Below are 72,089 nucleotides of genomic sequence, written 5' to 3'. Positions count from 1 at the left end.
TTTAGTAATTCATTAAGTTAGAATAGAAGTTAGTTACAGTGCTAATAATGTAAACAATAATGGTGAAGATGCCTTCTTGAAATCGCCATGTTTGCATTGTCATTGTTATTAGCTGAAAGTACGGTGGCTGACAAGGGCAAACGCACCGCAAACGGCAAAACGCTGCAAACACAGGAATGATGCAAAGCCAAAAACACACAAACACATAAAACAAATGCAACAGAAAAACGCTGCAAGAGAAAAATGCTGCAATCACAGAAATGAAGCAGAAGCAAAAACTTACAAACACACAAAACAAATGCGAAAGAAAAATGCTGCAAATATCAAAGCATTTTTCTCTTGCAGCGTTTTTCTGTTGCATTTGTTTTATGTGTTTGTGTGTCTTTGGCTTTGCATCATTCCTGTGTTTGCAGCGTTTTGCCATTTGCGGCGCGTTTGCCCTTGTCGGCCACCGTATGAAAGCCCTGCTGTGCCCAAGCAAAGCCTCACAGAGCCACTAGCATGGTTTTGAACTGATCATCTTTACAATCTTTACAGGTAGTCATTTTAAGCCAAACCATAATTTTTACAAAGAGTTTTTGTGCCTAAACATAACCAAACTTCAGTGGAAGATCAGGAAAGGGTCATATGAGTCATTTTTGATTTGGTATGATTTTAACAGACAACAATAAATGATATTGTTCTGATAGATCATAAATCGCCCAAATTGGTGTTTTTTAAAGATAATGAGAAACAACATATTTAGTTTTTTAGTTCCAGAGGACATCGAAAACTGTAAGCTCTGAAACTGCATTTATACCCACACAACTCTACAATTAACAGGTATAACACTAATAATACTATTTATAACACTTCATATTGATATGTGCTTGTATGAATTTATCAAGTTAGGTGCTTCCTAAAGACAATTACTGCAGTGCTGATCATTTCTGCTCTAAACTAAAATGTAATAAATGAAAATGCATCATATAGACTGACTTTAGACTTTAGACTGCTTCTTTATTGATCCCAATTTGGGAAATTATTTTGTTGCAGTAGCAATTAAACATACAGACAAACACAGAATGTATATAACAATTTCTTAAAAGTAACCAAAAAGTAACAAAAGATATAAACTGGTATAACAGCAGCTGGTTACAAATAAAAATCTACTAAGTATAACTAAATTTATAGTTATATAATATGTATTATAATGTATAATATTATGATATAATATTATGATAAAAATACAATATATCTAAGTATATAAACAAGTATTTACAGCAAAAAATTTGTGCCGTTTCAGATAGTAACATATTATCGTATCATTGGTGGGCAACACTGATTTGGTTTAAGAAAAGGCCAGAATTGTTCTGATATATGTTCAGTATGTATAGTCTATTGGTCTTATCCTAGTCACCTCTCATTACCCACTATGCGAGAGGCAGATGAAGCCCTTTAATTATCCTGTACTGGCACACATCAATCATGTGTCCATGGGACCTTGCAAGCCACAGAAAGGCAGATGAGACGAAAATCTGTTTGACCTGTCCGGGACTAAATTAATTATCCAAATACTCCTTTCGCAGTGACTGTGCTGCCCAGATAACTTTAGAGCTATTTACAATGGACTGCCTCGCTAAGATAACAAAAGGGCCAGTTGCTGTATAAATCATTTCACATAGTAAATGATAGGCACAAAACTCCTGAGACTGCCAAACTCCCCAGACCTCCAAGGAGACATCAGCATATTTTACGTTTTCTCTCAGTGAAACTAATGATAAGGTAATGGGCAAAAATACACTGAAAAAACCCTGAAAATAAGACAAACCAGAGGTGGTTTAACTTAATTTATTTTGTCACTCATTTGCTCTCACCTTCATCTTGAGCCCATCTTCAGTCTCTTCAGTTGCTTCATTACTAATGCAGTCATCCATTTTGTTTTTATCTTGCCCAAAGCACCGAGGAGTGGTTGGAGGAAAAGTGTGGTTGCAGGAACGGGTGTCACTCGTTTCTAAAGCCCAATTATATCCTCTATCCACTCAATTCAATTCAATTTTATTTTATTTGTATAGCGCCAAATCACAACAGAAGTTGTCTCAGGACACTTTCCATATAGAGCTGGTATAGGCCGAGCTCTTTTATCTACAGAGATCCAACAATTCCACTCATCCCCTTGGCAAGAGGGTAAGTAGTGATATTTTAAATCCAGAGTTTTCACCATGGCAAACGACCATAGTAGGGAGATTTCAGAGTTCTGTAACAATCTTGATTGTAAAAAGTGCCCCACCAAATATCACCACCCTGCATGGGACAATGCGCCTCCCCCTGTTCTCCAGGAGTAAGCATATTTCTCTCCAGAAAACAAGAAGGGAAAGAGCTCCATACATGTTTTCACTGGTTGGAAAGAAGTGTCAAAGGCTGCTGTCTGTTATCTCTCTTGAAGTGCAAAGGTCGGTCATCTTCTTGCATATGCTAATGGGAATCCATTTCCTTGCTCCCCAAGTCTTTACTTCTTACTGTTATTTATCTCCACAATTTCAAGAGAAAAGCCTGCCTCAAGAGAGTTGTGATAGTTTCAGAAAGAATCACTCAGAGAAGAATGGTGTCTGCATGTTAAAGACAAAATGATGAAAGTCAAAGAACAAGCAAGAAGTAATCATATTTATACTGGACCTGTGCCAATCACATGGGAGGAAGGAAATTTGGCCTCAAAGGTCTTTGCAGTATGTGACTGCTTGACATGAAGCAGGAAAAATGGAGCTGTAAGATCAATATGGCATGTCAGTGGCCCACAGGCCTGACAGAGACACCCTGAGGCCCAGCTCCACAGATGAAGGGTGGCGGTGAGTGTGGCTGCAGAAAACTGCAACCCAGTTGGCTTCACAAGTGGCAACATCAGAGCCAATGTCAAACAGAGGTGGAGAGAGTTCAAATACGGAAACATGATTACTGTTTTGAACCACCGACCCCTTGAAAGCGCTCCAGCACTAATGTGTATTCATGACTGCCAAGCAAAAAGAGGCAAGGCCAGGGTGTGGGAGAATGCACACACACCTACATACACACACACACACACACACACACACACACACACACACACACACACACACACACACATTATAGAGTAGTTAATCCGTGCTTTCATGGGCTGACCCTTTCATAGTGCTGTGAGGCAGGAAAAAACACAAGGAGGGTGACCCTGCTCATAACCCTGACCTCTCCTCTGAGGCCAGAAGCAGAACAAGGAGAGGAGGAGGATCCACGAATAAAAAAATAACCTGAGGCATTCACTCTTCCTGTCTGCCCTCCAGTGTTCACACAAGATCCTCTGAGTCAAGGTTGCCACCTGGAGTAACTTTTGTTTTCTGATGGTCTTATAGTGTCACGGTGGTGTTACAATGTCAGTGTTTATGCTGTTACCTTTTTACGTTGCTTTACATACAAATGTAACACAGCTCAGTCACTTCTAATTCATTATGAACCAAATGCAAATGGTACCCAATGCACCACGAACAGGGACAGTCCCAGATGGTTCCATAGAGAAGCTCATGGAAGCAGCTCTGCTCCGTATCAGAGGTGGAGTGGTTAGCCAGTCATGCATTTGCCGAACCAACAAGTTAAACTTCATCCTTGAAGTCTTTGCTTTTGTGAAACTGCACAATCTTGTTAACAACACTTCTGATAAAGCATAAATCTTGAAAGGTAAACCTCCAGCCTTTGAAGCAGTTATAAGCACACCGCTGCTTGGTGGACCAGAATGAGACGAAGAGTGGCACTCAAAAACTGACTCAGGCTAGCCTCACAGAGATGACAGTTTTCTTTATTGGAAGTGTTTTTAAACATTCTGTTCGACTTTTATCATTTAAAATCCTGAGGACTATGTTTGGCTTGGCTAATATACATCTGTTGTATATTATGAAGCAACTTTGATGTAGCCAGGTTTTCTTTGCGTGGGCTGTCTTGACAAAACCTAGAACATCAAATAAGGAAAGAGAAGGGTGCTGTACATGTACGTTCGTAAGTTGATATATTTATTTTAGTGCTCAGTGCACATCCTCAAGAGCTCTTAAGATCAAGAACTTAAAACTTGATACAGAATGTTCCAACTCTTACAAGAAGAAGAAGAAACATACTTTTATTAATCACATCACACAGTTTACAGTGAGTTGCACACTACATGCCATGTTTCTCGTGAAATTATTTTTCTCCATTTCTCCCGGTGGGCTGCCAGCCAATGCCAATGATCAGTGCTTCTCCGTCACCATTGCATGTTTTTAGTGGGGGTTATTGAGGAGGAAACCCCGGGTGAAGATGTATATATATGTGTGTGTGTGTGTGTGTGTGTGTGTGTGTGTGTGTGTGTGTGTGTGTGTGTGTGTGTGTGTGGAGTAGAACATTCATACTCCACACAGAAAGGCCCACCTTTTCCTCAAGCAGGCACCAAGGGCATGGCGGAGGACAATATGTCAAAATGCGACAATGTGAAAACAGCATAGGACTTAGCACAGCACAATGTCATCACTATACACAATGCCACACATCTAGTGCCACTGTTGCTTTGACAACTGATTACAAAATGCTAAGTGAACCAATCCTCCAAAAATCTACCAGTGATATTCTTTTACAACTTCTACACACACAGGTGAACATCTTGGCTTCAATTCTACTTTTGCACTCAGACACTTACAGGTTTGGGGAAGCATAAAGCAAAGTCATTTGGGTCTCTTCTGCATGGGACTGACATTGACTCAACAGGATGAGCAGGTGAAAATGACAGGAGGGAGACTGTGTGTATTAAAATGTTGGTTTGGGCTTTTGTGTTCCAACACAAACCAATGTGTCGACGCTTTTTACTGTGAGCAGACAGAGTGGCAAGTGCTATTCAGACAAGCTGACGCATTCTGAATACTCAGTAGGACTGACTATTCTGTGTTGTGGTGAAGCCTGTTTCTGTTGTTACCTTGTGGGGCTGTGACTCAACCCCCGCTTCAAACCAACCCTATCTCTGAGGCCAGGTTGGCACAGCTCTGAGTGAATTAATGAATGAAAGCAGCTCCTATAACAAGGATGCCAGAGCACGTTAAGGCTGCAACCCAATCCTGGTAAGCAGCGGTGAGGTCTGCAGTCTGGTTCAATGAGTCACACTCAGAGAGGGGGAGCTGGAGAAAAGGATGGGGGGTGGGGGATAAAGCTGATACCTGCATCTGCTGCAAATACTACCTGTGCGCAAAGTACAGTCCCAACAACAAAGGGTTCAGTGGAGAAACAGAGAATGGATCTTTATGCTCAGAGCAAAGCTATAGGAAACTAGGTGGGTTAATTTAAATAATAGTAATTATAATGGTAAATAACTAATTTTTCGAGGGAGACCTGAGTATAGAAAACATGTATGATTTCCAAAAAAAACAAAATAGTGAGATGCAACAGCACATGCATTCAAGATGTTTGGTTTGTCATGAGACCGCCTCTCTTAGGTCAGTATGCCTTTGACCCAAACAACTACTTTCAAAAGAGTCTATTTCTATCTACTGCTTACTTGTGCAGAACAGAAATTCGAAGCTCTAGTTTTACTTAGAAAGTTTTGACAGTGCACCAGTGCTAGTCATCTTAGCCCGGATAGCCTCACTGCTCATGTAGCATTGCTGCTTCGGAATGACAAACACAATGGAGAGACCAGAGCTGGAGGATCCTCCCATGAGATTTAGATCCACTGTATGGCCATATATGATATTTCCCAGTTAGCTACAGAGTGGTGTTTAGTGATAAAATATGTGCTGAGAAGTCTGTGGACACACTTCAAACATCTAAAGTCATTTACGAAGGCATCCCCCAAATGTGTCAATCAGTGGAGCAAGATAAAAACAGACTAGAGTCAGCAGCCTTATACTGCGGTCCTAGAGAATACACAATTAAGGGTCAAATTGCTTGCGCTTCGCACAATGTGCCTTCTTGTGTACATTTCAATCAGTATGCAAATCTGCAAAAGCTGCAGTTGTTGAGGACTTATCAACAGATCAGAGTCTTATGGACATTACTGACATTTATATGTTTTTCTTATTGGCAATACGCCTGTACTTGTGTGAATAACAATTATGGCCAATGAGCCACTGTTGAATGTTTCCATTTTTCAAAATAAATGAGAAAAATGTTGTTTAAACTTTTTCTCTTTCTCAATGATGCAACATAGGGAGACCGCATGCACACACAAAAGCCCAAAGTCAAATTGTCTTAAATAATTCACAAGAAAATGAGATGGAGTGTGGAGATATGGATGTGGTCAGTAGTGTGGGGCATGTACGGATGAATGAAAGTATGGATATGAAAATTGCAAACCCAAACCAAACTAAAAAGGTGTGAAGGCCATGAGGAGAGATCAAGCTGCTCAGAGAACAGTCCTTTTGTGCCTTTGCCCCTCTCTTCTCTGCAGGCAGTGGCTCAAACCACTCACCCAGACTTTCTCAAGAAGAAGGCAGAGCAGCACAGGGAAACAGGTGGGCCGTCATACCCACTTTACCAAAAACATTCCAAATCATGTTCCTGGAACTGAGCTACATACCAAATTGTGATGTTCGTGTACTGTTGCATCCCTACAAGATGCCATAGAACAGTCATGTACATTAGAATCTAGAAAGGTATTTTTATACACAGATTAAGCAATGCAATGCCAGCAACCCTCATCACAAAGTGAATGTCTGTGAGTTGTGAGCAGTTCAGTGAATATTTCTGTCTCAGACTGTTTCATCTGAATATTTTTAGAGGGTGGAAGACCCAAAAAATATTTCATATTTCACAAAAAGCAAATAAATATATTTTTGTGTTGTCTTCAAGTACACATAAGTGGACTCAAGTAGTCCTTGAGTATACTTGAAGTGTAAACAGGATGGTACATCACCACAACTTTTCATAAACTTTAAGTATACTGCGTCTACCAGTGAAAATCAGGATTCCTGAGCATTCAAACACACTTGCAGTTCAATTGTATTATATCACCAGTGTGTTGGAAATATAGTGAAATATACTTCAAATGAAGTGAAATTAAAGTACACTTTAATCAAGCATGCTAATAGTGTATTACAAAGGGTTTGAAAGGATACTATAATATTAAAGAAGAAGAAGAAGAAGAAGAAGAAGAAGAAACGTACTTTATTGATCACATCACACAGTGGGTTAGTTGCACACTACACGCCATGCTTCTCGTGAAATTATATTTCCGCATTTGACCCATCCTTGGACTGTCAATCCTCTGCGGCAGACCAGGAGCGGTGGGCTGCCAGCTGCCAGCCGATGCTGGTGCCCGCCAGGGGACCCATCTTTTTTCGTCACCATTGGTCAGGTGGTGATCTTCTTGCATGTTTTTAGTGGGGGAGAACATGCAAACTCCACACAGAAAGGCCCCCTTTTTTCCTCGAGCAGCAGCACCAGAGGCATGGTGGAGGACACGCCACCAGCGCCACAGCGGGATTCAAACCGGGGACCTTCTAGCTGTGTCTTTCTTTCTTTCCAATTGAAGGATGTTCAACTTCCTGCATTAGCACTGAAGGGTGGCCCTGGACATCAACTGTGAGGACACACCTTACATGTCACTGATCCCTGTTTGAAGATTCTGTACCAATGAGATGCATGGGATCATTGCTGATGCTGTGACAGTGTAGAATATTGTGGCTATATTACATTTTATTCAATATTTGAACTAAAAGTATTACATTTGTGAACTAAACTGAAGTGAAATTCTCCTAATTTTGTCGAAATCCCTCTGGAACCCCACTTGATATATGTACCTGTTTTTTGGAGTACAGCTGCTGGACTGTGCTCTGTTTCCTCCCAGGCTGCTTTGTATCAATGTACGAGCCAGTCATCTTGAGTTAGCAGAACTGATTTCAAGAAGATTTGAGGATGTTTCGTGGATATTTGAGCTCCTCACATTCTGAGTTTAATAAGACAATTGCAACCAAAATACCTAACTCTGACTTCATTTGCAGCAGATATTTTGGGAGATTTGCAATGACAAGGGGCATCATGGGCAAATTTTCAGTCAGTCAATCTTAAAATTAGGGCTGGGCGATAAAACAATAACGATATGTCTCGCGATAGACACGTAGTCAAGATCAATAAAAAACGCGTTCGATAAAAAATTCGATAACTTTTTTCGTCGTCGGAAGAAACAGTTGCGAAGCAAAGTTGGTTGCATGAACAAAGGCACTCGCTTTCAGGTAACCGAGCAACATAGGGAGTAATTGCTGATCAGAGGGAGTGACACACTAACACGCCAATCACGTAACAGTATCATGTTCGGTTGCGGCATCTCGTTGTCTCGTGTTTGATGCTTCACGAGGAGTGAGATGAGAAATACAAAGTGAGTCCTGCAGCGAGCGAAGAAATTGTCGATAAAACAGGGAAAGTCAGCTCGCCAGTATGGAGTTTTTTGGATTTTATAAGTCGGACCGTAGTCAGACCAATGTGGTCTGTAACTTATTCTAGACTGTCATCCCCACCAGGACCGGTAACACCACAAACTTGTTTAACCACCTTACCCGCGCTCACTCTTTGGAGCGCAGCCGTATTCACCAACGTCCGCCAACCGCAGCACCACCGCACAAGCAGCAGACCACCATGCAGAGGTATCTGCATCAGTGCCTGATGACAAATCATCTAAAAGGCGCAAAGACATAACGGAGGCAGCGGCATATCATATAGCTAAAGACATGCTTCTGCTGAGCACTGAGGAGAAGCCAGGTTATAAAAATAGTTTTTTTTCTCTTTTTTTTTCTTTTTTTATGTTTACAGTGCTATGTTTACAAAACACTGCACATATTTAAAACATTTTATTGACCAGAAGGTGAATCAGCTTATGAACTTTCTGGCACTAAACCTACAGAAAAAAAGTTCTCAGGTTTCTCTCTGTTTACATTTTTACACTTTTATTTACATTATTTGAGTGTTTTCCATGGTTGTGTTGACATTTCCTTTCCTTTCTGCCTTGATAGCTGAGGGGATTGTAATCAGAGGAAGGTTAGATTTAAAATAAAAATGTTTAAATTGAATGTATTTTTCTCCTGGTCCTTATTTTAAATATGTCATAAAAAATATCAATAATTATCGATATTGACCAATATAAAACACTTATATCGTGATACAGTTTTCAGCCATATCGCCCAGCCCTACTTAAAATGTCTTTACTTACCATTTACTTGTGAGAGGTCTTAAATTATGTGTAGTTCCAGCAGTTGAAGACATTGCTGTGTGAGGGGGCCTCAAAGGACTACAGACCTGTGGCACTGACCTCCCACATTATGAAGACCCTGGAGAGACTCGTCCTGGTGCAGCTCCGGCCCATGGTCAAGCCACTGTTGGACCCCCTCTAGTTCGCCTATCAGCACCGACTTGGAGTTGAGGACGCCATCATCTACCTGCTCAACCATGTCTATGCCCACCTAGACAAGCCGGCGAGCACTGTGAGGATGCAGGTGGACGTCCCCCTAGTGTCCTGGATTGTGGACTACCTGACTGGCAGACCACAGTATGTGCGCCTGCAACACTGTGTGTCAGACAGAGTGGTCAGCAACACTGGGGTACAATTGGGGGTACATATTGACAATAATCTGGACTGGGCAAAGAACAGTGACGCTCTCTACAGGAAGGGCCAGAGTCGTCTCTATTTTCTGAGGCAACTGAGGTCTTTCAACATCTGCTGGACTATGCTCAGGATTTTCTATGAGTCTGTGGTGGCAAGTGCAATTCTCTATGCTGTTGCATGCTGGGGCAGCAGGCTGAGGATGGCAGACGCCAACAGACTCAACAAACTGATCTGCAAGGCCAGTGACATTGTGGGGATGGAGTGTGACTCTCTGACTGGCAAAGTTGCATCTAATGATACAGTGGTGGCTTCTGGTGTTTCATTACGTTTTTCACCAACAGCCACTCTGAGGGCCGAAGTGATGTGGATTCTGCACACAAAGTCAGCATAATTCATAAAAGTAAAACAATGATAACCACATACTTTTCAAGACAATGTTTCCTGACTGAGAACATGTAAACATGTGTGGACTCAATCAATTCATGACACCCCAGACTGCCTCAGAGCAGATATTGGTTGGTAGGTTGTTGCTGACTGATGTGCATACCATTGTTACTAGATAGGACTGATTCAGAGTCAGCGGGCTCTATTTTTAATTAGTATTTTCTAGTGGCGCAGGCAGGCGCACCGCGCTCTTGGCATTTTGGTAAACCGAGGTGTACACTCGGAGTCGTGCACAATACCTCACAGTCAGGTTTCCACAGTGTCTGGCATTTCACTGCGATCAATTATTAGCAACAGCTGCAATTCAATGCAACTATCTGAGTCAGCACATACAGTCAGACCTAAATTTATATATTTTGATCAGTATCTCATCTGACCACATCGAAAGTGCATCGGCACACGTAATGGTCACTCAACCTGACCGAATGTGCACAGGTGAAACAGGGATGCAAACTAATCGGTTCACATCGCTGTGCCAACCAGAAACAGCTGTGGCATCCTACAGAGCATATATACTGCATCTATCTCAGAGCGCTCGAGAGACAGAGAGAGACAGACACATGAAAAAAACATGTGATGATCGTTGTCCGCTATTACCCACGTCATTTCATTCCAGATACAAATGTTATCATTGTAATGCTTAACATGATCTACAAAGATGGAGTACATCATTGCTTTGAGGAGGAGGCCAAGGATTTAATATCCAAGGACCTCATATTTCAGAATATTATCAGAATCAGGATCAGAAATCCTTTATTTATCCCCGAGGGGAAATTGTTTTTGTTGCAGTGCTCCTTACAAGAATAGAATTAGAATAAAATTAGAAAAGAAAGAAAAGAGAGAGAACCATATATATATATATATATATATAAAGCAAATCCATCCATCCATTATCTATACTGCCTATCCCTTTCGGGGGGCTGGAGCCTATCCCAGCTACGATGGGCGAGAGGCAGGGTACACCCTGAACCGGTCGCCAGCCGATTGCAGGGCCACATGCAAGGACAAGCAAACATTCACACTCACACCTACGGACAATTTAGAGTCATCAATCAATTCAAATCAAATCAATTAACCTAATGAGCATGTTTTTGGTCTGTGGGAGGAAGCCAGAGTACCCAGAGAGAACCCACGCATGCACGGGAAGAACATGCAAACTTCACACAGAAAGGCCCCGTCTGACCTGGGGATCGAACCGGCAACCTTCTTGCTGTGAGGCACGCGCACTACCTGCTGCGCCACCATGCAGCCTATAAAGCAAATATAAAAACATTATATATTTGTATATATATTTGTATTGAGAATATATATATATATATATATATAAACAAAATATACCACAAAATATAGAACAGAATATAAAACAATATATATATACGTATACTGAGAAAAAATAAATATTATATACAAACGGGTGTGCAAAGTAAGAAAAACGGATGTCATGAGACATGAGTGACGTCAGTCTCCTCCTGGGAGAAGTTTGGGCATCGGACACTTTCCTGTGGGGTCTCAGTCATCCTCGAAACTTGCCATGCGCCTCGCCAGCAGCGTTCTTAAAGGTGAGGAGAGGAGCTGCTGTGATTGGTGAAAATTTCACTCGGCTGTGTCAAACCCACTCCACGCCTTCTCCCCTCCCTCTTTCCAAGTTGCGCCGGTGGGTGGGACTGAGATGAAAAGGGGGAGGAGATGCGCTGGCCGCGCAGTGGACGAAAATACCAAAGTCTGCACCGCCACGCCCCATCGGCGCAGCGGACCTGACTTTGCACCGCGCTGGTGGCGGAGTCGAAAATAGAGCCCAGTGTGTGATTCTCCCAGATACACAAGCTGACAGTTCTCTGAGGATGTAAACAGAGGACCCATGCCCTCTGTGTGTATGTGTGAGAGAGGGAGACACTTTACCCATTTGGTGGGAATTAGGCTAGGCTACACCATTCTTACTGAAAGGTTAAAATTAGATTTATTTTATAATGCCTATAAACAGGCCCGGAGTGGCTAATCGGGAAAAAAAAAAAAAAAAAAAAAAAAAGACTTGTGTACATATATTTATATTGTTAGATTTTTTACTTACTGTTACAGTTTCTACTATTGTTATATCTTTTACTTATTTTTATATTATTTACTACTGTTATATATTTTTTTACTTTTCTAATAGCTTCTTTTTTAATAGATGTGTCATGCACCAACCTCACCAAAGCAAATTCCTCATATTTCTGATTTCTGATTTCTTACTAAGCTCCCATGAATGCTCGCACTCCTGCATCTTTCATCCACAATCCAATCAAAGGTACCAAAAGGACAAGGTGAGTCCTAATAACCATTCATTTCTCCTCAGTGAGGACTGAGCTTTCTGTAGTGATAATTACTGGGGCAGTGAGTGTAATGGTTTGAGACTTGTGCCATGAAACTTGGCCGCTATCTGGGCTGCTTTTTTTTCTCATGGTGATCTCAGGGCTGTTTGTCAATAACTTTTCTGTTGCCAGCTGCTATTAAACCTAAAGGATGGGTTCACAGTTGTTCAAATCTGTCTTAAAACAAGAGTCAAGTGACTGTATGAATGCTACAACAGGTTTGCATGCTGGAATCATTCCTCCTGTTCACTGACCATTGAAAGATCACTCCCTAATGCACTTTCAGTGAACAACTCAACGCTTTTTCATATAAAATTGCCAGAACAAAGTGATGGAGAACAATATCGTGTTGGCATAAAAAATGTGATAATTTCAAGGATGCGGATGAGGTATAAATTCATTGAATAATACGATGTACTGACTCTCTGGATTTAAAACACAGTTATCTGTTACTGACTTAGAGCAACAGGCTGAGTTAAAGTGGTCTGAATGTGTGTAGATCATTACAGACTTAGAGAAATGTAAGTCTATGTAATGTCCCCAGAAATGATGGAAATATGACTGTGTGTGTGTGTGTGTGTGTGTGTGTGTGTGTGTGTGTGTGTGTGTGTGTGTGTGTGTGTGATATAAAATGAGGAGGGGAGGCAGAAAGAGAAAGTCAGAAGATAGGGAATGAGGAGGAAGAGGCAGGACAAGGTGTTGCAGAATGGAACAGGATGTTGTTGTACAGGAGAGCAGCAGCCGGAGTGTGTACCTGTGTGTGAAAGTGCAAGGTTGAACAGTTGTAATCATCTTGTGTGGATGCAGAGGTAATAACTCCACAAGGGGAAAGCTGGAGAAGTAAATCTATCTCTGTCATGAAGACATGGAGCAATCAGGAAAAACCTCTGCCAGCAGATACAGAAGCAGCAGTTTAGAGTTTAGTTGCAGGGAGGAGATCACATGTGTGGGATTTAAAGCTAGAGAGGAGCAGATGGGCATGTCAAGGACAGTCACATTATTTGACTAATTTGTGTTTGTTTAAAAATGTGGCAAGGATTCACAAAACGTCACACAGAGAAACACATCTCTAAGAGTCACATTATATACATAAATATCTGTTCTATTGCTCTATCATGTGCTGTATCCCAACAAGTAGCATGGGTCATAACATGGGTCCATCCCTCATGTCAAGCCCTCATGGGTTGACTGAGTTTTTTGTGGTTGAGCTGAAATTTGGTCAACGATCCCTTTTGATTTCCACTCTTTCAATTAGGCCAGTAGCATCAACACTTAATTTAAGGGTGAATTAAGCAACTTAAAAAATAGGCCAATTATAACAAGATATATGCAGGGCACTTTGCTTAAATATGCCTTGAATATTTAAAATATTAAGTTCCAGAGCTCCAGCAGCAGAGCCACTGGGCCACAATACATGACAGCATGTCCATGTGGGCATTACATGGGTTTGAAAGTTGTCCTTCGTCTCCATAAAGGCATCACATACATTTTCCCATGTCGGTTGCAAATGGTATCCAAGTGAGCTTCAGGTTAGGCCACGAGTAATCATTCTTATCAAAATGGGCCCTTACACAGCATTGGGGCCCCTTTTGATGTTTGTACCTGTAGCTTGGTTCACTTGGTGCAGACCAAGTTAAAAGATACAATCTGTTGATGTTTTAGCTCTTGCTTGGTTTACGTTCACTGTTGCACTGACAGCAAGTCATGCAGAAAGAACTCTGCACTCTGTTCTAGCGTGAATACACCATGGTTACAACCATCACAAAATCCTATGGCTGATCAGCTTTGTTTACACACCCCATAAGAACCGAACAAGAGTTCAGTTGGAAGTGGGCTGGGACCTAGCAATTCAAGCTGTCTGGTCATTTGGTCCTCAGTTCTTCCAGTCGATTGCTTTTACACCACCCTAAGCGAACCAGACCAAACTGGCAAACGCACCAGAGGTCGCTGAATCACACCTAACAGGTTAGGTGTGAACATTCCTGTACAGTGTATGCTCTGATTTGCCAAGGTGATAAGAGAATCAAGGATGGCAGCTTACAAAGGCCACACTTGTACTCATTTAATTTTTTAACAAATCCTCACCCCAAGTAAAATGACAACTAAAAGCAGTCAGTATTAACACAAGGTACAACATGGACATGTTGGCTGGGACGGACAGCTGTTTGCTGACTGATAACCTCTCCTTGATCAAGTCCCATACACGTTACTTCAGCTTGTGTGAATTGTAGTTACTATGGTGGGTGCATTTGTGTGGAGACAGTGGCCTTTAACATTTAATGCAATGTGTGCCCCATATGACTTGAATTTGGGCTAAATTGTAATAAAAATTGGGTGCAGTCTAGAACAGGAATATTAGGTGGAGCCAAAGACCTTGACCCTTAGCTTATGTGACCTCTATGATGGCCCTGCGGTACATGAAATATCAGAAAGTTCCTTCTATGATGGCCCAATGTGCAGGAAAACATGATGCAGGGCCCTCTGGGATGCCTTTCCAAAGGAGAAAATGTGGTGCAGTGCCACATAGGCTGCCCTACATGATAGAGAATGGAACTGTTTCACCATAAATGTAGCTCAGCGTCCTCGTGCTGGGACACCACAGCATGCACCTGGTACCATTTTTTTTTTTTTTTTTCCCACCCCTGCCCTTCAAACAGCCTGAGTGGGCCACTGCTAATGACCAATCAAATTCCCTGCATCATGTCCTTGCGGAAGATTTTCGACGGCACTGTGACCTCATTTGAAGACAGGAAGCTTGTTTGTTTGGATCAAGCATTGGAAGCATAGGATTCTGAGAGTAATACTATCCTACTAAATGAAATAGTGTTTGAACACAAGAGAACACATACACATACAGTAGTTAGATTCAGCAGCTATAGTACAGATCTATAAAGCTGAAGTTGTACTATGCTGTGACAGATCCACAGTGTTTCAGGCCTGCCAGCAGGAGACCAGCAGCACTTGAAAAGCTGTGACCATGGCAATACCTGACTAATGTTATGAAGGTCTTGTTGCTATGGCAAGCACCCTGTGTTTAAAGAAAAGTGCAGTGCATTATTGGTAAGGGGAGTGGTTGCCATGGTGACCAGGTACCGTGGTGAAGAATAAGGTTGGACAGATATAGTGTATGGGTTTACTGGGAGAGCAGCCTTTCATTAGTAATCAAATTTGATCCATTTGGTGTTAATTTTCAAGCATAAAAACTGGCTGATTAAAAGACAGTGATATTTAAAGCATTTCAAGTATACCAACAACGTTGTCAGGCTTAATCAAAGGATAATAAAACCCTTTCCTTATCATAGAAGTTCCTGTTGCTATGAATAAAACCCATTAACAGGTACTGCTATGATCCTGGAATGATAGACTGAAATACTGTGTTGCTGTTTTTCCTACAAAGCCTGCACGTTCATGATGTCCATATTTATTTATACATTTAACTCATATGATTTTGTTTTCTTGCAATACAAAAGAATTTCTTTTAAAAAGGGAAGAGAAATCACTTTTTTCCAGATCTTTCTAAAATGCTGCTCACTCTCTCTCTCATGTAACTGTGTACCTATCTAATTGGTTATGTGAAACCCAGTCCCCTAGTAGTTGTACATCCCAACATTGTAATGGATGATGCATGGATTTGCCTGCTGCCTCTACCATGGGCACTTGCTGACAAAATGCCATATAAAAATATTTTCAATAATTTTCTATATTGGAAAATTCCACTATGTAAAAGGACTAGGTCAGGCTCTAAAAATCAAGTTGTCTTATAAGGTTACATTGTCTCAGTAATTTGGGTTTTGATTGAAAGACATATTCTTGGTAGCCCAAAGGTTCAAGTTTACATTTTTCACCAACCTGCAACCTGATTTCTTTTTTTAACCTGACTTAAATTTTCAAATCTTTGTCAGTATCAGTATCTGAAGGTCAGCAACCTGAATAAAGCTTCAGATACTGAACGTTTCAATTTCTAAACCAAGAAAGATGACCTTTTGAAGTAAAATACTTCAGTGGTACTATAATATATTATTAAGGTTCAAACCCCAGGCAGACACCTACTGTTTGTTTGTGCTGTTTTATTATTATTATTGTTGTTGTTGCTGTTGTTGTTTATTTGTTGTCTTTGACAACAGCTCCAATTATCATGAGCTGAAATGAGCTATAAACATGAAACAGGCCAATAACTGGATATTATGTGCAAATGCTTTCCAAGAAATATGAGCCCAATCACCTGAAGATGGTGCTGTAATTATAGCCCACAAATGCAATTCTGGGACTCCCATGCAGCTCACATCCTAAGTCCAATTGACTTGTAATTGGACACACAAGTCCAGCTCAATGTTTAGCTCAATTCAATTTAGTTATATAGCACCAAACCAATCTAATGACAATTTTCATATAGAGGTCATCCAGAAATTCCCCCATGAGCAAGCACTTGGTTGTAGGGGAATCAATTTATTAAACCTCTAATTTAATGTTGTATTCATTAATAACATACTGGGGGCACCAACCTTCCTCAGCCAAGAAGGATTTTATTGATTATTTCTTGTAATGCTAATGAATGAACCAACAGTAGACCAGTCTGATAATCTGAAGCGTAATATGGTCAATCATATATATTTTAAATGATCAGTTTCCAGTGGCATTTCAACATTGTTCACAACATGCGTTAGACAATTCTTGACAAATGACAACATTCAACAATAAACATGATAACATTTTCTTATTCTCATCCTAATAAACATGATGACTAAGGGTATAACTAACTTAATATGACAAAGGATAAAGAAAGGCAGACTATATTTGCCGAAATGATCATCACTATTATGGTTACTACTAATAACTGTCTCACACCAAGCATATTCAACCTAGCCGCTACGGACCTCTAGATGGCAGTATGGTTCCATGGTAGAAACTCAGACAAACTTTGTAGGAGAACTAAAATCACAGTTTTGTCATTTTATAAGCTAGAAACATCAGAAAAGCATTGATATCATACAGATTCTGGGTTTAGTACTGTAAGAAAATCCACAGTTAAATCAAACATAGATTTCGTTATCCTGGTGTGATGGGAAAGAAGGCACACAGACATACAACACGGTTTGCTTCAGGAATGTCTAATTTACAACCCATCAGCATTATCTGATTTTGTAGGTTCCTCTGGGGCCTGGCACTTTTCATTCAGACGGTTTTACTGTCCTCATCTCTCATGGGGCTATCAATAAAGAATTAGCATCTCTGTGCGAAACATCCTGGGTGAAAGGTAACCTTTGAAGTAGAAGTGTCCTTGACTCTTGTTCCCCTGAAAGAATGTGGAAGAGGTGTTTCTAAGCCAGACATCCTGTCTGTCTCTGAAATCACACCTCCCTGTGCACATTCCAAATGGTCAATGATTCTTAAAAGTTGGGATGTTTTATGACTCCATTTCTCCTGAAGGAATGCAAAAAGGGGGGAAGAGGGTTAGTTACAGGTCATTTCTGCTACATGGTGACAGTGGCAATGAAAACCTTCCTTTTAACAAGCAGACACCTCAAGCAGAAACAGACTGTAGGTGTACGGCCATCTGCTTCAACCCATTGTGCTCTACATAAATTGGACCATAAAAATCGTCCATAATGGATTTTCTGCCATTATTCTGCCAATAATAATAATAATAATAATAAAATACGAATAGAACTTTTTGAAGTTGTAATGTAACTATATCAGTGTAAATATATCAACAGCAAATTGGGCATCCTGTATTGTGGGACTGTCACACAATAAACTTTGCAAGGGGCAGGGCAAAGCAGGAAAATGAGCACATCGCACTGACAATTTGTTCATTCAGAAATCTGGGTACAAATCATCCGGCTGTGCTTGTCCTTGACCTACTGAAGCATTTTGAACTCGGCCAATAGGGGGTGCTACAGAACCCAAAAATGTGGACCACCAAACCCAGCGGACAGAATTTCACCAGTTTTGGTGTTTGTGTGTTCTTGGGGCCAGTTTTAACTCAAATCTGCAGGGCCATGCTGACTGCAGCAAGTGGAAATGGCCTATCACATATTTGCTCATAACTGAAGATGCCTTTGATCAATCCTAATTGAACTCACTGGAGACATCCTGTACTATCTCTTGAACATATACAGTTCAAATCCAATGAAAGGGGAACAAATTGCAGAACTTGCAAAGTGTGACTGGTCTCACTTGTTTCACACAAAATTAAACTAACTGAAGTGACTTTGCTCACCTTTGTGCGTCAGGGTGAAGAGCAAGCAAGTTTGCAGCCAGTGGAATGTGCTGTTAGGACAGAGATGTAGCAGATACTGGACTCACTACATGCTGGTTAGGGGCCATTTAGAACCAGTAAACCTGCTGATCTAAACTGGTGACCCAACACAACACAACACTCACGCTGTGGCCACATATGTCTATCCGGGCTAATGCACAGCTCAGTGCACGCACGCATACATAAGCACAAACACATAAACACAAACACATAAACACACACACACACACACACACACACACACACACACACACACACACCAGAGGGCTTCACATCAGCTTGTACCTTCTTCTCACCCAGTGCCTCCTTTTTTCACCCCCACACAAAAATGAGACATGTTTTTGTCTGCAGCTTGCTTGCAAAATGACCAAATCAACTGGATTAGATAAAACTTCAAAGCACAACATAAATTTATGGTAAAACACCATTTGATATTGTATAAATGATTTTATTTTCAATACACTTTGACATCAGTTTATAAAAGCATTTCGGGCGAAGCATTCAAAACAATGCTGAAAGATAATAAGAAATATCAAATCAATATGTACTCTCCCTTTACAAATGGAAATATGGAAAACTTCAAGATATGATCCCCATCTCTTTTAGAATAATAACATATTTTCAGCATGCCCGGTAGGCAAAAATACAAAGAAAACAAAGCAATAAAAATGATTCCAGCTTTGAGTTTTGACACTGTGAGCCAAATATTTGTCATGTACATTTCCTGCTCCTTGTGAATATCTCCTAAACTGGGAAGTGCAAACAGAAAACTATCACTAAAGAAGATTGCTGTTCATTCATGAAGCACAAATACAGATCACAGCAAAACACTGACTTCAGAAATGATAAAACATTTCACATATTAAAAGATATGACATGTGCATTTCATGCCACAGGGACAGAGGGGCGTGTTCATGCAGCTCTGCAGACAAAGGACAACACCTCAGCCATACACTATGTCAAATACCTCCATAAATATTTTTACTCTGCAATTTCTCTTCTGCAAATACATATTCCATCATGGTTTGATAAGTCCAGTCTTAGAGAAATGGATAAATGGAGAATGATAGACAAGAAGTCCAAGTGAAATTGAAACTCATCAACACATTAATATAACTGCTTATATGGTGAAAAAGTGGGCATGATTTTTTCTTTTTGACAGACATTGTAATGTCTATGTGGGTATGCAAAGGAGTGTAGCCAGGAATTTGAGTGCCTGAATGTGTTTTATTCAGTTCACTGTTCACTTACATTTTCTGTAACTGTATTAATAAAAAAATTCTAGATACTGTTTCCACCCCTCTTTACAAATGCAAGACTAGAATTCTGGTGGACAAATACTCTTTTATATATCTTTTATATTTTTGTTCATCTATAAGTAGCCAAATCCAATTATATTCACTGGAACCTATAGTAATACTGTGGAATTCATTTTAATTAACCCCAGAGTAACTGCGGGGGTGTAGGACTGGGGGACAAAAGGGGACTAAGTATACAGAGCTCATGTGAAGAGGGCCCACAAAAATAATAGAATTAATAGCTGTGGATGTGGGGAGGGGCCCACAGAGACTGCCAATGTACAGGGTCCAGAGTTTTGTGCTGTGAACCCTGAATAACTGGTCCGGTCATTTTTTGTCAACACATCCAGACCCATGAAAGAGATAACCAATGCTGCAGGTGTTGAAATAACCTGATCAAAAAATAACTTGTAATGGGAATCAGTTAAATGTTAGGCTAACTAGCTTCAAGGCTGGGATAACTAGTTGTGAGTCCTTCCAAATGTTGATTTTTGTAAGAGGACATACAGCTTAAATTACTAACAGCTGATAGCTCCGTGTAAAAAAGACAACAAAAAACATACCACAGAAGTTGTCTGCCAGAGCAGGTCATAGGAAAAAAATTTCATCCAAATGAATGGTTATGGCTCCTGATGAGCAGGTGGCACAGTAGTACAGTAGTCTCTGCCAGCAATGTATGAATGTGTGTGTGAATGGGGGAATGTTGACTAGTGTTATAAAGAGATAGAAAAGCGCTATATTAGTGTAATGTATTTACCATTTAATCTGTATGGAATCACAAACATTCCATGTGTGTTTCCATTTTAGTGCAGAGCAGAGCTTTCGATACAGTATCTGATACCTTCAGTCTGCTGCAGATAAGAAAACAGCACTTAAAAGCATTGATTACTTATTTTTTCAGCAGAGTTCAGGGTTTTTTTTATTTACACTCTATGGCCAAATGTATGTGGATACGGCCATCCACATGGGTGGTGGAGGACTGAAAGCGTAGTGGAGGCTGCTGTAACAGCACATTGATGCTCATGGTTTGACATGATCAACTCTCACATATGGCTGGAATGAAGGCTTTCCACACTGTTGGCTATAAGTGCATTGTTTTTAATAGACTTTAAAAATGGATCATCTGATAAGTTTGGCTTATTTTGTTAAATAGGAGATTTTGGTTTCTTCATGGTGCAATAAGGTTTCAAAAAAATCCTGCGTCCTATTGGCACTGGTATCTTATATGTCTGATGGTACCCAGCCCTGACAGTCAGTGGTTTTGGTAGTTTTGAGTGGAGCTACTGGCCCAAAAGACAATAACTGTTAAAAGAAAGAGATGGACACAAGAAAAAAAAGAAAAAATCTTAAAACTTAAACAAGAAGAAGGCAAGAAGTATTTGTAGATTTATTCTATTATACCAGCGTGCTGATATATGGGCCTGATGTCGGCCCTTTAAAGTAAGCTACACTGTGAACCTGTTATATGGATATGATGCACTTTGATTAACTGCATGTTTGAAACGATCGAATCTACACTGGTTCCATCCAATCGAAACCTGACATTCAGTAAGCTTGCATAATTATGTTGTGATTTGTGTTTTAAGTAGAGAATTCATGATATAAATGCTTTGCTTTTTAAATGAACGTGCACATGAAAATAGTCAAATTCAAAGATATTGAATCATTATTTGCATAAATTACCAGCGTCAATCCAAAAAATAGAAGTTCTGGCACAGGTACGATTGGTGATCCAAAGGCTGTGCTCTCCGTTCAATCTGTTGTGCCTCTCCAGCAGCTCATTTACAAGAATCTGGGTTTCCCTTTTTATGTCCAGCAAAAGCAGTGCCTGACTACAAAAAGGGTTAGGGAGGGTCTGTGGGGGAGGTTAGCGTGTTGCATGAGTCTGCAGACCCTCACAGCAGCAGGAACTGATATGATGTTTATGCCATGGTGTACCCGTAGCTCCCACAATGCAGTGCTACCAGCAGCCGGTCTCTCAGGACCTCCTGGCTCGGGTATTCTGGGAGTTTCAGCATGTTGATACTGCAGAGAGGAATAAAATGGGGGGGAGTGGGGTGGACAGAGTCAACTCAGTGGAATCCTGTGGTCGTAACGATCTATCTAGCCAGTGGAGAAGTGCTCTCATACCCATCCAAAAGAAAGGCCGGCGGCAATATAAATTACCTGTTGCACATACCAGCATGCAGAGACCTCTCCCTGTGTTCAAATTAGTGTATGACATACCACTGCCCAGTGCTAACAACAAAGAAGGGACATACTGCCCTCTGGTGCTTAGTACTAGTTGTCAAATGTCCCTCAGTTAAGGCTAGAGTAGAGTGGTGGTTCTATTTATTCATTGCTTAAAGAGAGGGGTCATTAGAGTGCTCAGTTTCGCCTGTTGAAGAATAAAACTACAACTCTGGCAGTACTGTTGAGCATCTTTGCCAACACAGTAGAATGTACAGCGCTGAAGGGCTGAAAGGACATTTAAGGCGAGTCTGACACAATTCCAACTCTGAGCACTTTTGAGATGGAGTTCAAAGACAGAAGACAGTGCTCATTTAATATTCTTCATATTGTTATTTTACTGTTGTTCATAGTCAGAGTCAACTGTGTCCTTTGAATTTAGATTTAGTTTGAAATGTGATAGGAACAGGAAACATGTTGCTGTAGTTTGATCAAATACTGTCAACCAGAATCAAATAGTTTAACTCTGAGATTGAAAGGCTCATTTCTCCTTCAGAAATACACATTTTAAATGTAATCTTAAATTTTGCATTATAAAAATAAAATTGGGATTGCAACTCACAACACAAATATTTAAGACAAACTACTCAATAATGCTTTTACAGGTCCCAGTTTCTCATAATTTCTGATAAAAACTATAAAAACTGATTCATAATCTTAAATTCACAGAAAGGTTCCTGAAAATTTCAATATAATTTAGTGCAAAATGGAGAGGGTTGAATTAGTACACGCCCAAATAATTAATTCTAGTTAGCATCTTAGTCAGTGCACAGAAAGACATCTGAACATGCGAAAAAAATTTAAATTTGTTTGTAAGCAAACAATTCAACAAATATATAAAGAAAAGATGTCTACTTGGGTTTAAATTGATCTCTGTCAGTTAGTTATCAAGATTTGAACTGTTCTTTTAAAGAACTACTGCTTAGAAACTCAAACTACTTATTTGTCTTAGAAGCTAATACTATAGCTAGAAGCTAATACTATATTTTTAGAAAACTACAGAGGAAATTATTATTGTTATTACATGGCAAAGACACACAATGGAAAATTTGCTGTACCGGCAGCTGTTTAGATTAGTTTCAATTCATCTGAGAAAATGAGACCATGTCAGTCAAGGATAAAAGAATGAACACCTCAAAAAGGACTCAAAAAAAATTCCAGACTCACATACTGCAGGCTTGAATAAACTGGGTAAATACAAGTATAAATAGAGTCATTACCAGGTACTAGAGGTAGGCAGTAGGTTGGAGGTGTATGGCACTGCTGCAACAGTGAACTTCTGTAAACCGCTGCCACCCATTAGGTAGGCAAAGCCCCCATGAGGAACCCTGGAACTGATAGAGAAGGATACTTTACTGAAACAGACATTCACACATTTTCCTATATCAACAACCACAGCGGAAATTCAGTAAACAAACCTTCCGGTGACAAACTGAAGCAGAAGAACCCGTTCCTCCTGGGTCAGGTTCCTCACCACCTCCCAGAACCACTGCAAAAAGTTGCAGATAGGTTAAGCACGACTAACAGGAAGACACAGAGAGTCAGATAACCCAGAAGGGGAGGTGGTTCTGTTTGTTGGTCTCTGGTACTGAGTACTGTTGGAAAATGTTGAGCTATTTCTTCTCAACCAGTTTCTTCAACATCATCCATATCATCTTTCTAATGAAATTAGATATAATTAAAGTTATAAAAAACCTGTGCCTAAGGCTTAGACAACCTCAGTGGTAAAGATCAACATCACTATAAACCTAGATGACTGAAGTGAAACATAATTGTTTAGTCTTAAAGGATTCAGTGTGTCAGGCTGGAAGAAGAAGAACCCACCTGGATGACTGGCTCCTGGGAGTCGTAGCCACTGGTGTACTCAGTGTTCCGACACCAATCCTGCACATCGATCTCTGGCATCCCTGACAGCAGGAGCTCCTGTATGCACACACACACACATACAGCATGAAGAAAAACTACAGCGAAAAACACATGTTAAAAGAACACCACATAGTACATGCACACACACACCATGCTTGGTGAAGTAGTCCTTCCTCCGTTGCAATTTTTCTCACATTTCATATCCTCCTGGCATAGAGGTCATTTGATTTATTTTTTATTGTATTTAGGTACAATTCTTGCACTGTTGCTTGTGTTTAGACAAATTTAGCATGTGAGACCTTTGGCTTCATTTATCAAAGCCTGGTGTTATTCTGTATTTTTCACATTGTCAACAAATCCCATGAGCACACCCAAGCCAACAACGAGTTGGTCTGTCACTCAATATTTTATGACTTCTCTACCCTGTCTGTGGCATCCAGGCCAATTGGTTGCTATTGAAGTTGTAAATTTTTCATCAGATCTCATAAATACATAGTTTTATTGTTAGTCCAGTAGAACAGTGTGTGTAGGAACAATGAAACTTTATGCCACGGAGGAATAAGATATATGAAGCTTTGGATATACACAAATAACTTGTTAGTCGACAGATTCAGTGTAGGTTTGGCTCTACACATGGGAGTTGTTGAGAATCAGAATAATATAGGATATTGCCATCCTTTGGGTAGCACGGTGGCTCAAGTGGTAACACTGTCGCCTCACAGCTAGAAGATCCCCAGTTCGAATCCCGCTGTGGCCGCTGGTGGCTGCTGCTCGAGGAAAAAAAGGGGCCTTTCTGTGTGGAGTTTGCATGTTCCCTGTTTCCTCTGTAATAACCCCCACTAAAAACATGCAAGAAGAACACCACCTGACCAATGGTGACAAAAAAAGATGGGTGTGCGGGCACCGGCATCGGCTGGCAGCTGGCAGCCCACCGCTCCTGGTCTGCCGCAGAGGATCGACAGTCCGAGGATGGGTCAAATGCGGAAATATAATTTCACGAGAAGCATGGCGTGTAGTGTAACTCACTTGTGTGACGTGATAAATAAAGTATGTTTCTTCTTCTTCTTCTTACTATAAACTCTACTAACATTCACACTGGTGATAGCAGCAGCAGTGACAGTGAAACAGCTGTTGTGCTGTGAAAACACAAAACAGGCCGTTCAGTTGCCAGTTGCCCTGCAATGACAGCATGACTGAGGCATGTCCAACAAATCCAGGGTGGGATAATCAACATGCTACACTATTGATCCTCAAAAGAATGTGGAGTTCTGCTGACACACAGAAAAAAACCCTCTAATGGAGTTGGAGAAGAGGGAGGGGCTTCAAGGTGACCCAAGACCTCCCACCTCCCTTCACCAAACATGGCTAATCAATCCCTGCATCAGAACTGAGCAGGCAGCAGGCAAAGGGAACAAGGAGAATACCAACTGCAAGAGACAAAGGGGGGGGGGGGGCAGAAGGAGGAAAAGTAGGGAAGGACAGGGAGGTCTGAGGAGGACGACTAACCAATTCATATTCGTCGAAAAGCTGGATGAGCGAGGCAGGGATGAAGGTGTGGAATCCGTGCAGGAAGGCGTTTATCTGAGGCTGGATGGCTCGCGTCATCCTCAGCTCTGTCACCAGCTGGACGTACTCAGCCTGAGAGAGGACACACACACATAGATCAAAGTCCTCCAGAAATACTGACGGACAAGGGAAAGAGACAGAGCTCATACATAGTTATTCTTCCTGCTCCTGCTGGATGGCTCTCTGCTTTACAAGACAGTGCCATCTGCAGGAACACCGCGGTACTGCACCGTCTAATGAGGACTCTTCCAGGCAATAAGCTGGAGGAGAGAGATCAATCGCTCATAGGAGACCAACTATGTATGAATATATTGGAGGGGAGCTTAGGCTGGTCATTAACGCCACCTTCAGCCACACTGCTGCAGCATGACACCACAAAAATACTCAACTCAATGTCCAATGTTCTCATCAGACTTTTAACAGAAAAAATTCAAGTACTTTCTGGGATTAAATTTGAAAACAAAAATTGAGGAAAAGAGGACAGGGGTTATTGGTAGATTCAAGTTAGGGTTGAATGAAACATATGGCTTAAATAAATGTCACATTATTCTAATAATGACACTATTGTTTGGGAATGATAGTTTGCCCATATGGACAATGATTGACCGCAACCAACTCCATACATAAACACCCACGAGTGCTCTGAGATGTTTAGACTGATTCAATTTGTCATGAACAACATACATGTAAGGCTCCTGTCCTGATATTCACAGAACCAAAAGAGAAAAGGGAAACAAGGAAAACCAAAAAAACGAGCACCCTGTCTTTAAAAACTCAAAGACATTGTGACTATTTCAAATAATATTGTGAACTAGTGGTACTCAAAGTGGGGGGGTGGGCCCACATAGAGCTACTGCAGGGGGGTGGAGGCTTCTGAAGGGGGGACATGCCAGAAGAAGTTTGAGAACCACTGTCGTAAGCCGTTTTCAATCTTGGTCGCCACACATTCAGATGCAAAATAAGCAGATCTGAATGACTGTTGACAAGGCCTTGTACTTTAACTGAACTGCTTTCAAACACATGCAAATATCTGCTGCCTGGCTATTTATGCATTTACATACAGGATGTGCTGCAACATACTTCAATAGATAGGGGCTGGTTACCTTACCGGGACAAGAGCTGTAAAAGGCATTATTAGTGAAAATTAGTGAAATGTATCAGTTCGTAAAGAAGAATTTCATTTTTTTTATTATTTCCTATCAATAAACATCTGACGACCACTTCTAGGGGACCTGAGCTCCGGGATAAACAAAACTATTCTACTGGGTTTGTCTTTATTTGACCTATAATTAGTATAAATTCAGAGTGTTTTCCAGAAAACCTAATTAACTTCAAACTTATCAGAGGCATATGTATGTAAAATAAAGTGTTACCACCCAGCACCGACGTCATGCCTCTGACTGTGCTTCTGGTGACTCACTTTGTTGTCCTGGGTGACCAGGATGCTGGTACCTCCAGGTTTGAGTGGTACTTCCTCCATCGCCCCAAACACGTCCGTCTCAACAGAGAAGGTGAGCTCCAGACCCAGATCACTGATGTCGTTGTCCAGAATCCACTGCAGGTTCTTAGCATACTCTGGATCAATGGATGACACATCCTGATAGTTGACAGGGATGCCTGGAAAACACACAACATACACTAAATCTAGTAAAAAGTCAAGAGCACTGGATCAGGACACTACACCTTACCAAAAGTGAAGGAAGTCAGACACATAATGCTTAAAATGTCAGCCAAATTTCACATTTCATCCTCAGTAGGGCTTGACATTTCCATTTCCCTCAGATTCTTCTTCATTTCAGGATCTTCTGAAATCTTCAAATCTTCCAATTTGAATAATACAATTTTTCTCTGAGCAATTAAATATCTAGAATAATCAAGGCCAAAATATTACAAATAAAATATCTCACAAAAAGGCAGTATTTCCATAATGCTAAAATAATCTGTGTGTAGTAACATACTTACAGAGGAAGAACATTCTTCATAAAAACATTTCTATCATTTCCAAATTATCTGTTTATTAACACAGATCAAATATCTGTACATGAACGGACAGAAGAAAGGTTCAGTGTTCCAAGGATATAAGAACCGCACTTTCAGCATTCATGATAAACAAAAAAATGTCTTCTCTTATTTCCATTTTGGATGAATGTGATCAGACTCCCAGAAGCTTTAGGTCATGTGAGCTGGAAATATGATGTCACCATGGAGTCAGTAAAAGTGATGCTGCTACATGCTGCTACAGTCAACCTGTACAGTAATCTGAGCGTTATCTATACATAAGCCTGCATTCTTTTACCCAGTATGTGTTTGTAGAAGGAGCGGGTGAAGTAGATGTTGACCAGCTGCCGGTGGTACAGAGCTAGGCCCAGGATATGACCTGCGAACCGGAAGTAGTTCAGGTGGTCTGGGTTCACTGATGAGTTGCTGTTGGGCTGAAAAGTGGTACCTGTACATCACACACACATAAACACACATCTTCACTCTCCGTGATGAAATTTGCTTGTCATTCAAATGTGATAGCAACACGTCATGTACCATCAGCTGACTGAGTGAACAGAGCGTAGTCTGGGTTGATGATCTCATTGGACAGGATGTCAAACCACTCCCGAACCACACCCTGACCCTGAAACACAGAGAAGACCCAAACCATAACAGGTCACTGCTTTGGAGGAAATGAATCCATCAGCTGAGAGCAGAAACAGGCCAACAGAAAGCACTGAGAACTCAGGCAGTGTCATAGAATTTAGAAACTCACCATCCCCTCCTCACCATGGAAGCGAACAGCGATACCCTGTTTGAGTTTTTCGTTGGTGGACTTGGATACCATCTCACAGCTACTCCTGAATATGGAGTCTGTAAGTATGAAGAAAAATATAATTAGTGCACCTATAACAAAACTTCAAGGACAAAAAGATGGAGAGAATAGGAGGTAAATATGGTGGTGGGTTAGAGCCACAAGTTTTCTGTTCTCTCTTTCATACACAGAACTAACAACATTTACACGCTGGCAATTTATAGTCACCTTGCTTATTGCCATACATCCACACCCTGAAGAACTTCAGATTTGATCACTTTATCACACAATTTTCAAGCAGCCAAGCAGCGTCTTTACTTTTGCAGTTGGATCCTACCACTCACAACTAACATCCACACTGGATGTTGCTGGGAATCATTTGTGGGACTAAGAACTAGGTCGGTGGTTCGATCCCCTGCCCCCTCAGTCGGCATGTCGAAGTGTCTTCGGGCAAGAAACTGAACTCCAAATTGCTCCCGATGGCTGTGTCATTGGTGTGTGTGAATGGGTGAGCATAGAATCAATCATCATGGTCATCATGTGGATGTCAATCAGTGTTGATTGTAAATGTAGTCAACTGATGCAATAAATTCTTTGTGCTCTATTCACAGAGCAAACTGAGTTCTCTGGCTGCACAATCTGTTCAACTGGTTCCAGCGCTGTCACTTCACATGCACCATGACATAGTTGGGGGAAAGGAAGAGCTACAGCCTATTTCATCTTAGATTTCTGGTGTCCACCTCTGGGTAACTGGGGGTGTGCTGATCCTCAAAAACAAAACTCCCTTGTTCTCCATGCTTGCATTCCAAACTAGCTACTCCAACAATAAAAATGGCAACCAAAATGTGAGTGCAGTGGATGTTGTGGGCGAGGATTCATTTTCCAGTTTTGGCTGATTCGGATATTCAGCTGTATGTATTCTAGTATAGCTCAAGAAATGCAGCACAGGGAGGCAGACAATTGTGAGAGAAATGTCCCCAGAACAACTGGAAACCTGGAAGGTGTGCATGCATATTATGCAGGCTGTAGTGGAATAAACTCGAGGACCTTTAACTTATTAAATAGTAAATATTGCCAATGATTTGTTTGAATAATTTCCAGACTGCAGCAAGACATTAATGCATAGCACAAAATGGAGCATGGAGCCAGCATGCAAGTGCGCTCCTGGGAGATGACAGTGTACTATGAGATGTCTGACAGTATTATAGGCCCTCAAACTCCTGGTTTTATTATCTGCAAAGTCAATCGATAAGGTTCAGCTTTGGCCTCATCCTAAAATGAGACTAAATGTTCACAGTGTACCAACAGCTGGCACATTCTCTGTGCATTAGCCAATAAGCCTGGCAACATTACACTGGAGTGTTAATTACACCAGTGAGTGGACTTTGGCATGATCTTCTCTTTATACATGAACAGTGGAAGTGTATGGTGGTGAACGCAGTCAGTACCTCGGTGGATGAGCAGGATGTCGTTCTCGTTGACTGGACGATGAACCATGTCTGAGTCTGGCTGGCCAGCCAGCAGATGCTCATAGAACCACTCACAGCGATCCTTGAAGGGCTGAGGAGGAAAACAAGACTTCAAGACATCCCACACTGCACAGCACTTTCCTAAACTAATTACCACTTCGCTGTGCTTTTAACTCACAGACTGTGGATTTTTCAGTCTCAACTGACAGCTCTGAGAGCTTTCTGTGCTAAAATACTTGTCTGTAATACAGAGATGAGGCTGGGCTCTATTTGCATAATGTATGCCTTTGTTCTGTAAGCGTTGGAGGTAGAGTGAAGGATGAGCGTGGAAGAGAAAGAAACGCTTTTCTCCCTTGGGCTGCGGGGCGTACCAAGAGAGGAATCAGGAGATGAAATCAAATTCACAGGTTAAAGTCTGTAATTAAAATAAGGGCCTACTCCCAGGCGAGCCATAATCCATGGGTAACGAGGCTCGAACGCTGCGGCTCAAATATGAATACTGAAGAGTGAGTGAACAGCACACAACTTGGAGCAGCACTTAAAATTTATGAAGCCATATAAATGGAACTTAAGACAAGTGTTATCGCCATGGTCGTAATACTGTTAAATGATCCTGAAGTGAAGACGGGGGGACTTTCAAAGTCACTTTCTATAAAGTCCCTGAAGACACAAACATAAAGACACAGAGGTACTTTTCCAAGTAGAAAATGACGAACAAGGTAAATACTTTTGGTGCTACAGTGTGGTATGTTTACCTTGACTCCAATAGAGTGCTATGTAAATGTTTTATAAAATCTAATTATGAGAAATCGCTAGTCTGGTCTTCTACAGGAACACATACAACAAATAATTTTTGGTAAGAATACCTTGAATTTGGAATTATTTTGTAAAAAACTGTAAGTATAATGGGTACAGTGGGGCACATTTTACAGTTGAAAAATGAACTAGATTCACATTCAGAGACAAATACTGCAGCTAATGCTTATTCACATTATTGATTAATCTGTCTAGATTTTTTAAATACGTGTTTGGTCTCAAAGTTTACAATGATATGAACAGAGAAAATAATCAAATTCTCACATTGAAGAAGTTGGCTTCCTACATGACTTCAAGCAGTCTGAAACTACTTGCCTGTTACATTTCTATCAAATGACTAATCAATTAATGTTTCATGTACTGCTATCTGAGCATAGCGACAGTTTTAGCAAATATGACAAAAAATGACTTTTATACAAGTTACCTACTGCAGCTTTAATCAATTCAAGAAAGACTGAATGAATGATAAATGTGGGAGCAGAATAAAGATATTTTGGTACCGCATATACACTATGCCTATACTAAATCTAACGTATATTGCCACGTCTAACAGTGTTGCAATAGACCATTAGAAACTGACTATAAGAAGAAAACATTCAAATTCATATGAGAAAAAGTTTAGTTTTAGTTAAAGTTTTGCTCAATAAGGAACAGACAATATTTTCTGATGGACTGAAATTAGCTTCTAAACTTGTGCTTCCGTATCAAGTCCCTCAAAGCATTTAATCAAATAATTCATTGTGTCTTACCTGGCCCTTAATAATATGCATGAAGCGTGACATCAACTCTGGACATTCCAGGAGAAAGTGGAAGTGGTTAAAGATGATCTTTGGATTCCTGAAAAAGGGGAGGCAGAGAGATGAGCAGAGAGATAAACAAGATGGGGAAGTGAGGGAACAAAGAGACCAGCGTGGAAATAAATTAAGAGGAAAAGAAGTTGCCAGATCGATACTCAGTCTCTCTGCACTGCATGAGGATTTTGAAGCATGGCACAGGGCCACATTGACTCACCTGGTTACAAAACACTTGAGCACCTCATCATGCTTGCAGACAAACTCAATGAAGCGAGGAGACGTCATTCTGGGTGATGAGAGGGAGAGAGGTGAAGAGTGAAGAAGATGGAGTGAGAAACAACATCTTGGCAACAGCATTTGTTTTACAATTAGATCAGTCATTTCCATCTGAAATGGCAAAATCACTAAAGTGAAAATGATCAGACATCACATATCTGGAATGCTGATGAAAAGAGCTAGAGCAACAAAAACAGAAAGACAGCTCACTTCAGCAGGCATGTCAATAACAGGTCTCTATTTGCTGTTAACTGAGCATCTTTACTGATCTAATTGAATATAATTATGGACCTGGAGAAGGGTTAAAACAAAGAGAGATGAATGTGGGAGCAAACAGGAGGTAGATGAGGCAGGGCTGGTCACAGTGGAAGCTGTCTCAACTTCTTGGAAGCTAAATATTGAGAGAAAGAAATAGTGATATTATGTGGTAGTAATTAGCAGTAGTTTGCTATGAATGCAGATCTATGGAGATGTACGCAATCGAGGGATAGAGTGTTTATGTCCTTGTCCACAACGATACACCAAGATCTGCACAGCAGAGATTACAGAGTGACAATTCCCACCAGGGGAATAGAGGCTGTCTGCAGAGGACATGTGTTTCAGTCGTCCACCTCGCATGCGTTACGCTTTAGTGACTACAGCTGTTTCAAACCTGCTGCAACTTGATCTGTCTTTTTAGGTTTCCGGTCTATTTTCTTCAGCAACTGCAGTGATTGCATTTTGACCTGAGTGCTGCCAAAATGCATCTTAGACCAGTGCAGTGCTGTGTGAGAACAAATCTGGTGTGACGCAGACACAGGACTGAAGCTGCTGCTGCTTTCGCTGCACAGACAGTGTAGACAAGATGTTAGATTATGAGCCTGCAGATGGGTGCTAATGTAATACTATAAGAACAGCAGTGGGCAGGCTTCTTCCTAAATCAGTGTATTAGTACAGCAGTAGTAGTGGTAGTGGTGCCAGCAACAGAAGTGGTGGATGTGTGAAAAGTAAAAGTATCAGCAATAGAACAGCAGTATATTAGTGGCCATGAACTCGTGTCAGCAGTGGCAGTGGTAATACCAAAGCAGGATTGTGAACCTGCAAAAACAAAAATGTCACTGTGGTACTGCAAGAGATCTGTTTGGATCACAGCTGATTATTATTGCTCTCCAGGTTAAACGATGCTCTTTGTATTTTGATGAGACACTGTGTGACAGCTGACAGATGAAGGCAGAGCACAAACCCCTGTGGCATCTGACAGGAGCAGCACATATAGAAGGCTTGAATCACAGCGCTGAGACGATTGGCTGTCATGGATATAACGTCCTCCCCATCGGCGTACGCCTCAGTCTCCATGACAATCTGAGGGTCCAGTAAGGAGGGGAGCTTTGGCATAGAGCCAGAGTGGTCAGCCTCCCGCTGTTTGAGAAACAGAGAGGCTATGTCGCTGCTGGATGTGGAGGAGGACGGGTTCTTCCTGTTCCTGTCCAGCTCTGTGGAGATGAGCACCAACCACTCATCGAGAGAGTGCCACAGCAGCTCCAGAGGCTGCAGAGAGACAGACTGGGTGAGAGACACTGGATCAAAGACAAAGCAGATGGAATGATCCATGAGGACATTTCATGGCAGGAGTGACTTTGACCTTCAGGGTGTCTGCAGGTTTTACAAAGCTCCATTTAAAGTTTTAGGGCCATTTTCACGTTATCTGGGACTGGAAGACTAATTTCAAAGAAAGAAATGCCCCAAAGAATGCCCTCTGTCTCACCGAGTACAAGCCAAGAAAGAACGGAGTCTACCTCAGGTCATTTTCAGGAACATTATCAGGACTGTCAGGGACCTGAGAACAGCCAGTCAAACACCAGAACAGTGTTTGCTTTTCCAGGGTCACCAAATTACAAAAATACACATTTGTTTACTGACCTCTTGTCCTACCTAGCCACAGAGAGCTGTGCTGCATATGACGTTTTCAATCTCTGATTGTTTCTGATTATTTTTTGCCTCCATATCAAGACAATGGAGATGGACGGATTTTTGTTTGTAGAGCTCATAACAGATAACAAAAACTAAAGAACAAATCCACATTCTGAGGTTTGTAGTTCAGTAGAAAACCTTTATATAGAGGAAAACACTCCTAATGAACACTCTTCATCTTCACTGTCTGAAAGAAAAGAAAACCAGAACTATCTGTGTGGCTAGATAAAAAAAGTTTATGTCAAAGCAAAATCATGTGAGGTGATATAACAATAAAGCTTTTATGGAGTCCTTACAATTAGCAAATGGATGTGCAACCATGTGCCATATAAAGAAAAGGCCACAATATTATAATGCAGAGCTAGTTCCTCCTTGTTGTGAGTTGAAGATATTTTCTAGGTGAAATCAGAGTAGTGTTCAAACAATGACACCATCCCAACCCCTCAAGCATGATGACACCATTTCGGGTTGGGTGATATTGAAATATATCCTGTGAAATTTGTCATACTGTTGGAGATTTTGTTGTACCATCTATACTCCTTCCATATCTTTGTTGTGTCAGGTGATTACAGGCAGTGTTGCAACTCACTGAACAGAAATGCTTTCTGACAATATTACATCTAAAAGATTGGAAGGACCTTCATTTGTCAGGTATGTAATTGCTGGACTAGTCAACAACAAACTCTTATGGAATTTTATCATAAACTGACTGAATTTCCAGAGAATGTGCTGTTTCTACATACAGTTACACAGAACAACATCATGCATTCTCTATATCTATGTTGTGACACAGAATGACATGAACCATGATAGAAAGTTTTATCGCCTAACCCTGACTCCTTGACTCAGTAAAAATCTACCCGATTTTCATTCAGTGACAGATGAAATGTAAAGGCGCAGCTACCTTGACACTGCAGAGTTTCATGTCATCGTATTTGACATGCAGGACTTTATGATTATGACCCAGTCTAGTCGATTCTTGTTGATGTTTTAGTTGAACGGATACACAGATATATGACATCCCACGTCTGTTGGTGTTGTTTTATGCTTGATGGATATCTTTGACCTATCAGAACACTGCACAGCCATAGTCATAGAAATATTATGGGAGCAATAAACAGTGTGCAGATTTTTTTCATACTTTTCTCATGAATTAAGCTTTAAGCATCATTTAAGCATTAACCAAATCATGATTTAAAAAGTACAACTGATGATGAATTTTGATATATTACTTAGTTTGAACTGAAAAATGAAGCTTTCTCTGCATTTTAATTTCACATTTTTGCAATTAACACAGAACATACACAACTTCAATCCCAGCAGCCTCCTCAGTGGTTCTTACAACACCTACAGATTACAGTACACTGTAAACACCTCCTACTAACCTTAAAGACCTGGCTGCGAGGCGTCTTGTTGCCATTGTAGCCCATGTCATTGCCATTGTTGGGTGATGAGGGCCCCAGGCGGAACACATGGCAGAAAATACGAACAATTCTCAGCAGGCTTTTCATTTGAGCCTCAAAACTGCTGGACAGGCTGAGGAGGGACAGAGGGAAAAGGAGGGACCGAAGCACATCTTAGCACTACTACTCAAATTGAAAAGTAACTACACAAAATGAAACACACTCAGATGAAACAGCTGCAATGGAGGGAGGCATCATATTGAAATATTTGCTGTGTGTGATTGTTTGCACGTCTGCAGTCAGTGACGGGCAGGAGCACCAATTCCTCAGATTCAGCTGAATCAAACAAGGAACACTGAACCTTTTCAAACATCTTTGGTCCTCTATTTCCTCTCAGGCATAATCTTTCCTGTGAGGTGCTGACTGTCACAATGCTGTGACACATGAAGACATCTCAGAAATGTCTAAAGGGGGAAAACTGCTGAAATATACAGTTACACATTAACTAATTTAACTAAGATTACTAGTTATGTGACACATTTAAACAAATTCCCTAAATCATTAGATTAGATTTTTAAACCTTGATTTTTAATGTGAATCTGAAACTGTATCTCAGTTCACTAAATGGCTGGATTTCCTTTCAAACTGGTTATTGGGATGAATTAGTGGTACTTAGGTTCTGCCCAACTCAACCATGAACAGGACTCAGCTGTCAATCATGATGTCACACCACCTTTATGTAGCATCAAATGACTCGTTAAAACCAGGTTCATCAGAAAAATGAGCATTTGAACATACATCAGTGTGATAAGAACTACCTAAAATAACAGACACCAACTTTGGAAAAAATTACTTGACTAGTATTTAACATAGAAGGGGCAGGGTTTATGACCTATACTGCAGTCAGCCACCAGGGGGCAATAAATATGTTTCATGTTGTCATCATGTTGGCCATCTATATACACGATGATCTGAGCATCTCACTCTCAGAAATAAAGAGAATAGCCAGTAAGTTTTTCCCAGAACGAGTCCTACCTATAACACTACGATTAAGTCTGTTTAAAACTAGTACAGTGTAAATGTTAGTTACAATAATGGCTATACAACAAGATCAATATATAATAACATACAACAAATAAGAAAAACTGAGCAAATGTAATGTAATGTAAATTAAATATGTACATACCTGAGAAGCTTGTGTCCATTGGTGGTTGCCACTTCAGCAAGACTGGTCAAGATCCTCTGGTAATGACTGTCACTCTGCTGAGAGACATGCTCCAGAACCTGTCTGAGCTACACACACACACACACACACACACACACACACACACACACACACACAACGTTAAGTAAGGGATAATGCCCGACGAGGTGTCCATTATCAAAAATGAATGGACTTCGCGGAAGCAACTGTCCGACGCAAAGTGGTTTATCCCGCTTATACCATGGTCACTTACGAAAGAAATAAATATTAAATCAATTATTAATACGTTAATGTTGTTTTTTACCGTTCAAATCGTAAGTTCTTCACAAGAAGCGGCTGAGTGGACTATTTAATATCTCTCATTGTGACGCGTTGCCAAGGTAACCGGCTCTGGCCACAGAACCTGCAGCTCGGTCGGCCGCAGCTGTTATATTAGGCCTAATCAGTGGAGGGAAGTGAGATGATTGCTTAACGTTATGTTACATGATACAAAGTATCATGTCAGAGGGCAAGTGCACCTCTTATCGCTTGTGTGTCCAGAGGATGATGCGAAATTTTGTTTCAAAGAATCAAAGTCCACAGATAGTTTCCTAAATCGTTTTTATTGCAAGAAATATTATTCACCATTCACTCTGATCATTAAATGTGTATCAAGCAAGTAAGTCTATCCTAAATCGTTTTTATAAATATTATCCACCATTCACTCTGTATCAAGCAAGTAAGTAAGGTAAACAAGACAGAAAGACAGGCGACGAACTATTTAAAATGAAATGCACTGTGAAATAACACATGTTAACGTATGTTCTGAGTTTCTGTTGCCACGGTTACCAACTAGCATTTGGGCCAGCGCAATACTTTGGAACAATCAGGCTATTTGACCGGAACTTTTTTTATAGGTGTCCTATAACACTTTTTAACGGACACCCTGCAGCCAATCAGAATCGAGTATTCACCCAGACCATGGTATAAACATAAATAACAATTAATGCCTCATCCTAACTTTAACCTAACCTCAATAACACACCTTACCCCTAACCTTAATCAGGACCTCAGTTTTGCCTCATAAGGACCAGGCTTTGGTCCCCACGAGGACTACTGATCCCAACAAGGTTGGTTTTTATACCGGAAAATGTCCCTAAAGGCAACTAAAACGTTCAATACATTTTATACATGCATCACATCAACAGAAATGCATATCGAGACGAAGTGGTCATACCATGTTCTCTTTAATATCATCATTCTGTGTCATCTGGATGAGGGTCTGGAACAGTCTGCAGTGATGCTGGATGAGGATCTCACAGGTTTCCCCATATCCACCCTGAACACACACACAGGAGCTCAAAATAAACAGAACAACATGACAATAAGAGGACAAAGCCTGAAGTGCATGAAAAGTGAAAAGGTAGTGAAAAACTCACCTGCACACAGAGATCCATAGGAGTGATTCCATTCTTGTCAGCGAGGTATTTGGCACCTCGGGAGAGCAGGATCTGTGCTGTGTCTCTTTGGCCATGGCTACAGAACAACACAAGACAGGTTTCAATACGACTGGAGTAATGGACTATAAAATACTGGCTCTTTGTCATGCAAAGCCATCTGTGGGGATGTTAGAATATGACAATCGCTGGGTTATTACAGGATTATTTTAGTATTCTGACATGTAAATTAATAACTGTGACAAGCCAACTCCTGTGGGTAAAGACAGAGTCTGACAGATTTGGAAATGTAGATGGATCAGTGAATCTCTACCTCTGAACAGTAAAGAGGAAGTGTGAAAGAGGTCAGAAGAGACCTAACTATGAACAACCAACATTACAATGACATGTCTGATGATGTTACCTGCAGGCAAAGTACAGAGGCGTGGCTCCAGAGACGTTTGGCCGGTTGATGTCAGCTCCACTGTCCAGAAGACACAACACCGTCTGAGCAGAAATAACATATGCTCATATCAGATGCACAGAAATATCAAACTGAAAATTGGATAACAAAAAAAACAAAAATAACAGATGTCAACAATCAACAACACTTAAGTACAATATGAATAGTAATTCTAAAATGGCAAAGTATCAAGAGGGTGAAAAGATTGTAAAATTAGGTTTTCTGGCTTATTGTTCATATTTCCAGAGGAAGGCCAAGCTCGGACAGGAGCTCCATCTACTAGCTGTGAGCACAGCACAAGTGGGCGTGCCCTCTGCTGTGGCTGTCTAATGCCATGGCCACAGTAGGGAACTCAACCACCAGGCTGCATCATTACAATACTGTCACACATATGTATCTAATGGGTCTAACCCCAACCACATGCAGGGCCTATGCAGGTGCAGTAAAGTGACAAAGATGCATTGGCTTAAAAGATCTTTTTGGTCTGCAAATCTGCTGGAGGGAAATTAGCAACTGTACTGTTATATATTGTATTAATATATAGTATTAAGTTGCTGGGAAACTAACTGTATGTAACTCAGGATGAATGCGTTCAACCTGCAGAGTTGCTGGACTTCTCCTGTGTACATGTGTCTGAGGAAAAGAGGAAGTCTATAAATAATGGCACCTGCCTGACTGTTGTTGATAAGAAGGGACAGAAGCATAAATCAATTCAGATTTGAAAAGGAAATGAACAATGAATGTTATGTCAGAAGTTCATCCATCATGTCAAACGGTTGTGCATCTTGCTTTGAAATGAGCTGACAGTGTAAGATGTAACCTGAAATGTATAAAAGCTGAGGAGGGACTGCCTCTCCTCAGTCATATAAGTGTAGCGCTGATGATGGCTTAAGAACAGAATGATGGCTAACCGGAGCTGGTTTGAATACTTTCTCACCCAAACAAAAACTGACACTTCAGTTTCCATAACAGATACGGTGTTATTAAAAACTCTCCTCATGCTACTTCTCTGCAAATGTTCTTTAACTGTACTTCTTCCACGCTCTTAATCTTTCCCTACAGATTGATCTACTCCTGCGATGTGCCACCACATACAGTATTGCAGACTCTCTTTGCGTTTTGCACAAAGTTCTCTTCTGTGGTACCAGTGGCACTGGTACCTGGGCCAGGTAGTGATGGTCAATTAAACTGCAATACAATCATTGATGATTTTATGTTGCACAGTGCACCAGACTGCAGGGCTGATGCAAAGCAAGACATGGTCAAACAACTTATGTGTTATAGTGGTGAGTTGGTTGCAAAGTACACCTATTTCAGCAATTTTCGGTATTTGCCAACTTGGATTTTTATTGGCATCTGGTGAGGGGCGGGTTCTTACTTTGGACCCGGTGGCTAAGCTCTCTGGAGAAGCTATTCCTGAACACGCATATCTGTCATATCTGATGGAAGCAGCAGATTCATATCCTGGCACTACCTAGCTTTACAACACTGTCTTTGGCCAGTTTTACTATCCTTGGTGCTATAAATAGTAGGCAGCCAATCACAATCACTATTGCAGCTATAGCCAAGTTGTGTTTCAGCTTCACAACCACAGCCAGGAATAACCAGCCAGTGTGCTGTAGCCACACCCAGTGGCTATGGGTGATGCCGAGTTCCCCAAGAAATACGGATCAAAGAGAATGCAAAAAGTATTATGAGGGAACAGGAAAGTAGTTACTCTTACTGAGGCAAAACTATCTAACATTTACTACCCTCAAACTACAGGCCTGTAGCAGAACTGGCCTCTAACTGACCTTCTCTTACCCTCTCTGACTTCTCATGAGAAACGGAGGTGTAAACCAGCCAACTGATTGAATTATAGACCATCTGGTTTACTTATAATGAAATGTGATTTCGGCGAGAGACAGGATGTCTGGCTCAACTACTACTCTTCTCACACGTTGAGGGAAGAGAGCCAAGAGATCAACGCCTTTACCTCAAGGGCATCTCCTACCCAAGATGTCCCATGTTAAGGCTAATTCTTCCCCAATAGCCCTAAGGGCTCAAGACAATAAAACTGTCTGGATGAGACAAATGACATGCCTCAGAGGAATCCACAAACATCAGCAAATGCTGATGGGTCGTAAACCGGACATTCATTGAAGCAACCGGTGATATATGTTTGTGTGCTTTTTCTCAATACTCCAGGAAAACTTAACTTTTCATGTTTCCAACTTGCAGGACTCGTCGTACGCATAATATTGATGTTTTTCCAGTATCTCTGACCTGAAGTATGACCAAGTTGTGATTTTAACGGTTTTATAAAAGTTTGTCTGAATTGTCACCACAAAACCATACTGCCATCCAGAAGTTCCTGACCGTCAGATTGAATATGCTTGACTTGACACATTTATCGATAAGTAACCGTAATGATGATAATCATCTTGGCAAATATAGTCTGCCTTTCTTTATTTCTTTATTCTTTATTTTTTAATTTTTTGGTATTAGTTATACATTGAGTAATTATACATGTTGGGATGAAACTGTACCAGGATTATCATTTAATGTTGCCACCCAACCATAGGAAGTGTCTAATACATGCTGTGAACAATGTTGGAATGTCATTGAAAATTTGTCATTGAAATTATATGTGATTGACCATAGTGAAAAGCAGATGAGCCCCTCGTATGAATCATTGATTAGTTCAGCTCCTTGAGGCGATTGCGCGTCACAAAGCGTCTCACATGTTCAACGGCCTGCCCATTAGACACGCCCCTGGAGCGAGATTTAAATGTCTGCAGCCGCAGCATGAATTCAGTGCGTGTTACTCAGTTTTGTTTTAAGTTATGTTACGTTATGTTTAGTTTTGTCTTTTAGTTCTGTTTTTATTTTTCTTCTTTCCACGTCTAGTTACTCTCAGCTGAGTTCTTTTCCTTACTTCTTTGTCTTAAGTTTTGCACAGTCATTTTTGCTCTTTAAGTTTTTCGTCTTCGAGCTGCTCCAAGCCATTCCGAGTAGCGTAAGTTATCTTCAGAAGACGTATTCTTATAATTTGCCGCAAGTTTCAAGTTAACCTTTTTGTTTAGCCAAACGTTTTGTTTAAACATCAGTAAATTTAGGCAAGTAATACTAATTTTGTAGCCTTCTTCGACCGGCCATCGAACAGACTCTTAATTTGTACTATCAGTCTAAAATAGTCCATCACGGACTCAACCGAACCAAACCCTGCGGCCAGCTGTTGATCCTTGGTCCAGCTAACAACCATCCGGAGCCGTCCCTCATCTGTAACCGACACCTCAGAACCAGTTCCAGAGACGCCCCGTTCAACATCACCAAGTAGATCGAGCCACGGACGAACATCTGGAACGTCTTCGAGTCAGTTCGGAGCAGAGCACAACGGGACGCCAGCAATCAAGTAGGCACGCTAAGCGGGTTTGAATAAGAGTTGGTCCGTGAGGTTAAGAGACGGTCAATTCGTCCAAATTCTCTCCATTAATCATTTATTCCCTTAACTCTACGTTCGCGTCCCCATTATTCCCTTTCAACTACTTCTCACTATCGCCAATTTATTTACCATTGTGTTGCCATAAGTTTCTTGTGTGTTCTGTCATATCACCTCACATCTTCTGTCGTATTATTCATGGTACATTACCCATTATCCACAATTCTGCTTAATAAATTCTATTTTGATTTAAGTCCTGGTTAGACGGTGTCCTTTTGAACTGAATATCTACGATCCCTGTATCCAGAATTTACACTTCAGGTTATCAGACTGGTTTACTGTTAGTCCATTTGTTAGTATTTATCAGCGTTATAGCAGTTAATTTCTGCAGTCCTTCTTAGCTGAGGAAGGTGGTGCCCCGTCATTTTATCAACGACTGCAACATCAAATTAAGGTAGTACACACTACAGGCCATTAAGCCCTAAAAGCCTAACAAGCAGCCATGCTGCTCCTAACACCCACATGGACTAAAATGGCCTGAGCCAAGCCAAAGTCTGACTTCTGTTGCCAAACTTTGAGCCCCATACTCTAAGTATCAGAGCTAAAAATACATACAGTACACCATTTTTCAATAAAAGAGGTATTTTCGAATTTGCTCACAGTTTTGTGTCCGTTCTGACAGGCTACATGTAGCGCTGTCTGCCCCATGGCGTCCTCCACATCCACATTGGACACATGCTGGACCAGATCATGGAGGAGCTCCGTCCGCCCATTCACTGCCAACCAGTGGATCTGCAGCAGAGGTTTGCACAACTGTCACTGTCCGGACTACAGGTGTTAATTAACCACCAGTCTCAGATAACAGAACAATCATCTGATTACAATGATTTTAAGACATTAATATACAATAATCACACTATGGCAGGATCACATTGTACTCACAGCAGTCAGTCCCTCATTGTTGCAGATGTTCACATCAGCATAATATTCCAGTAGTCTGCCCATACACTTTTTCTGTCTGAGGAAACAGGAACACAAGAGAGTGTTTACTGGATTGCTTGAATTTCTTAGAGCAGTGGTTTTCAAAGTGGGGGCCGGGGCCCCCTGGGGGCCGCCAGGGGGCGCTAGGGGGGCCTCAGAAAATTGGAGAGAAGTTAAGAAAAAAAAGGAAAGGAAAAAACGCAAAACATGTTAGTTAATAATATTCTTATGCTAAACAAATGTAATAATTATTGAATAGTGAACACACACACAATTGAGAGAAGTTTGATTTCTTTTGTTCTGTTCTTGTCTGTCAACAGTTTGTTATTCAGTGGGAATATAATACAGTGTTGAAAACATGTTCCTTAATATTCTTATGCTAAACAAATGTAATAACTATTGAATAGTGAATAAAAGTAAGAAAATCATTCTAAAAGTTGATCTTTCTTTACATATTTTGCAGCATTGTTGGTGGGTTTGCAAAGGGGGTCCCCGGCCAGAAGCTAATGCTGTTTGGGGGGCCATGGCATGGAAAAGTTTAGGAACCCCTGTCTTAGAGCACCTTATTTTAGCACTTAACCCCGTTTTTAAAGCACTTTTTATCTGTTCTATTTATTATGTATAATTTATACTCCAATATTTGCATGATCTTTTACCACTTTTAATACATATATATATGTGTGTGTATATTTGTGTGTGTGTCTTATTACAGCGCCTAATTCTTTAATCAATCCAGTATTTTATTATTATTTTATTTATTTACAGCTTCCCATTAAATTATTATATTTATATTTTCTTGACAACAAACAGTCCTTTTAACATACTCTTCTGAAATTCCTGGGGAGGAAACGTTTTTTTTTTAACTATTATCCTAGAGGAGAATGGTTTTAATTCAGTCACATTATATTCTCGCTGCCCTACCTGTGCCTTGGACCACCCCTGAAATAAATACAACCGTCCTACCTTAAGTTTTATCAGTTTATTTTACTTTATCTTATTTATTTGACTCTTTTACCGACTATTCTCTTAATATTTCTATCAACGAAGGGTTCATGAACCTCCTTTAAGTTTCTCTCTGGGAGGACCCTCTTTTAACCATCCTTTGATTTTATTATAAACAGCTTTTTAACAAGACTATGTCTTTCCCTTTTTCCCTAGGTTCCGTTTTTACCGGAACCTAACCAGAACCACTACTTGCCTAGCCCTAACCCTACCTGAACCTTAGCCCCAGTCTACACCCTAAAATTTAATGATTTCCATTAAGGGGACCTGCATTTTGTCCCCATAAGGCAGGTGAGTCCCCACAGTGTGACTGTGTAAACAGATTTTTGTCCCTATAACGTGATAAATACCAGGTCACACACACTCTCACAGACACACAGTCAGGTCCATTGACTACAAGTGACAACATGCAAATAACAACATCTACCAGTCTAATGAGCAGGCATTGGATCGATCCAGATGTAGATCCAGATGTATTCTCTTGATAAGCTACATTTGGTTCCTGATGTAAGTCTCAGTGCATGACTTCAGTGGAGCTTTGAGAGGAGTCAAGTCAATTCTCACGAATTGCCTGTTTTCCAGGTTTGCTATGTAGCTTGCTAACCTTCAGGCCACTTAACCAAAGCAACCAATCATAAAGAAGTTCAGGAGAATTTCTGCATGAATTGACAAAAGTGAATCTGCACTAAAAAAGAGAAAAGTGCATCCGTAATGATGAAACATGTAATCCCAAATTATCCACAAAGACGCATGAGAAATGACCAGCAGGAAATTGGACATAACAGTATATCAGTCAGCAGCTGACACCTGTCTGACAGCATCGTGGAATCAGGTGACCGGAGAATCAAGAAGCAGAAATATAGTTATGGATGATTAAAATGTTATGCTGTCTCTGTCTTAGTGTTTGGCCAGCCAGTGGATGGCTGCAGGATCTCAGATTAAAGAGGTTGTTGCAGCATGTCCACACAATAATACTGTAGGAGCAGGGATGTATGTTCTCACCTTGTCACTGTGTGTGGGTGTGTCTATGTGGAGGTGTGGCTGGGTGTGAGTGTCACATTGATTGATTAATATCACCTGCACCTACCTGGGGATCAGTTTTGTTTGTTACAGAGTGAGGGTGAGGCATGGTGCCTATATTTCTGTTGACCGCAAGGCTATTTTACATCTAGAGTCAGCATACCAGGTAAGGTCGAAAGTGTGATTTCACTGAAAGGGTCAATAAACACCCTGAAACAGCAGCAATGGCTTCATGTTTTTTTGACTCAGCCTGTTGGACAGATCCCTGCCTTTTTCCTCTCAGTGACTAATTTTAAAGTTGATAGTCACAGTACAAATACCACACTGCTGGAAGGTGTCTGGGGTTCCACATATCACTGGAGTAATCATTAAGGAGCCTACATCAGGGCTCATATCTTCTGACACACTAATCCACTGGCATTTCCATAGGAGGGTTAAAGGTAGACGTAATGCACCAAGAAACATTGTAATGCACCAACAAAATGGATGGATGGATGGATGAATGGATGGATGGATGGATGGATGGATGGATGGATGGATGGATGGATGGATGGATGGATGGATGGAATGCAGAAGAACAATTTCACCAAAACATGGCATGTGCATGTTGTGTTGTGTAATTAATAAAGTAGGTCTTAAACAAAAGGCAGCAAAGAAGAAGACTGCAAGACAGTAAACACAGATGTAAATAATGCAGTATTTATTAATACTTAATAGACTGAACACTTAGAAATGATTTCTGAGGAAGGAAATGCCTTCAACACTTTGCTGGACCTCAGTCATTCACACAATGTGTTTGGTGATTTGTACGCAAACATAAGTTTTGTTTGTCCACCAGGTCTATTTATGTTAAACAGGTTGGAGAGAATGAAATGAGCACTAACTAGAAATTTCCAGCATTTAGACATCCCAGCATGTCCAAAAGTGAAGTTACTGTAAGTGTCGCTAGACCTTGAATTAAAAGTGAACCAGCAAACAGAGACTGAATGCAGTATAAGACTCTGACTCTTCCTACCCGTTCCGAGCAGCCAGGTGCAGAGGGGTACAGCCTGAAATGTCCTGGTAGTTGGGGTTGGCTCCTCTCTTCAGCAGCAGAATCAGACACTCCACTGAGCCACAGCTGGACAGAGAGCAACACACACACAAGACACAAATAACTGCTAACGGAAAGACAGAGAGAACTGTGATGATTAAACTTATTGTTTTCAAGAAATAACATATTGTGATTGATTGATTGATTGATTGATTGATTGATTGATTGATTGATTGATTGATTGATTGATTGATTGTCTGTAGCTTCAGAGAGAAACATTAAACTCAAGTTTGAATTGAGTTGGGCTGTGGTATTTAAATGAAATCATGTTTTTGAAGTCGCCGGTTCGATCCCCGGGTCGGACAGGGCCTTTCTGTGTGAAGTTTGCATGTTCTTCCTGTGCATGCGTGGGTTCTCTCCGGGTACTCCGGCTTCCTCCCACAGACCAAAAACATGCTCATTAGATTAATTGCTGACTCTAAAAGGGTCCATAGGTGTGAGTGTGAGTGTGAATGGTTGTATGTCTGTATACGTTGCCCTGCAATCGGCTGGCGACCGGTCCCACCTCTCGCCCGTTGACAGCTGGGATAGGCTCCAGCCCCCCGCAACCCGGAAAAGGGATAGTCGGGTATAGACAATGGATGGATGGATGATGTGTTTGATGAAACCAGATGAATCTGCCGAGCTCATGTTTTGTTTGAGAATTAGTCTGGCAAGTGCTTTAGCTACAATTGAAATACAATGCAACTTTTTTCATTTTTGGAGCGAGCAGTGAGTTGAGTGTGGAGTGATAACTGTGTGATACCAGCCTAATCTTAACAAAGTTCTGGATCAAAAGAGATTCCTTGATGGCAACGCCGAACCTAAGTTCTGTAATATTCTGAGATCATTTGAGTCACACAGCTGTGACTGCTCTGTAAATGACATGATTGAACATTTCAACAATACCATGTCATCTGCTTTACATACTGTTGCTTCATTAAAGGTTAAAAAGAGATCGATTGTCAGAATCTCCCCATGATTAAACAACAGCAATGTTAATGAGATGAAGAGAATCTGCTGAGCAGCTGGAAGAAAATGTAACAGTTCGCTGTTACACGTACGAAGAAGCCATGACTGCCTATAATAAAGTGATAGGTCTGGCAAGGAAAGATTACTTTTCGAAGATTAACAGAGAGAATGCTGGGAACTCTAGAATATTATTCTCCACTTTATCCAGCTAGTCAACGCTGCCCCCACTGGTCCATACTTGCATTGTTCTTCAATAACAAAATAACTTGAATTAGAGGTGACATTGATGCTGAGGTGAACACAGATGGAACCATGGGAAAATTCACCTGCATGACATTACAGACTGAAAGACTGTCACAGACTAACTTGTCTACCATGTGTTGACCCTGTGCCCAAAGCATTATTAAAGCAGGTATTTGACAGTGTTTCAAGTCATATCCTGAAGATTATAAATACAGCTCCAGAAACAGGCATCTTTCCATATGCCTTCAAAACAGCTGTTGTAAAACCATTACTAAGAAACCCAACATAGATGGTAATGTACTCAATAACTACAGGCTGATATCCAACCTTCCATTCATCAGAAAGATACTAGAAAAACTAGTTTCAGTGCAAATTAACGCCTGTGCAAAAGAAAACAACATTCTATAGAACAAACACTGACAGACACTGCTCTGACTAAAATAATCAGTGACTTCAGACTGAATTCTGATGAAAATAAGGTCTCAGTTCTTGTCCTCTTCGACCTAAGAGCAGTGTTTCATATGATTAACCATGATATCTTAATCAGTCGGTTGGTTAGTCTCTCTGACTGTGTTAAACTGGTGGAAAACAAACATCAAAGGGAGATAGTTTCTCATCAGTCCTGGAGATCATGTGTCTGAGAAACATGACATCTGTTTGGAGGTTTCACTGGGGAACTGCCATGATCCATTACTGTTCTCACTATACATGCTGCCACTTGGTGACATCATTCCAATTACAATTACGATTTGTCATTTGGCAGAAGCTTTTATCCAAAGTGATGTACATATGAGGTTTTCATACATCACAAGCAAGGTTCTAGACAGGAGAGAACAACAAGAGTAAGTGCCATAATGCTAATTTCTGGCCCAATTGGACATAGGTGCTACGAGGCAGTGCCACAAGGTAATGCATGGAGTGCATAGAGAGCTTTTTTTATTTTTTATTTAAGAAAGAAGGTGTTCAGTAAAGAGCTTGGTCTTTAGCCTTCTCCTAAAGATCGAGAGAGACTGTGCAGAACAAATAGAGTATGGTAACTTCCATCACCTGGGAACCACATAAGAAAATAGTCTAGCTAGAAACTTTTTGAGGAAGGAATTAAATTAGTCAAGGCGTGATAGTACCAGCACTTGTACTGGGAGTTGTGTTGCATGCTCAGACAGGTAGGGTCTGATTCTTCTGATGTTGTACAGGGCAAATCGGCATGACCGAGTAACAGAGGCCACATGCTCTTTAAAAGTTAGTTGATCATCAATCATGACACCCAAGTTTCTGGCAGATTTTGCGGGACTGAGCAGAGCTGAAGTCAAGCTGGATACTGATCTGTTGTTGTGTAGAGGGATTGGCCGGGATGACAGGGAGCTCAGTCTCTGACACTTTAAGCTGAAGGTGGCGTTCCTTTATCCATGCAGAGATATTGGCGAAGCATGCCTATATCCGACATCATTAGACAACATGATGTATGTTTCCATAGTTATACATCTGGTGTTGTACTAGAGTCAGATCTATGCTTCATGCTGGTGATGTTCGTGGTGATGGAAACACCCTTTTTCTACCTTAGAAATATTCTTTATAAATCAAGAATGACCATTTGTAAATCAAAAACATGCAGAAAAACTGATTCATGACTTTATTTCAAGTCAACTCGATTACAGTAACACTATTTAATGGCCTTCAAGAAAAAACACAGAGACACTTCAGCTCATTTAAAACTGCAGCTCATCTATTAATGAGAATCAGGAGGAGAGAGCACATCAGTCCTGTTTTAGCTGCTCTGCACTGCCTTCCTGTAACATTCAGAATTGATTTTAAGGTCGTCCTCCTCGTATACACAAAGCCCTAAATCTGTCAGGAGCAACACCTTGTTCACCATTTGCCTTCAGGAACACTGAGATCATCTGCTGCCGGTTTATTGGAGGTTTCCAGTAACAGTCAAAAAATTTCAGGGATGCAGCCTTTTTCAATTATAAGTCAGAGCTCTAGAACACACCACCCCTAGATATGAGGGACACCAGCTCGCTATGGCTGTCCTGTTACAGGTCTGAAACTTTCGTGCTTTGCCTCACACATACACACTTCTCTTAAATTGTTATATTTTACTTGATTTTATGCATTCAATGTAATCTATTTTAAACTTTATATAATACTATTCATTGGTTTTAATTTCCATTGTATGCTGTGCATTCTCTTTGTTCTATTTTCATTCTTCTTTTTTTTTTTTTACCATTTTCACTATTATTATTGAATGGGTTTTATTCTCCATCATATTTTACATTCATTTTCATTCCTGTTTTATGTTCATTCTATGTCTTTTGTTGTGTGAAGTACTTGGTGCGTGTCATTTCTTTTTTGTAAAGCACTTTGAGCTGCATTTCTTATATGAAAGGTGCAATACTAATAAAGTAAAGCTGCCACTCATCTCTTCTTGAACATCAACATCTTGTCAAGTCACAAAATAACAACAGTCTAAAACTGCTGTACACAAAATGTCAATAGAGAACTCCAAACAACGATATATTGGAGAGAAACTACTCAAGATATTTTGATGCCTCACTGTGATGACCCTCCCTGTTTGCTTGCTTGCTTGCTTGCTTGCTTGCTTGCTCTCTCTCTCTCTCTCTCTCTCTCTCTCTCTCTCTCTCTCTCTCTCTCTCTCTCTCTCTCTCTCTCTCTCTCCTGACATCAGCAGGGTCGTCAGTGGCATTGGCACCACCTGGGAGGTTGTGGGCCTACAAGACTCTCCTGGAGTTGCGGCCTCTCTCCCTTGCCTGCGACAGCTCCTGGCGTTTTGTTGAGGTTCTTGTTTCTTTATTCCACCATACAACACACACATATACTTCCACATGCATGCACTCACCTACACCACTGACCTTACAGACCACACACCATGATTAGATTAGGTTGCTCTTGTTTATGTTATCTTTCCTTAAATAAATACTTTGTTTAATTGGCTTTTTGTGCATCTCCCTCTTTTGTCATGGCCGTGCGGCCCGGTTCGTGACACTCACCAACACACCAAAACCAAATGGCCCTCATCCTCTGCATCATTGTTGGCCGATAGTATTTGGAACTTGTTTTTACTGCAGTTTCTTGTAACTTACCAGACAACGTGCATTAAGCTAATATTGGCCAGTCTGTCATCACACTCAGCACAAGCCTAAACCTCATATGGACATGTGCACCTACTCCCCCAGTACACTGAGCAGCAGGATTCAGCAGAATTCAATATTGCGCTTATTCACAAATAAGAATATCTTACTTGGCAGCGATGTGCAGCAAACTTCTCTTCACCCGTCCAAAGGCGTAGTTCACATCAAACTTGGAATTGAGCAGCAGCTCTGACACTGACCTTTTAGAGACGAGATAGAAAAAAAAAGACCATTTCTTCGGAAGAAAACAACAAATCACAACTTCACTGTACCTCTGCAGGTGACAGAATAAATTTCCACTCTTAATACAATAATCTTAATACAATACTCCTCAAACAATGATTTTAGAGGCCTGTTTATCTGTTGTGACATCATGGTTGTCCTGTAATTTCCTGCTCCTAAAAATCCAATAAAAATGAAATGGTCACCCTTGGCAACTGTGTAATTCTTCGAAGTTTAAATGTCAAAGACCTTGGTGTTACATTTGTTCCTACCTTCTCCTTCTATCTGCAGGCTTTTATGTCCATGGCTGACACATACATCACTGTTTCATCCAGACTTCATCTGTGGAATGTTTTGCTGTCTATGCTACGTGCTAGTATGAAAAGGCTTCAAATGGTTTAGAACTCTGCAGCGAGATTGATAACTAAAACTCGAAAATTTTACCATTTACACCAATTTCAGCTTCCCATCTCGTGCTATATGTTCTCAGAATGCAGAACTCTTGTCATTCCCCAGAGTTAAAAAGAAGTCCACTGGCTGCAGGGCCTCCTCCTTTGACTCCCCTTTTCTCTGGAAATACTTCCCTGTTGAGGCAAAAACTTGTCTTTTCACCCTAGCTTGGTGTTCAACGTTTGACACCTCAGGACTCGCCCCTGTTAGCATTATCCTCGCAGTGGGCCAGTCTCAGTCACAATTACTCTACTAACTTAAGTACCTATGGTCCATGTCTATCCTGCTGATGAGAAAACAACAAACTGTAAACTTCAATTATCACTGAATCTCTCTAAACTTCCATTGTTTTTGTTTTCTGATTTTCTTCAAGCTGCCAAGCTGTGTGCATCTCTCTCTCTCTCTCTCTCTCTCTCTCTCTCTCTCTCTCTCTCTCTCTCTCTCTCTAGTTTGCCTCTCCCTCTCTCTTTTCACTCAGGCTCTTCTCTGCTGGACCATCAGCCCTCCAGGCTGTCGCTGTCTCCTCCAAACATTTAAATGTTGATCATCGTCCCCCAGGAGATTAAGCCTCTCCTCTTCTCTCCCTCGTCTGCATACTATCATGTATTCCTTGTCTGTAACTGCTGTGCTGCCTCATCTGTGTTTGTGTGGCCTGTCCTCCTTCCAGGTCTTCATGGCTGAGAGGACGTAGTGGGGCTTGACCTATCAGGTGACACTGACAAAATTTGTTTATATTGTGATTCTTGGCTTTTGTTTCCAGTACATCTATTGCATGTCTGTCTTTCCTGGGAGAAGGATCCTTCCTCTGTTGCTCTTCCTGGAGCCCCCCACCCTCCCCACTTGCTGTGATAACTGATGTGCAGATGAAAGTGAAAAATACAGTGAGACTTGTTACTGCTGACAGCAGGTAAACATGCCACAATACATGCACTCTTCCTTAAACACTGAGATCACAATGTGCCAACATAAATACAAAACACATGTTGCACAGTCTGGTTTGATGCTTACCTGTGCTGGTCAGCCATGACCATTGGCATAAGTGTGTACACTGCAGTCTCATTGTCTGAGGAGGGAGAAACAGAGGAGGAATAACATAACTTGACAGATGTTCCATCTCCAAACCAACAGTATGTTAGGCAGACAATGAGAGGAAAAAATGGATTTTTAGTATACTACATTCATTTCCCAGAGTGGAACAGTGCCTGTCCATATACATGCCTCACATGGACACAGATATACAAAATAGGCCTTTTTTTTACAGAGGACATTTTGACATGTGACGGTAGAAAAAAGGTAAATAATAAAATGAATAATGGCTCAATTCCATGTCGCTGCTTCACTTTCAGGGTCCTGGCATGGCTCATGATGGCTCACTGTCACACTGGGTACAGTCTTAAATGGCACCATGTTTCCCTCAATTGCATCTTATCCTGGCGTTGTAGTCCCTCCCACTGAGGAGGTGTGGAGTGATGCATGAAAAGCATCAAAGCAGCAATGAGGAAATGTGATTTTAGACAAGTGAGACATCCTTTCAGGGTCAGTAGGGTGAGGTCTGTTTCTGATGATGATGGCAGCTCACAGCTGGGTCAGCTGTCAGTGGGCTTTAAGAGCTCTACAAACTGCCAATACCACTACAGGCACTCAGTGCCAGCAGAGCAGTGTTTTCTCTCTGTAGCCTGTTTAACAAACACCTGCACATGAAGAAAAACCTGCCTTATACTGAGTACTGTGTCCTGCTCGGAGGCACAGGAACCACAGGCAGAATGGCTTTATGTTACTTATTCGTTTTTTGCCTCTGTATTTGCTGATATTCTGATTAAGAGTTCGTTATCTAATAACCCCAAATTTGATTTTGGTATGTTTTGAACATTGGAAATCATTTATTAGGCTAAATATTTTAAGGGACCTCACATGTGACTTCATGGAAATGACAATAAATTATGTAAAAAGTTTCTTGCTGACTGACACTCTCTGACAGTAAATGTATCTCTAATAAAAGTTAAATTGGGAAATAACAGATCTATAGAATAACCAAGATTAGGAAGATGAAGAATAATACCCCTGTGTGGCTAACAGTAACAGAGGCCGAAGCAGGGTGATATGACACTTCACAATGACTGTATGCACGTGAACACCGTTGTTTACGGTGGCTGCTCGCGCTGATGCAGCTCCAGCCTTTCACATCCTGTAACGTTACCTTCCGGTAATTCGACGGTCCTGGCCCGGCGGAGGGACCGGGTCAGCCGGTTGAGCTGTACGTTGAGCTGCTCCATCGCCCGTTCCATCATAGGTGACCAATCCAGCGGGATAAGCCTCGGTCGTTCGGTTTATTTGTTCCTAATGGCGATGTGTTGTCCCTGGGCGTCGTCCATAGGCGCTGGCAGGAGGTGACCGTTTCTCTGACAGACACACTGAATTACAGTACACTCATTTTTTCCGACCACACTGTTCTCCTCATACATAAATGCTGTCGCTGCCCAGCCTCTACTTCCTGTTGTGATGACAGGTAACGCTATGCAATATGGGTGATGTAGTTTCAAAAGCCATTGACCAGCACAGAACACTGCAACAATTTTCGTTCGTTGTTATCATTCCCCCTGTTTACACTCAGTATGATTCATCGCAGAACGTTAATTTTGTTGAATACTGGATGATGTGTGTTTGGTAGTGTGTGCTTTTCATCGCAAACTGCCTCTTCTGCCCTCACATTGAGAGTTAACGTACTGTGACTATGAGTCAAGCCTGTCAGCCCCCCGTTTGTCCCGGGATCCTCCCTTTTACCCTTCCCACCAGCCGTCCTCCTGTTGAATAAATTACATCAACGTTCTTAACCTTTTGAAAAAAAGTCTGAAAAAAGTTTGCTGTAACGTTGAAAGGAGGCATAACCTATTTCAAGTTTGCTAAATTCTCCTCTGGTCCAGCAGGAGGCAGTATGGAGAATATTAAATGAAACATGGAGGAGGAGAAGCAAACGAGAGGGATGGAGTTCCTGCCAAAAGGCTTAAGTTTGTCCAAGTACCTCACCAAATGAGACGACATCTGCTCGTATGTCGGTCATACTTTTTTGTAAAATATGCCACAAGGATTTCAGAGAATCAGACGCTGGCTGGAACAGTCAGTGTGAGCATCGACAAACCTGCCAAGTGCATAAACATGCTCTTAACCCAACCATCCATCACCCTCTCGCTCATACCTTGCCAGTAGTCAAAATCACAACTGAAACATAACGTGGAAGTGATGTGTACCTCTACCTCTCATTTTAATTCTTCCCCAGCGTGGGATCATTAAAGTATTAAGTAATAAAACTAAGTGCTGAATTTATCTGCCCTTTTGTGTGTTCACTTATGTAAAGTAGGGATGTTCAGAGTATTGTACTTTCAAGCAGGTATCTGATTCTGACCATAACTGTAGTCACTTAAAGCAGGAATCCCTGATGCTCTGATGGTTAAAGCAAGTGCTGTCTAGTGGTGATTTTAGGATTCATTGTGTGTAGACTTGTCTAAGGGCGGTGGGACGTCAGGTTCACAGTGTGTGTGTGTGTGTGTGTGTGTGTGTGTGTGTGTGTGTGTGTGTGTGTGTGTGTGTGTCTGTGTCTGTGTGTCTGTGTCTGTGTCTGTGTCTGTGTCTGTGAGAGACCTGGTATTTATCACGCTGTGGGGACAAAAATATGTTTACACAGTCACATTGTGGGGACTCACCTGCCTTATGGGGACAAAATGCAGGTCCCCTTAATGTAAATCATTAAATTTTAGGGTGAAGACTGAGGATAGGGTTACGGTTGTCACAGTGGGCACTGGCTCAGGGGAAAGAAAGGAAAAACAACATATGGCGCATTTCCATTACACAGTTCTAGCTCTACTCGTGCACGCACACTTACATTTCTTACTTCAGAGGGTCCCACCGCAGGGAGCACACCAACAGTGGGGGGCCCAAAACTGATGTGGGGCCCAAAATGGTGGGCCCCACACTGATTTCACTTAAAATGAGCTCAGAAGCCCCCCCTGCTATGCCTTTTGCTTTTTTTTATGTTTTATTTTTTGGCCCACAAGGTGATAAAAACTGGAAATATTTGTGTAAGTGTGTGTGAACTTTTTGCTCACTAGCGCCCCTGGAGCTGGTAAGATAGTGTAGCATCGACGCACACACTTCCGGAAGTGTGTGTGTCGGTGGTCAAGCAGATTGCTGTGCTGTGCGATCCCCGCAAATTCAATAGGAAGAAGAAACAGTGAACAGGTAGGCATGATTTTGTTCAATTTATAACGTATATACCTTAATGATGTTAATTTCTGTATTACAATATCTGTTAGCTGCTACCGTTAGCTGCTTGCGGTTAGCTGCTAACGCTAGCGATATAATAGTCTATTACAGTGATCGGTTGTTTTTTCTTGTGTATTGATTGCTCCCAGTATGTAAAGACTATTTCGACCAATATAACAAAAAGTTAATCTGAAGAGAACAGACTCCAGCTTTCAAGCTGTCTAATTAACGTTACTGAACAGTCATTTTTAGCCTTAACAAAGATCACTAGTGGCTAATATTAGCATTGCGGCCTACATGCGGCCTAATATGAATAGCCAGCAATTTTTTTTTAATTAAAAACTTAAAATTCACAAAAAAGTAAGGCATTTTAAAGTTAAGAGACAACAGTGTACTGTGAAATAAGACAGATTTACACTAATAAGTAACAAAACATTAAATTAAAATTAACAGATTAAATCATAAATTAAGTAAAGTCTAGAAATTTATGATTATAATTAAAATTATAGATCTATAGATTTAGTCTAGTCTTTAGTCTAAATTTATAAAAACCCCACCAATCTTTACATGATAGTATAATGAAATTCAACTGTATATCAAGTTCCTAAAATTAATGAAATCCAAAAGTGCTAAAGAGCTTTTTAAATTACTAGTAAATGACCCCACTAATGAAGTGACTTGTTTTTTGTTTTTTTCATTGTCAGTTTGGTATTGTCTGTTTGTTGTCAATAATTGCTTTATCAGCACTTAGCAATCTAGACAACTCATGACAATATAAACATGACTCACTGAACAATTCTTGTATGCTGAATGTGTAGTAATGATCAAAATTATTTTCACAGAGCCGTTATGTCCAAAAGGAGAAAAAGAAGAATAAAGCCTGTAGATGATGCAAAGACATACATTCTGTCTTGCACTGACAAGTCTGGATTTATGGCAAGACTTATTCGACAGTTACAAAGGTAAGTGGCAGAATGTTCCTTGACAAAACTTATGCATTTCAAAAGCAAAACAGTGAAGTGGATATAACGACAGGGCAGAGTTTATTTGTTTCAGGTTGTATTTGACTTTTTTGCTTTTGTCAGAGAATTTCAATCACAGTGATATAAATAATATACTATTAATATATGACATTTTACAGTCCAGAGTGCTTTGTTAAAATATTCTACTGAAGTGACCAGTGAAGTAGAGGCTATTGCTGTGGTATTAGCCTAGCTGCAGTTTAGGCCTCTGCTTGAAAATTGCATATCCATAATGAAACAAATATAGCTCTGCAACCACAAGGTATATTTAAATACTTGTGGCGTCATAGTAAAGGGAACACTTTGAGAATTTGTTGAGATGTGTACATATATGTGTTACTAGTGAAGAGTAAATGATGATAGGACACACAGCACAAACAAAATTAATTTCAGGCTCACCTAAAAAAAAAACTATTTAGGATGAGTATCCCTTAGAATGATGCAGCCCTAGCACTAAACCTCTATCGAGTCATAGTACAATATATGTACATTATCTTTGCAAAGGTTGATTCTGATAAAGTGAAGCAGAACAAAATTAGAGACATTTTACTACCAAGGGTTCAGACGAGGTTTCCAAAATGCCCATTTTTGGCACAGCTTGGAACCATCTACCACTATGAGCCATTGTTCAAACATTAGTCACACAATTTACAAACAGTTACTGAAAATGAATCAACCCAGAGTCTGCTGTTTAATGTGATGTGCAACATGGCTATATTCTGTCATGATTAGTGCAATGGTGGCACTTTGTTTGTTCTGTATTTCTCAGAGTCCCCCAGTTGGGGGACCTTCGTTTCCATAGGATAAAGGTGAATTTTCATCTGTATTGATCCAAAACAAGTCACATAAAAAGAATAGGGGAAGACAGATGGTGAAGAGGGATTAAATGTCTGCATTACAAAATATTAAAAGTAGATGGCATTATTCACATGTATAGAAATTAGTTCTTTTCTTGTTGTTCCCCATAGCCTGTTGGGTCTTAATTTTAATTTACTGAGTTTTTAAGAAGGTTTCAAAAAGCTGTAATTTTGACTTTTAAAATGGTGCAGGAACCCTTAAGTAGCACTTTCTTGTTCTCTATTTCTATTTATTTTAGAATCTGGATTGGTTTATGGATCAGTGACATGAGTCAGATATACATTAATTATGTCAATACAAGCACCTGATACTGATTATGGATCACATCTGTCCCATTTCTACTTTGAACATAGGTTAAATGAACTTAAGTATTCCACATCTCTGTGTTGCATCCTGTCTATATGAACAAATGAACAAAAGGTTTTGTTGGCATTTCCAAAAGGGCTATCGAAGCAGCAGTGTTGTGCTATTATACTGAATCTCTTGTTTCAGTACATGCAGAATTTAAAGGCAGTAGACTAGAACATCTTTTTACCAAATTGTGGGCCATGTTGTATGTCAAAAGTTACAGTGATAGTTCATCTTGTTGAAATTGGGTTGTATGATGTGCTTACGCTTTACTGGTGTCTTACCTGCAATAAATGGCTCACAGCACTTTCAGTTCAAGGGAACAGAATGACAGGCCCCTCCCTCCAAATATATTAGAAGTTACAACTGGCTAAACTGCTGAAAAACACTGCAGATATTCACTGTAGTTGCATATCAATGCATTTATTCAAGAGGGGCCTCTTTTAGGAGGCTAAAATACCTCTTATTGCTGTCCACATCACAACTGGGAGAGTGCTGAGCATTGTCTGCAGGTGATACATCAACTCAAGTGTTGCATACGAACCCACTTCACAAAAAACTGTAACACCTGTTTTAGACTGCCCAGAATGAAGTGTTTACTTTGTTATATTCTTGTAGGAAGAGGAGTATTTGCCATGCAGCCCATTGAACCAGGGGACTTTGTCTTGGAGTACAGGGGTAAACTCCTCACACAGGAGGAATGCCAGTCATGACCGTACTCAGAGATTGAAAGCACATTTCTCTTTTGACCTGGTAAGCATGTAAAGATGTTTTGTATAGACTAGAGAAATTCTAAGTTAACCCTGAAACGAACTTTTAATAGTTAATAATTGAACTAGAGCACAAATACTCTTGAAAATACCTTAAAAAATATAAACTGTTTAAAATTATAACACTATTACAATTTTTCTTATACTTTTCAGCCTTGGTGCATCGAAAGAAGATGAATCTCTTGGAAGATTAGTCAACAACAACCACAAAAATCCTGATTGTGTCATGAAAAAAATCATAGTTAACAACAAGCCACACTTGTGCCTTTTTGCCCTGAAGAAAATGGACCTAGGTTCTGAAATTGAGTACAATTATGGTGATGCAAAATGGCCTTGGCGCAGTAAGGTGAGTTGGCTAGATGAAGCATGTAGATTTTTTTTTTTTTTCTAAAAAGTGTGTACAAATGTTCCATCCTGTAAAAGCGAATTTGTCCAATATTAATTGTGCTTCCGGTATATACTCTGAGTGTATCTATGGAAATGCATATGATCTTTGATCTGTGTGATGTGATTTAATATCAGTTCTGTTTAATTTAAATCCAGGTGAAAGACCCTCAGACTCTTGCAGCAGCAGTAGAGACAGAGACAGAGACCAGCCCTGTAGGTCAGATGTTCCACGAGGAATTAAAGCCAGATGAGACTAACGCACTCCTCCTTGAACCGACACCTTATCGTGGTGGAGGAGTTTGAGCACCCGAATGATCCTAGAGGCTATGTTGTCCGGGGCTTAATGCCCCTGGTAGGGTCTCCCAAAGCAAACAGGTTCTAGGTGACGGGTCAGACTAAGAGCGGTTCAAAAGCCCCTTATGACAGAGAAAAAACAAAGGAAGCGTACGTCGCCCGGATCGGCGTCACCGGGGCCCCACCCTGGAGCCAGGCCTGGGGTTGGGGCTCGCTGGCGAGTGCCTGGTGGCCGGGTACAGCCCGAAGGAGCAACGTGGGCCTGCCTTCCCGTAGGCCCACCACCCGCAGGAAGGATCAGAAGGGGCCGGTGCTATGTGATATGGGTGGCAGTCGTGGGCGGGGGCCCCGACGACCCAAACCCTGGACAACGACTCTGGCTATGGGGACATGGAATGTCACCTCACTGTGGGGGAAAGAGCCTGAGCTAGTGCGGGAGGTTGAGCGGTACCGGCTAGAGATAGTCAGGCTCACCTCCATGCACAGTCTGGGCTCTGGAACCCAACTCCTTGAGAGAGGCTGGACTCTCTTCTACTCTGGAGTTGCCTGCGGTGAGAGGCGGCGAGCTGGTGTGGGCTTGCTTATAGCCCCCCAGCTCAGCCGCCATGTGTTGGAGTTCTCCCCGCTGAGTGAGAGGGTTGCTTCCCTGCACCTTCGGGTCGGGGATAGGTCTCTCACTGTTGTTTCGGCCTATGGGCTGAACGGCAGTGCAGAGTACCCGGCCTTCTTGGAGTCCCTGGGAGGGGTACTGGAAAGTGCTCCAACCGGGGACTCCATTGTTCTGCTGGGGGACTTCAATGCTCATGTGGGTAGCGACAGTGATACCTGGAGGGGTGTGATTGGGAGGAACGGCCTCCCCGATCTGAACCCGAGTGGTGTTCTGTTATTGGATTTCTGTGCTAGTCACAGTTTGTCCATAACAAACACCATGTTCAAGCATAAGGGTGTCCATCAGTGCACGTGGCACCAGGACACCCTAGGCTGGAGTTCAATGATCGACTTTGTAGCCGTATCATCTGACCTTCGGCAGTCTCTGGTATGTCTTGGACACTCAGGTAAAGAGAGGGGCTGAGCTGTCAACTGATCACCACCTGGTGGTGAGTTGGATTCGCTGGCAGGGGAGGAAGCGGGACAGACTTGGCAGACCCAAACGTACCGTGAGGGTCTGTTGGGCCTATCGGGCCTGGCTGGCTCATAGGACTCCTGAGGCAGCTGATGGGTACTGGCAGGCCAAACGCGCGGCAGCTCGGGCGGTTGTAGAAGCAAAAACTCGGGTCTGGGAGGAGTTCGGGGAGGCCATGGAGGAGGACTACCGGTCGGCCTCGAGGAAATTCTGGCAACCATTTGGCGCCTCAGGAAGGGGAAGCAGCTTTCTGTCAACACTGTTTACAGTGGAGATGGGGAGCTGTTGACCTCGACTGGGGATATTGTCGGGCGGTGGAAGGAATACTTCAAGGATCTCCTCAATCCCACTGTCATGTCTTCCGTAGAGGAAGCAGAGACTGGGGACTTGGAGGTCGATTCATCCATCACCGGGGCTGAAGTCACTGAGGTAGTTCGCAAGCTCCTCGGTGGCAAAGCACCGGGGGTGGATGAGATCCGCCCTGAGTACCTCAAGTCTCTGGATGTTGTAGGTTTGTCTTGGTTGACACGCCTCTGCAACATCGCGTGGCAGATGGGGACAGTGCCTCTGGACTGGCAGACTGGGGTGGTGGTCCCTCTTTTTAAAAAGGGGGACCGGAGGGTGTGTTCCAACTATCGGGGGATCACACTCCTCAGCCTCCCTGGGAAAGTCTATTCCAGGGTACTGGAGAGGAGAATCCGGCCGATAGTCTAACCTCGGATTCAGGAGGAACAATGCGGTTTTTGTCCTGGCTGTGGAACACTGGACCAGCTCTATACCCTCCGCAGGGGTGCTTGAGGGTTCTTGGGAGTTTGCCCAAACAGTCCACATGTGTTTTGTGGACTTGGAGAAGGCATTCGACCGTGTCCCTCGCGTCATTCTGTGGGAGGTGCTCCGGTAGTATGGGGTTGGAGGCCCTCTACTGAGGGCTGTACAGTCCCTGTACAACCGGAGCAGGAGCTTTCCGGTGCATGTTGGACTCCGGCAGGGCTGCCCTTTGTCACCGGTTCTGTTCATCATTTTTATGGACAGAATTTCTAGGCGCAGCCAGGGGCCGGAGGGGGTTTGGTTTGGGAGCCGTCAGATTTCGTCTCTGCTTTTTGCAGATGATGTTGTCTTGTTGGCTCCCTCGAGCCAGGACCTTCAGCATGCACTGGGGCGGTTTGCAGCCGAGTGTGAAGCAGCTGGGATGAGAGTCAGCACCTCCAAGTCCGAGGCCATGGTTCTCGACCAGAAAAAGGTGGCTTGCTCCCTTCAGGTTGGGGGAGAGTTCCTGCCTCAAGTGGAGGAGTTTAAATATCTTGGGATCCTGTTCACGAGTGAGGGAAGGATGGAGCGTGAGATTGACAGGCGGATCGGTGCAGCGGCTGCAGTAATGCGGTCGCTGTACCAGTCTGTCGTGATGAAGAAGGAGCTGAGCTGAAAGGCGAAGCTCTCGATTTGCCGGTCAATCTACGTTCCTACCCTCACCTATGGTCATGAACTCGGGCTCGGGCATCTTTATTGGATGCTCCCTGGACACCTCCCTAGGGAGGTGTTCCAGGCATGTCCCACCAGGAGGAGACCCCGGGGAAGACCCAGGACACGCTGGGGTGACTATGTCACTCGGCTGGCCTGGGAACACCTCGGGATCCCCCCGGAAGAGCTGGGGGAAGTGTCTGGGGAGAGGGAAGTCTGGGCGTCCCTGCTCAGTCTGCTCCCCCCGTGACCCGGCCCCGGATAAGCGGGAGAAAATGGGTGGATGGATGGATGGAGACTAACGCACAGGTAAAATTACATTGTAGACACAGTCATCACCAATATCTGTGGTGACTTGTATCTCATGTTGTAATGTTCACATTTGCTTTAATGCAGTCAGGATTATTTATTGGGTGGTGTGATAAAGGCCAGTTAATGTCAAACACACTCATGTTTCCAGTCATGTTTTTATGGGGTCATTTTGTCAAAAACACACTCTTTGTCTAGTCTCTCCTTAATGGGATCAGGTAACATACTGTAACACACTCATATGTGTCTAGTCTCACCCATATGGGGCCCTTCCGTGTGGTTCTCACTGAAACTGTTTTTATGGCACTGTCAAACACCTGCCATAATCTCAACTCGGATTTTAACATTTATAGTACACTGTCTGAGCTGTTACATGTTTTAAAGCAATATTTAGAATGTGGCCTACTGTAAACCCTTGTAATGGGTTATGAGAGTTGCTGATACCTCAGAAAGACCATGCTGTGCTGTAAGTTTGAAAGGCTGTACTGTTTCAGAAACTGTTTTACCATTAGGTTACCCTTTTAGCCTGTGAATGTCTCCACATACAGTTATGATTTCTGTCAGTTTTAAGTGTCTTATTGTCTTTGGCACGGTGGACCAGTGGTAACACTGTCGCCTCACAGCTAGAAGGTCCCTGTTCGAATCCCGCTGTGGGCACGGGTGGCGTGTCCTCCACCATGCCTTCAGTTCCGTTCTCACTGAAACTGTTTTTTGGTAGAACCACCAAAAATTTTTTGGTCTACCACCAAAATGGGCCAATGTTCACATTTGCTTTAATACAGTCAGGATTACTTATTGGGTGGTCACATTGCTATTCTGGAGGCAGCTTTTTAGTCAGATCATGTCATGTTTATATGTAACTGTTATCTCAGGAACAGTTTTTGCTTTGACTAACTTTTCTAGTTAGCGGATATGAACATGAACTTTTCAAGTTAGCAAAATTTGCTGTTTATCTAACTTTAGGTGTTTACTGTCCAAGGGGTTTCGCTTGTTGATTATTCAGATAGTGCTGAAACTGATGAGAATTGTATGGAGAACAAAACTCCCACTCAACACCGCAATGTTTTAAGGAAGAATAGAGAAAATATTCAGGTATGCTTCCAATGCTTTGAATTCCATTAAAATGTTTTTAGTCATGTAATTGTATAAACCTTCCTGTTGCTGGTTTTAATAGATTGTGCATTTATGTATGATTGTATGTACATCTTAACATACCTTTTTTTTTTTGCAGATGGATAGTGGACCGGAGGTTTCTTATAATTTGTACAATTCAGATGAAACTGTTGTGGAAGAAACCTCCGACGATGATTCTCCAAACAACCAATCCAACGAGCAGATGATGAACTTGATCACTGAAACGCACAAAAAGCATTCTGGTAAGCTCCCAAAACTTATTTCAACAGTATGAGTACTTAATTGATGGGCCCTTTCCCCCAGAAACTTTCCCCTGCCATTTGTTTTTCTACTGTGTCAACAAAAAGGGAAAATCGAATGTCCATGTCTCCGTTTTTGCAGATGGATAGAGTACAAGATTTTGCTGGCTGTCTCTACGATTCAAGTGATGACAGCACAGAAGGCACTTTCATTTCTAAGCCTGAAAGGGATTCACAGAGGCTGAGAAGAAGCTCTCGCAATCCTGTAAGCCTTTTTTTTATTCTTGTATGTGTTTTCAGGACTGTGAACATGTCTGTTGTTCTTGCTAGTGAGCCTGGAACTGACTTAATATTATTTCCCTAGTTGTTTTGTAAATTGATACCAAGCGTGTACCTTTTTTAGGCTTCATTGTCGAGAGAGAGAGAGAGAGAGAGAGAGAGAGAGAGAGATGAGATGAGATGAGATGAGATGAGATGAGATGAGATGAGATGAGATTGAACTTGATCTTATCTTCTGGGGAACTTCTCATTTTTTTGTATGAACAATTGAATATGAAGTTGCTGTTTCGCCAGCTATAGGCAACATGTGACCCATGTGGCCAGGTCGGATCGGGCCTTAATTTTCGTCCGTTGAGAACTCTTACCTGCACAGTGACTTTGTTGTGGCTACAACTCATTTAGCAGTACATGCAATCTGTTCTTGTCTCACTGGAAACACTAGCGGAACCAATCTTCGGTCAGACACAGACCTCCAGGATTTATTTTTAAAAATTAGTGTCACACTTACACATACTGCACACACAAACATACAGATGAAGAGGGCAAGTTTTGTAGTTTTGTATTGTATTTTGATTGTATCTACTCAGTTGTAGTTAAAACAATATGATCAGTCCAGCAGTTTTCTGCAGTATTTTTGTATACTCTTGATTGGCAAATTGCCCACAGTCTCAGCTTTCCAACTCCATCCATCCATCCATTTTCTATACCGCCTATCCCTTTCGGGGTTGCGGGGGGCTGGAGCCCATCCCAACTGTCAACGGGCGAGAGGTGGGGTACACCCTGGACCCGTCGCCAGTCGATCACAGGGCAAGATTTCCAACTCAATAATATTATATCAATGAATGTGTTTAGAGACCATTGGCATGGAGGGGCCTTCAGAAGAGAACATTGAAGGTATGTGATGAGTGTTTTTAAATTTGTTAGAAATTATCCGTCATTGGTCATGAAGATTTAGGAGCTTTGCCATTGTGTTTTGTTTGCACCATTGAAAGTCTACAGGTTTCCCTGATTCACTATTTCCTGACATATGAAGACAAGGACAAAAATTAGGGATGCACCGATCTGATATTGGTATCGGTATCGGTCCCGATATTGAAAAAAATTCCTGATCGAGTATTGGTGACAATGGACCCGATACATAGGGGCCGATCTATTCAGTCTAACGCTATGCTGTAGGCGCTGCGAGTGGCGTCATGCGCAAGCAACACGCAGTGCTGAAGTGCGAATAATGTGGACTGTATTGTTTTCAGAATAGAGTGATCTAAAGGATCGGCTACCTGGAACTTTTTCAAACTATCTCAGCCTACAAACTCGATGGCTACTTGCAATACTTGCGCAGTAAATGTTCCGAGGGGCGGTGGGAAAATGCCAAGTTATAACCGGACCAACTTAATCAAGCACCTACAGAGATTTCACGCCAGCGAGCACGCTAACTTCATTAAACTGAATAAACAAAAAGAAGGCGGTATGACACAGCTAACTTTGAAGGAGATGAAGGAAAGAGGTGAAAAATTTAAACCTAATAGCGTGCAGGCAACAAAAATCACGGCGTCACTTTTGTCCCGATGGGTGGCACAGGGGATAACACTGTCGCCTCACAGCTAGAAGGTCCCTGTTCGAATCCCGCTGTGGGCACGGGTGGCGTGTCCTCCACCATGCCTTCAGTTCCGTTCTCACTGAAACTGTTTTTTGGTAGAACCACCAAAAATTTTTTGGTCTACCACCAAAATGGGCCAATGTTCACATTTGCTTTAATACAGTCAGGATTACTTATTGGGTGGTCACATTGCTATTCTGGAGGCAGCTTTTTAGTCAGATCATGTCATGTTTATATGTAACTGTTATCTCAGGAACAGTTTTTGCTTTGACTAACTTTTCTAGTTAGCGGATATGAACATGAACTTTTCAAGTTAGCAAAATTTGCTGTTTATCTAACTTTAGGTGTTTACTGTCCAAGGGGTTTCGCTTGTTGATTATTCAGATAGTGCTGAAACTGATGAGAATTGTATGGAGAACAAAACTCCCACTCAACACCGCAATGTTTTAAGGAAGAATAGAGAAAATATTCAGGTATGCTTCCAATGCTTTGAATTCCATTAAAATGTTTTTAGTCATGTAATTGTATAAACCTTCCTGTTGCTGGTTTTAATAGATTGTGCATTTATGTATGATTGTATGTACATCTTAACATACCTTTTTTTTTTTGCAGATGGATAGTGGACCGGAGGTTTCTTATAATTTGTACAATTCAGATGAAACTGTTGTGGAAGAAACCTCCGACGATGATTCTCCAAACAACCAATCCAACGAGCAGATGATGAACTTGATCACTGAAACGCACAAAAAGCATTCTGGTAAGCTCCCAAAACTTATTTCAACAGTATGAGTACTTAATTGATGGGCCCTTTCCCCCAGAAACTTTCCCCTGCCATTTGTTTTTCTACTGTGTCAACAAAAAGGGAAAATCGAATGTCCATGTCTCCGTTTTTGCAGATGGATAGAGTACAAGATTTTGCTGGCTGTCTCTACGATTCAAGTGATGACAGCACAGAAGGCACTTTCATTTCTAAGCCTGAAAGGGATTCACAGAGGCTGAGAAGAAGCTCTTGCAATCCTGTAAGCCTTTTTTTTATTCTTGTATGTGTTTTCAGGACTGTGAACATGTCTGTTGTTCTTGCTAGTGAGCCTGGAACTGACTTAATATTATTTCCCTAGTTGTTTTGTAAATTGATACCAAGCGTGTACCTTTTTTAGGCTTCATTGTCGAGAGAGAGAGAGAGAGAGAGAGAGAGAGAGAGAGATGAGATGAGATGAGATGAGATGAGATGAGATGAGATGAGATGAGATGAGATTGAACTTGATCTTATCTTCTGGGGAACTTCTCATTTTTTTGTATGAACAATTGAATATGAAGTTGCTGTTTCGCCAGCTATAGGCAACATGTGACCCATGTGGCCAGGTCGGATCGGGCCTTAATTTTCGTCCGTTGAGAACTCTTACCTGCACAGTGACTTTGTTGTGGCTACAACTCATTTAGCAGTACATGCAATCTGTTCTTGTCTCACTGGAAACACTAGCGGAACCAATCTTCGGTCAGACACAGACCTCCAGGATTTATTTTTAAAAATTAGTGTCACACTTACACATACTGCACACACAAACATACAGATGAAGAGGGCAAGTTTTGTAGTTTTGTATTGTATTTTGATTGTATCTACTCAGTTGTAGTTAAAACAATATGATCAGTCCAGCAGTTTTCTGCAGTATTTTTGTATACTCTTGATTGGCAAATTGCCCACAGTCTCAGCTTTCCAACTCCATCCATCCATCCATTTTCTATACCGCCTATCCCTTTCGGGGTTGCGGGGGGCTGGAGCCCATCCCAACTGTCAACGGGCGAGAGGTGGGGTACACCCTGGACCCGTCGCCAGTCGATCACAGGGCAAGATTTCCAACTCAATAATATTATATCAATGAATGTGTTTAGAGACCATTGGCATGGAGGGGCCTTCAGAAGAGAACATTGAAGGTATGTGATGAGTGTTTTTAAATTTGTTAGAAATTATCCGTCATTGGTCATGAAGATTTAGGAGCTTTGCCATTGTGTTTTGTTTGCACCATTGAAAGTCTACAGGTTTCCCTGATTCACTATTTCCTGACATATGAAGACAAGGACAAAAATTAGGGATGCACCGATCTGATATTGGTATCGGTATCGGTCCCGATATTGAAAAAAATTCCTGATCGAGTATTGGTGACAATGGACCCGATACATAGGGGCCGATCTATTCAGTCTAACGCTATGCTGTAGGCGCTGCGAGTGGCGTCATGCGCAAGCAACACGCAGTGCTGAAGTGCGAATAATGTGGACTGTATTGTTTTCAGAATAGAGTGATCTAAAGGATCGGCTACCTGGAACTTTTTCAAACTATCTCAGCCTACAAACTCGATGGCTACTTGCAATACTTGCGCAGTAAATGTTCCGAGGGGCGGTGGGAAAATGCCAAGTTATAACCGGACCAACTTAATCAAGCACCTACAGAGATTTCACGCCAGCGAGCACGCTAACTTCATTAAACTGAATAAACAAAAAGAAGGCGGTATGACACAGCTAACTTTGAAGGAGATGAAGGAAAGAGGTGAAAAATTTAAACCTAATAGCGTGCAGGCAACAAAAATCACGGCGTCACTTTTGTCCCGATGGGTGGCACAGGGGATAACACTGTCGCCTCACAGCTAGAAGGTCCCGGTTCGAATCCCGCTGTGGGCGTTGAGTGTGTCCTCCACCATGCCTTCAGTGCCCGCTGCTCGAGGAAAGGGGCCTTTCTGTGTGGAGTTTGCATGTTTGCATGTTCTCCCCGTGCTTACCTGGGGTATCCTCCATAAAAATACCCCCACTAAAAACATGCAAGAAGATCACCACCTGACCAATGGTGACGACAAGGAATTAGTGCCCAAGCGCCGGTCGGATGGCAGCCCACCGCTCATGGTCTTCTGTGGAGGCAGGATGGTCCAAGGATGGGTTAAAGGCGGAGAATAAAGTTCACATATGCATGGCATGTGCAGGTTCCCCTCCTATCTTCGCATGTTGTGTGTAAAAAAAAATGTGATTAATAAAGGGATTTCTTCTTCTTCTTTTAAGTTTAACTGCGTTGCACATACTGGTTGTCAACCAGAGACTTCTATCACAGCGTGCTGTGAGTGATGCCGTTGCAAGTGGGAGACAGATTGTTGCACACTTTATATTCCTTTTATATTCCTAATTGCACTGACTGAACCAGTTGCACTTGTTATATTTTTTTTACATGTTGTGTGACCAAGCTAGAGAAGCTATTGGTTTAAGATTGTTGTACTGGTGCATAGTTATTTAATAAATAACTCACATTTCTATCTGTTTGTTTAAATAAAAAAATAAGTCAAGTCTGATGCACAAATGAATGATCTTTTTCATGCAATATAACATCAGAATCATCAGAATCAGAATCAGTGTACCTTTATTGATCCCTGAGGGGAAATTGTTTTTTGTAGCAGTGCTCCATACAAAATAGAATTATAGATTAGAATAAAATTAGAAAGAAAGAACGAGAAGGAATGTATATATAAAGGCAATATAAAAAGAAACAGAATGTTAATACTAAGGATATATGTAAATAAGAAATATACAAATATTCAGAAATATACCCCACAATAAAATGTACAGCAATAAAACAAGTATTTTTACTATATACTATACACTGAGCAATTGGATGTGCAAAATTGAGATGGAAAATATATAAAACAAAAAACATGCCATTTGTTAGGTAATTCAGTAATGTTTTCCTGGATCGGTATTGGATCAGTAACAGCTGATTACTAAACCTTACATATTGGTATCGGAGGTGAAAAAAGTGGATCGGTGCATTCCTACACAAAATATAGTACATTGTCTCCAGGTGATGCACAACCATGGGGGGTGCAAGTCTAGTTCAGCAAGACAGGGGTCTGGGATTGTAATCTACTCTATGATACACCGTATTGTCAAAGTACAGCAACAATATTACATTTCTCTGAACTGTCATTCATCTGTAAAACCCAGCTCACACCAAAGATTCAGGACAGGACAACAGTATTTTAGAATGTTGCAGGGAAAAGTTGCAGCAGTGTGGAAACGTCATTTGCAGAGCATCTAAAGCCATTGCAAATACTTTGTAAAGGTCTGTCTTGGCAAATCTCCAAGTGCAGCTTCAGAAATGATGAATATCACCATGCTTCATGACAGGTGGTGACGTTAATTACGTTACGGATAAATAACAATAATGACAGATAATCATTATATATGCTATGTTCTGCTTCATTAAAATGGAGAGAAAGTATAAAGAACCTTCATTGACACTAAACTGCACAGATTTTTGGACAGAGGAGAGGAAGAATAAATTGACCAGCTGTTTGAAGAACCTCTTTCACTCAGTTCAGTCAGACAACTCTGGATTAATTTAATGTCTTTTATTGGTTAGAAATAATTATTTTAACTAGCAGCAAGCAAGTTGGCATCAGGCTCTGTCTTGATATATTCATTCCCTGAAATGATCTGCCTGACAGATATTACAGGGAATGAATGGCAAGATCCCCCCCTGGGTTTTACAGTTTTTCTCCATTGGTTTGGCTCATTTCTTGGAACAGAAATTACATTCTCAAAATAACATGGACAAACGTCCAAACTACTTGGCAATTGTTCACAACAGAATTGAATTTCTCATTCATTTCATCAAATTGCAAATGTCTTGACATGTCTCAATGTCTCAGTATATCTTTGCAAATGATTGAGTACAGGTAGCCTACAGTTAGCTCAGTTAGCCTACATTTAGCACAATTTCCAAATGAAGAGATCTTGTTGATCTCAACTGATTATTGATTCTCAGTGTAATGGTTGTTCTCTCCAAAACATGTCATTATCATTTCATTTTATAAGTCATCACATGCAAAATAGTCTGTTCAATTGTCAAAATTAGTCAAGAACATAAAACATGAATGCCATATATGAATCTCTTGGAACATTTGAAAAATGGATTACAGTACTTGACAGTCAGGTGAAACTAGAACTTGACTAACGAAGGAGTAGTTTCACACATCTCAGAGGACCAATCAAACAGTATGTTTAGTTACCTGACAGGTGCTGTCCATGGTTGTGAATGCTGCCAAACATGTATATATAGAGCTTGACCAAGACCAGTACAATCCCCTTCAATCAGTGTAGGGGATGGTTGCGACATGCACGCCATTTCTTCCCTCGTTGCATTGCAAAGAAGAATATATGCTGTGATGTGGACGAGAATCTGTGGCCAGACAGACAGCAGCGTGGCCAGGAGGGTGAGGAGGACGGTCAGGAGAGGGAGGATGAGGACAGCGACCAGTGAAGAAGTATTAGCTGTGAAAATCCAGCTTTATTTAAAGCACTGTAGGCTACATATAATTTTCCTTGTTTTTTGTTTATGTGTTTGTATTACAGTATATAATGCTGTATACATTTTCTTTTTACTCTGATGTATAGAAGTTACTTGATGTGTGTGAGTAATAATGTGACTGCTGTCGCAATCACAACAGTTATTTGATTAATATCCTTAACAAGCTAGCTTTTTTGACTACTTAATATTAGGGTCGACCTGTCTGTCTTGCATGGTTGAATAAACCTTTTCTGTGTCCAGATGTCAGTATGGCATGAGAACAGGGGTCAGAAGATGAGGAAAGCATGTCATCCATGCACGACTGTACCTCCACATCACAAGTCCAAAACCAGGGAGTGTCTCCAACAGGTGAGCTTGAAAGATTAAGGCAGATTGATCTTTACCATTCCTCTTTAAGAGACACAAATGCCATATACTAAATTATTTTATAAATTACAATAAAATAATCATTATGTCTTGTATTTTTTAACGAAGGTTTTTCCTGTGTCTAGATGTCAGTATGCCAGGAGAACAGGGGTCAGAAGATGAGATCAGCATGTCATTCCTCCAAGAATGTACCTCCACATCAGAAGTCTAAAACCAGAGTGTGTCTGTGTAACGGAGTTACTATGTGGTGAGATTCCACTTGCCACATATAAACTCATCACACAACACAGGAACTTATTTGTCCCAGGGCAATTAAATGCAGCACCCCTGTGGATTAGGGTCGCGCATCCCGGGGGGGCAGCAGCAGTCGGACCTTGCTGTCTTCCTGGTAGGTGCACGAGTTACAAGCTCTGGCATGTGCCATATTAATTACTTAATTTTAAGGGGTGATTTACGCTGTCTTATATAAACATATAGCTTCCGTAAGGTTGAGCACATCTCTTTTGTTTTCTTATAAAAAGTTGACAGTGTTTTTCTTTTTTTTCGTGTTCACAAAATTGGCTAGTGCTATATGTGTAACTAACCTGCATTTTCTTTTCATTTTACATTTTCTAGATGTGCTGCACGGTGGCGCAGCAGGTAGTGCACGTGCCTCACAGCAAGAAGGTCGCAGGTTCCGTTCCCGGGTCGGGCCTTTCTGTGTGAAGTTTGCATGTTCTTCCCGTGCATGCGTGGGTTCTCTCCGGGTACTCCGACTTCCTCCCACAGACCAAAAACATGCTTATTAGGTTGATTGGTGACTCTAAATTTCACTCTAAATTGCCCCTAGGTGTGAGTGTGAGTGTGAATGGTGTGTGTATGTGCCCTGCGATCGGCTGGCGACTGGTCCAGGACTGCTCTCGCCCGTTGACAGCCGAGATAGGCTCCGGCCCCCCCGCGACCCCGAAAGGGATAAGCGGCATAGAAAATGGATGGATTTTCTAGACGTATATGTGTGTGTGAGAGAGCAGAATGAGGCTGACTGTATATCATTTTTTCTGCCAGGTACATTATACTTTGTTGTTGATTATTTAACATGTTAATTGTAATACAGGATGAGTAGTCGGACCTTGCTGTCTTCCTGACGTATATGTGTGAGTGAGAGAGCAGAGCTGACTGTATATCATTTTTTCTGCCAGATACGAAATAAAGGGCGAGTTGCCAACAGTGAGGGTCTTCGTTAGATAAATTACACAATGCAACGAGAGAAAGAGAGTACAACACCACTACATCTGCAAGAAAGAGAGGTAAGCTTTCAGATTGCATTCTCTTTTGGGCCACCTCTTCAGTACCAGGCTTATTTTGTCTGTCTTCTCCCAAATGACCTACCCAAAATAAATAGCGTATATCTTCACAACTACAAGGGCTGTATGAATAATCTTGGTCTCAAAGAAAGCTAAAACCTGTGAGATTACTACAGAAGTGTCAGAATCAAAATATATGTTACTATGTCAGGGTAAATTCATCTTGAACACAGTAGAAATTATTAATAAAAAAACAACAACATTATTTTGAGTAAAAACCACCTATAAATCATGTGATAAAGGCCAAATTCTTCTATGAATTAGTAAAGTCATATCTGA

The 72,089-nt window shown here is 41.4% G+C and overlaps 1 protein-coding gene across 2 annotated transcripts; it reads right to left on the bottom strand.

Moving 5' to 3' along the window:
* Positions 1–19,037: 19,037 nt before the first annotated feature.
* On the bottom strand, positions 19,038–53,196 carry hace1 (HECT domain and ankyrin repeat containing E3 ubiquitin protein ligase 1). 2 transcript variants are annotated; one of them, XM_070966605.1, is made up of 24 exons: positions 52,880–53,196; positions 51,691–51,745; positions 50,121–50,210; positions 45,590–45,694; positions 42,514–42,589; positions 42,232–42,363; positions 38,112–38,194; positions 37,691–37,787; positions 37,489–37,590; positions 36,255–36,361; positions 35,051–35,201; positions 32,938–33,257; positions 31,657–31,725; positions 31,395–31,482; positions 29,809–29,920; positions 28,322–28,419; positions 28,102–28,189; positions 27,863–28,012; positions 26,987–27,183; positions 25,507–25,638; positions 23,959–24,057; positions 23,553–23,623; positions 23,355–23,468; positions 19,038–21,930 (listed from the first exon to the last, which is right to left on the bottom strand). In XM_070966605.1, exons 1-24 carry the CDS (start codon positions 52,968–52,970, stop codon positions 21,828–21,830), a joined length of 2,730 nt encoding a protein of 909 aa, XP_070822706.1. In that variant the 5' UTR covers positions 52,971–53,196; the 3' UTR covers positions 19,038–21,827. The 2 variants fall into 2 exon arrangements, with proteins under 2 accessions (XP_070822706.1, XP_070822708.1); XM_070966607.1 differs by having other exon boundaries at positions 32,938–33,242.
* Positions 53,197–72,089: the final 18,893 nt, after the last annotated feature.

Source organism: Chaetodon trifascialis, chromosome 7 (genome assembly GCF_039877785.1).
Source record: "Chaetodon trifascialis isolate fChaTrf1 chromosome 7, fChaTrf1.hap1, whole genome shotgun sequence".
Classification (NCBI taxonomy): domain Eukaryota; kingdom Metazoa; phylum Chordata; class Actinopteri; order Chaetodontiformes; family Chaetodontidae; genus Chaetodon; species Chaetodon trifascialis.
This window is presented reverse-complemented; position numbering and strand designations above follow the sequence as displayed.

Bases quoted from the DNA above. Each gene is read 5' to 3' on its own strand.
- hace1 (XM_070966605.1), bottom strand. From the start codon at position 52,970: ATGATGGAACGGGCGATGGAGCAGCTCAACGTACAGCTCAACCGGCTG. The intron at 38,195-42,231 runs GTGAGCAAATTC...ATTTCTGCTCAG, and splicing joins GTCAGAACGGACACAAAACT to ACGGTGTTGTGTCTTCTGGA. The intron at 28,190-28,321 runs GTGAGTTTCTAA...TCTGTGTTTCAG, and splicing joins TCCATGGTGAGGAGGGGATG to GGTCAGGGTGTGGTTCGGGA.